Source organism: Euprymna scolopes, chromosome 46, assembly GCF_053919585.1.
Source record: "Euprymna scolopes isolate OS-2025 chromosome 46, ASM5391958v1, whole genome shotgun sequence".
NCBI classification, from domain to species: domain Eukaryota; kingdom Metazoa; phylum Mollusca; class Cephalopoda; order Sepiida; family Sepiolidae; genus Euprymna; species Euprymna scolopes.
The window spans coordinates 174,749,634-174,821,722 of NC_136527.1; the positions used below are offsets into that span (position 1 = coordinate 174,749,634).

General features: G+C 34.1%; 1 pseudogene; it reads left to right on the forward strand.

Moving 5' to 3' along the window:
* The first annotated feature begins 21,667 nt into the window (after nt 1-21,667).
* LOC145271790 (U2 spliceosomal RNA) lies at nt 21,668-21,846 on the forward strand (annotated as a pseudogene).
* The last annotated feature ends 50,243 nt before the right edge of the window (nt 21,847-72,089 follow it).

Here is a 72,089-nt window from a genome sequence, read left to right on the forward strand (position 1 = left end):
TGTTGTAATAAATTATTATGAGTTTAACAAATGAGTAGTGTTACGAAAATACCCAGTGTAATACAAATATCAATAAAAAAGAAAGGGCTATATTTCCACACAGTTTAATACACATATCGAGAACATCTATAATGTAAATCTCACCTGTCCGTTTAAATGTATGTATGTTTGTATGTCTGCCTTAAACTTTCGACATGTGTATAATGTCCGTTTAAATGTATGTATGTATGTTTGTATATCTGCCTTAAACTTTCGACATATGTATAGTGTTCGTTTAAATGTATGTATGTATGTTTGTATATATGCCTTAAACTTTCGACATATGTATAATGTCCGTTTAAATGTATGTATGTATGTTTGTATATCTGCCTTAAACTTTATACAGAGGCGACGGATTTTCACGAGATCATGTTTTGAAGCTCGATCTTTCGGAGAACAAATATCAAAAAATTGGCTAAAAACATTAACTCCGTCACCATCAACTGAGCACATTTTTACAATGAGTTGTTGCTTTTTTCGCCGATATTTTCAAAAGTCATCATTTGTTTTCGATTAACTAGTCTTAATTTAAACCTTCGTCATTTCCGGTTTTGAGATGAACATAACAGCAAGGACATCAAGTTTTTCTTCAAGTTTTCCTCTTTCGCGGTACGGGTCTGAGCTTGCCTACCTTCTACCATTTCTTTTTTTTTTTGCACAACACACACTTCTCAACATCCGGGCAACGCTGCACGCCCAGGCTAGTTATTAAACGACAATATATTTCCACGCATAAGACTTAAAATTAAAATTAGTATTGCTAAGTAACTGGATTCTATAATGACTTGGATTATTAACTTTAAAAGGGGTTAGTGTTAAAATTCACTTTTTTCTTTATTATAGCGTATTATAATTCCATTGCTAAAAATATTTTTGTATTCGAGCAGTAATAACTATTCTCGTAGTATGCTTATCGTTTCTAAAACGTCTCATTATATTATTGTTTATTTTACTTTATTAATTACATAATTCCTTTATCTATTACAAAATACTATGAATATTATATTACATTAAAACAATATGAATGTGAATTAAGTGTTTATTTCTGTGATTTTTAAATGTTTTATAAAGTTATGCTTCTTGTTTTGTTGGTTCGATTAAAATAAACAATGATATTGCAATATTAAATTTATTTTTTTATTTGCAGATGTTCCTGCTTACGGTTTTCAATAAATATTTAATGAAGCATACGAGAACTCACACTGCAGAAAAGTAACATTCGTGGAAACTCTGTCGATATTCTTTTTCTAAATAAGTCAAAGTTAGTGAGACATATGAAATCTCACACTGGGGAAGCAACATTCTTGTGAAGTATGCAAATATTCCTGTTCTAAAAAATCAACATTAGTGAACAATTTGAGAAAACACGATGGAGAAGCAACATTTCTGTGAAGTGTGCGGGTATTCTTTTTCTGAAAAATCGGATTTACTAATACATATGAGAAATCATACTGGGGAAAAGCCATATTTTTGTGAAGTGTGTGGATATTCTTGTTCACAAAAATCAACATTCTGGATACATTTGGGAACTCACACTGGAGAAAAGCAACGTTCCCGTGAAGTGTGCGGATATCCTTTTTCTGACAAATTAAAATTGCTGGGACGTATGAGAACTCCCACCGGGGAAAGGCAACATTCTTGTGAAGTGTGCGGACATTCTTTTTCTAAAAAATGGGATTTACTGATTCATATGAGAACTCATACTGGGGAAAAGCCATATTCTTGTGAAGTGTGTGGATATTCTTGTTCTGAAAAATCAACAATGTTGGCACATTTGAGAACTCACACTGGAGAAAAGCCACAGTCACGTGAAGTGCGCGGATATCCTTTTTCTGACAAATTAACATTGCTGGGACATATGAGAACTCCCACTGAGGAAAAGCAACATTCTTGTGAAGTGTGCGGACATTCTTTTTCTAAAAAATGGGATTTACTGATTCACATGAGAACTCACACTGGAGAAAAGCCGAATTCTTGTGAAGTCTGCGTAAATCTTTGTTCTCAAAAATCAAATTTAGTGACACATTTGAGAACTCACACTGAGGAAAAGCAACATTCATGTGACGTGTGCGGATATTCTTTTTTTCGAATATGGGATTTACTTATTCACATGGGAACTCATACTGAGAAAAATCCATATTCTTGTAAAGTGTGTGGATATTCTTGTTCTCAAAAATCAACATTAGTGACACATTTGAGAACTCACACTGCGGAAAAGCGACATTCTTGTAAAGTGTGCGGATATTCTTGTTCTCAAAAATCAACATTAGTGACACATTTGAAAACTCACACTGGGGAAAAGCCACACGCATGTGAAGTGTGCGGATATTCTTTTTCTGACAAATCACAATTGCTGAGACACATAAAAACTCACACTGGGGAAAAGCCATATTCTTGTGAAGTCTGCGGATATTCTTGTTCTAAAAAATCAACATTAGTGACACATTTGAGAACTCACACTGGGGAAAAGCCATATTCTTGTGAAGTCTGCGGATATTCTTGTTCTCACAAATCAACATTAGTGAGACATTTGAGAACTCACACTGGGGAAAAGCCATATTCTTGTGACGTCTGCGGATATTCTTTTTCTCGCAAATCATCATTAGTGAGACATTTTAAAACTCACACTGGGGAAAAGCCACATGCATGTGAAGTGTGCGGATATTATTTTTCTGACAAATCACACTTGCTGAGACACATAAAAACTCACACGGGGGAAAAGAGGGAAAAGCCATATTCTTGTGAAGTCTGCGGATATTCTTGTTCTAAAAAATCAACATTAGTGACACATTTGAGAACTCACACTGGGGAAAAGCCATATTCTTGTGAAGTCTGCGGATATTCTTGTTCTCACAAATCAACATTAGTGAGACATTTGAGAACTCACACTGGGGAAAAGCCATATTCTTGTGACGTCTGCGGATATTCTTATTCTCGCAAATCAACATTAGTGAGACATTTTAAAACTCACACTGGGGAAAAGCCACATGCATGTGAAGTGTGCGGATATAATTTTTCTGACAAATCACACTTGCTGAGACACATAAAAACTCACACGGGGGAAAAGAGGGAAAAGCCATATTCTTGTGAAGTCTGCGGATATTCTTGTTCCCAAAAATCAACATTAGTGAGACATATGAGAACTCACACTGGGGAAAAGCCACATTCTTGTGAAGTCTGCGGATATTCTAGTTCGGTCAAATCAAACCTCGTGAGACATATGAACACTCACACTGGAGAAAAGCCATATTCTTGTAAAGTGTGTGGATATCCTTTTTCTAGCAAATCAAACTTACTGACACATATGAAAACTCACACTAGGGAAAAGTAACATTTTTGGTGAAGTGAGTGGATATTCTTTTTTTTTTTCGAAAATGTGATTTACTTTAGAGAAGGAGAGAACTTGAATGCCTACTAGACACTGTCCTCGAGTGTCTAAGGTCTCTCTCTGTACAGGGGTTTGTCAGAACAATCTGGCATGAGGATACTTTTTCCATAGAAATAAACCCTGACAAAATATTCAAAATGACATAGTATTCGCTGCCCAAATAAGATCTCCTTGCTATGGTTAACCCATAGCTTTTATGAGGAATGGTGCACCTTCTCCAAGTGATGTTACCTCAAGTAACAGAACGAAACTGGATACTCTACCAGACTAAATAAATTCTTGTCCTGGAATTCAGTAAGAGCAAGAGACAAAAAAAAAAGATATAATACAATATATGAAAATGGTTAATTGGGGAGAGGAGAAATTATGTTCTCAACTTCTTTGAGAAATAAAGAACTTAAATGGAACATTCGAATATCTATGTATCTCATATAGACTTCAAGTGTTAGCCCCAGGTTGTGAGATTTCTGAGAACTTCGACTGAAGTAAAATAAAACAAAAAAGTAAAGAACATACAGCAGAGCCTTATAAGTACTTTGGCATTGAGGAAAACGAGAACATACAGCATGCCAAGATGATGGAGAAGATTAGTAAAGAAAATGTACGCTGTGTGAGAAAAAATATGCAAAACCTAGCTCACCAATAAAAGTAAAATTACTGCCATAAACCAGCTTGATATGCCAGTAATAACATACAGCTTTGGTATCATTGACTGGCCACAAAAATACATCAACCGGCTAGACGTAAAGACACGGAAGCTACTAACGCTTCATAAAATAATATATAGAAATTTTGTCCAGGGGTGAAGGAGGTCTGGGACTCTCAGAGTTCAATCATCAACATAGGGCAACTATTGTGAGCACCGGCCACTGTCTGAGAAGCTCCCAGAATGACACCCTTTCAATAGTATACGAGCATCAAGAGACAAGAGCAAGCAGAACAACATCAGTCACCCAGCTGGCCAAGCATTTTGGTCAGGTCTGTCTCTCAGATGAAGACGAAACACCAAAAATGTGTGCAACAGAAATAGCAAGAAAGAGCTGGCAGAAATATACCGATATCTTTCAACAGATGAACCTTAAAGAATGGGAACAAGATCAACGTGCAAAGTATTTTGGGGGGAACTCTCTCGGGAATACATAGATAAAGAAGGTTCATTGGACTGGCACAAAAGGGGAGCCCTCCACCACGATCAGGAAAGGGTCATAATGGCTGCTCAAGACCAGGGATTGATGACCAATGCATTCAAGAAGATGGAAGGGATCAGTAATGACAAAAAATGCAGGTTCTGCCATACAGAATTGGAAAGTGTTGGCCATCTGATATCGAGTTGTAAAGTTCTTCTAGGGGACAGCTACTATACAGCGAGACATGATGGAGCATGCAAGTACCTCCACTGGACCATCTGTAAAAAATTAAACATCCAGTGTAGCAACAAGTCCTGGGAACATCAGCCTGAAAGAACAGTTGGAAATGACTTATATACCATACATTACGACCATGTAATCCCTACAGCCACCTACCTTGAAAATGCTGCTGTGAAACCTGACATAGTTATATGGAATAAGTCAGAGAGAGTTGCAAACTTGATTGAAGTGAGTGTTCCTAAGGATGGCGGCCTGAACAGAGCTGAAAGAGAGAAACAGACCAAATACCAATGTCTCATGTACGATATGAAAAGAAACGGGAATCTTAGGGAGATATCAATCATACCAGTTATCATAGGTGCCACAGGGTTTATGAATAAGAACCAGAAGTCCTACCTTACTAAGAGTCCTGGTGAACCAAGTGCAAAAGAGATTCAGACAATTGCACTTAAGGGAACAGCGAAGATACTAAAAAGAGCTCTCGGTTGGTTTCAATAAAAATCGGGGCAATCTTGGCAACTGGTTTGGCTGCCTCATCCCCAGCATTACAATCTTCAAAGGAAGAAAAATTGAAAAAAAGTAAAAGCCATATCTTTGTGAAGTGTGTGGATATTCTTCTTCTCAAAAATCAACATTAGTGACACATCTGAGTGTAATACGGAACAAGCCCGAAAGAACTGCCCTCATTATCGATGTCACAGTCCCAAATGATTTTGGCCTTAATAGAGCTGAACGGGAAAAGATAACAAAATATCAGGACCTAAAAAATGATCTAAAAACCATATGGTCTCTGAAAAAATAAACATTATAACGGTTGTGATAGGAGCAACTTGTTTAATAAAAAAGAACCTTCAGAAATACTTAGGAGCAATCCCTGGAAGATCAAGCGGTAACGAGATACAAATAGCAGCCATAAAGGGAACAGCATCTATTCTTAAAAGAGCCGTCGGATATAAATTTAAATTGTAACAGAATCAAGTGTTAGCTCCAGGCGGGAGCCCCTTGATATCTTTAAACTTACTGACGTGAAATAAAATAGGGAAAAGCCGCATTCTTGTGAAGTCTGCGTAAATCTTTGTTCTCGTAAATCAACACTAGTGACACATTTAAGAACTCTTACTGGGGTATAACCAAATTTTTTGAAGTATGCGGATATTCTTTTTCTTACAAATCACACTTGCTGAGACACATAAAAAATTCACACTTGGGAAAATAACCAATTATATTCCAAATATAAAAATGAAAAAGGAATCTTCCAAGAAGACAGTTTATCCTCTCTACTATGTTCCTTAGCAATTGATCCTTTAAGTAAGCTCCTAAAGAACTGCCAAGGTGCTTATAATCTAAGCTACAGCCGCCAAAGGGAATCCTCCAAGTTAATAAACCATTTATTTTTCATGGATGATCTTAAGCTGTATGCTAGCTCTGATAAGGATTTAGATCATCTACTAAAAATGTCCACACTTTTTCCAATGATATCAAAATGAAGCTCGGGCTGGATAATGTGCTAAGTGTACTCTGAAAGCTGGCAAGAAGATATCTACTGAAAACATTCAGCACAATATAAATAGTGAAATCAGATAACTGGATGAACAGGAAACCTACAAATACCTCGGCATTGATGAAAATGAGTCCATCCAGCATTTCGAAGATGAGAGAGAAACTAATATTTACGCCGAGTAAGAAAAATCTGCAAAACTGAAATCACAAACAAGACCAAAGTTACGGCAATTAACCAACTTGCTATGCCAGTACTAACATATAGTTTTGGCATTATTGACTGGTCTCAGAAAGACATAAATTGGCTTGACACAAGAAAAATGTTAACCTTGTACCGAGTTATTTATCGAAACCAGTGCATGCCTAGTTTGTACCTGCCGAGGCGAGAAGGAGGCATGGGACTCTCGGAAGTCAATCATCAACACAGAGCTACAATTGTCAGCATAGGTCTGTACATAATAAGTTCCTGTAACCCAAAGCTGATGAAAATTAAAGACCAGTATGAGAACCGAGCAAGTAGTACAACATCTATAACACAATTTGCCACTCATTTGGGAAAGGATTGCCTTACAAATGATACTGAGAACCCAAACAAGCCTGCCACTGACATAGCCAAGAAAAGTCGGAAAAAATACACTAGCCAGTTCCATAGTGTTAAAAATGAAGAATGAACCAACCATAAACGGGCAAAATATCTACCGACTGAACTATCCCAAAAATATATCGATAGGGATGGTTCCCTGGACTGGCTCAAAAGAGGATCCCTCCATTACGACCAAGAGATTGATATTGGCTGCACAAGACCAGGGCCTCATGACGAACGCCTTCAAACAGCTGAGTGGTCTAAGCAACAATAATAAATGCAGGTGCTGTAGCACTGAGGTTGAGAGTGTGGACCACCTGATTTCTGGTTGCAAAGTCCTACTTGCAGACGGTTATTATACAGATCGCCATGACGGAGTTTGCAAATAATCCTGGAAGATATGTAAGAAACTCAACATTCAGTGTAGTAAAAACTCCTGGGAACATATACCCGAACGAACAGTTGGGAATGAAAACTACACCATTCACTATGACTACATAATCCCTACTGCTACATATCTTGAAAACGCAGCTGGTAAACCAGATATAGTGATTTGGGACAGAGCAAACAAAAAAGCGACCGTAATAGAGGTCAGTGTACCCAATGATACAGGGCTTAACTAAGCTGAGAGGGAAAAGATAACTAAGTATCAAGGACTTATGTATGATATGAAACGAAATTGAAAATTAAAAGACGTTTCAATTATAGCAGTCATTATAGGAGCAACTGGGCTTATGAAAAAGAACTTTAAAAAGTACATAGCAAGCATACCCGGTGAACCAAGTGCAAGTGAAATACAAAGGATTGCAATGAAAGGGACGACTAGAATCCTGAAAAGATCTGTTGGTTTGACTCACTAAAATAGGGGTAAATGTCAGACATCTGGTTGGATGTCCCACCCCCTAGAAGACAAAGTTTAAAAAAAAATGAAAAAAAAGCGAATCATATAGTAATATGGAACAAGCCGGAAAGAACTGCACTCATTATCGAAGTCACAGTTGCAAATGACTTTGTCCTTAATAGTCTCTGAAAGAAATAAACATCATACCAGTTGTGAGAGGAGCAACTGGCCTAATAAAAAAGAACCTTCAATAGTACTGAGAATCAATCCCTGGAAAACCAAGCTGTAAGGAAATACAGATAGCAGCCATAAAGAGCCCTCGGATATAAATTTAATCTATAATAAAATCAAGTGTTAGCCCCAGGAATGAGCCCCTTGATCTCTTCAAAGTAAAATAAAAAAAAGGAAAAGCCACATTCTTCTAAGTGTGTTGATATTTTAGTTAATAAAAAAAATCAAACTTAGAGAGTCATATGAGAACTCAGAACACAAAGTGAACAACAACAGTCCGTGATGTAAACATTGTAAAATAAAAGATAATGTGCTCCACCCTTGTCTACAACGATGCATTAAATTTTATCTAACGATAAATAAACTCTACAAATAAAACGACCATCATTCATGTTATTTTAAAAAGCATTCCTTGGATTGATTAAGGAAATGAATATAATAGTGTATCTCACTAGGATTCCCCACATTATTCATCAGATAATCTTAAGGTATGATAAAACATGCTACAAAAAGCATCTACTTATTAAAAACAATCGATGAAATATGTCAACATGCAAGATGAATTGATGCATCGCATTTCATTTTATAATAAACAGCATTTCTGTGCTATTTTCCCTATAAAAAATCTGCCACTTTTAAAATGCTTTCAACCTGAGTCAAGATCCTCAACAGAGTTAATCAACTGTTCTATTCGAGTAAGTTCATTAAAACACTTGAGCGTCAGATAATAAGAGATAATGTTCACGGATAATATATAAAGTGCATTCAATGTAATTTACCAACATACAATATAATGAAACACGTATTTAACATTACGAGAATGTATTCTGGTCTTAAATAATCTCTTGGATATAAATTGTTCTCATATCGAAACAAATGCTACAGATGAACTCTTAATATCTTTAAATGACTTGAAAACAAAGTAAACTTGCAGGAAAGTAATATAATTGTTGTCGTAGATACAGTTGTCCTTATTTATAAAAGAATATTAAAAATAAGGTAGATTCCTTAATAAGGCAGATTTCTGTAGCAAAACTTTGTGAAGATATATTATACTATATCATGTGTTTCTTTGTCTGTTAATAACTATTAGTTGCACTCATGATATTAAATGTTAGATAGAATCTCTCTTATGAAATCTGTTGTCTTTTTATAGTTTTAGTTATTGACTGATCAGCTGGAGACAAACTTGATAATTATAAATATGAATAATTTTTCATTTCATTATTTATTCTGTGTTTCAGTGTTAATCCAGACAAAGAGACATTTAATATATTCGAACAAACTAAACAAAAATAATTAAAACATGTATTATAAGATGAAATGATTAATAAAAACATGTTTCTTTAAAAAAGTATATTTTTATTTATTTTTTTCATGTTTTATTCATTATTTTTCTTGATTAACTCCGTAAAAACATCAAATAAATAGTCAATCAGACGAAGTCACTTTAGTTATGACATCAATAACTTAACAATAAAACAATTTACTTTATTTAGTTATGACATCAGTAACTTAATAAAAAAATTAACAGTCTATTTCTCAACAGCAAAACACACTTTCTTAAAAACATTTTCTACAATTATTAAATAAAATAATATGATTGTTGTGGTAGAGATAATTGTCCTAATTAAAACAAAGAATATTAAAATCAAGCTGTAGCAAAACATTTTGAAGATAAACTAAACTATATTTTGTGTGTCTATTAATAAATATTAGTTACCTTCATGATATTATGTCTATTAATAAATATTAGTTACCTTCATGATATTATGTCTATTAATAAATATTAGTTACCCTCATGATATTATGTCTATTAATAAATATTAGTTACCTTCATGATATTATGTCTATTAATAAATATTAGTTACCTTCATGATATTATGTCTATTAATAAATATTAGTTACCTTCATGATATTATGTCTATTAATAAATATTAGTTACCTTCATGATATTATGTCTATTAATAAATATTAGTTACCTTCATGATATTATGTCTATTAATAAATATTAGTTACCTTCATGATATTATGTCTATTAATAAATATTAGTTACCCTCATGATATTATGTCTATTAATAAATATTAGTTACCTTCATGATATTATGTCTATTAATAAATATTAGTTACCTTCATGATATTATGTCTATTAATAAATATTAGTTACCTTCATGATATTATGTCTATTAATAAATATTAGTTACCTTCATGATATTATGTCTATTAATAAATATTAGTTACCTTCATGATATTATGTCTATTAATAAATATTAGTTACCTTCATGATATTATGTCTATTAATAAATATTAGTTACCCTCATGATATTATGTCTATTAATAAATATTAGTTACCTTCATGATATTATGTCTATTAATAAATATTAGTTACCTTCATGATATTATGTCTATTAATAAATATTAGTTACCCTCATGATATTATGTCTATTAATAAATATTAGTTACCTTCATGATATTATGTCTATTAATAAATATTAGTTACCCTCATGATATTATGTTTATAAAACATTTTCTATGATCATTCAAATAAGTAATATTAATTATCATAAAACTAAACTAAAATAATTAAAACATGTGTCATAATAATATGAAATGACTTGAAAAAAACGGCTTAGAAAAGTATTTTATAATTTATGTTTTTTTTAATTTCTTGCATTATTATTCATGAACTTTTGATTAATCATTAACAAAAAGACATCAAAAACACAGAATCAATCAAATGAAGTAAATTTAATTAATACTAATTAATGTAGAACTGAACGTGTTGATAGTAACGTGAGAATTACAGTTTATTTTCGACAAGCAAAAACACTTTTTATAAAACATTTTATACGATTATTCAAATAAGTAATATTAATTATCATAAGTAATGAAACCATGAACAGATACGAGGTGTCTTTCATAAGTTTCTAGACTTCTTTTGTATGGTCACATTTATTGATAGTAAACACATGATACTAGTCCCCTTTAATGTAATCTCCTCTGACTGCAATCCAATTGTTATACAGTTCATACAACCTTAGGCCCCATGAAATCTATTTTATGTGAGCGTGTCAGTGACCCTCGTCACAGGATCTTTCATCTCCCAAATCATAACGCCAGCCTGTAAGGAATAACTGAAAGTCACAGGGAGCAACTATGGGTGGCTCTCGTCTTAGGGAGACTCCATATTTTGACAAGCTTCTGGGAGTAACCTATACATACAGATCTGAAATGGAACATGTACATCAAAGGTCGCTGGGAAAATGGTGGGATCCTTCTACCGCTCCAGTAGTTATATCACTGCTGATGCAATTCTCTATCTATATAAAAACCAAGTATGTCATAAAATGGAGTACTGCTGCCACATCTGGACAGGAGCTGCTAAAAACATCCTATCTTGTCTTGACAAAGTACAAAATAGACTTCGTAGCTTAGTGGGGGATGCCCTTTTCTTTTCCCTGCAACCACTCTCCCACAGAAGAGGCGTTGCGAGCCTGTCTTGATTTTATCGTTATTTCCATGGGGAGTGCTCGTCCGAGCTCCAATATCTGGCCCCCTCGTTAATCTTTCACGATAAACACCCGTCTAGCTCAAACCACTGTCAATAATTTTCCCCACTCTTTATCTGTGCCTAAATCAAAACGTAGATTCCACGAACAAAACTTATTTCTTAGATGTGCACGCATGTTGAACACTCTGCCGTTTGCTTGTTTCTCACTCGACTACAAGTTGGATGTCTTCAAGTCCAACATAAACAAATTTCTGATAAACCACCCCTTTAAGTAAGACACTTTTTCAAATCTCCATTACTAACGATTACTACGATATTATCCCTTTGATTACTGTACACGCAATAACCCTTATCCACAAGTGGCCTCCAGGCCTTGATAAGTGGTGACTACCCTGTAAAAAAAGGTCTAGACTGAAGGGAAAATGAGAAACTGTATTGAGGGCCATCTCGATTAAATAGTTCATAACATTAATGGAACTGTTGATTGGCACTGCATTGTTGACTGGTGGAAATACCAATGGTCTGATTTGAAGAGTGCTGGCATCTTTGACGTAATCTCTTCCCGAACTTCCTTCAAACATGAACATATTATTCCTTGTTGATTGTCAGTCCAGCGGGAACTAATTCCCTGCTGTGGCTGTTTATTTGAACCTGAAATCATGAAAAAATTGGTTAGTCACCTCAGGAAAATAATATTTATTAAAGGAAAAGGCTAGAATCGAACCCAGTATTCAAGAGTTGAAAAGAATACATAATACTATTTAGATACGAGTTTAGGAATGTAGAACTTATTGTCATCATTGTGTCAGGTCAAATATCAGACAATGTAAATTAAGGACTGTTTTTGCATGAGGAACTAACCAGGGGTTTTCACCGTTTGGAGTTAAGCCCCTTGGGACGACTTACGTTTATAGTGGAGAATAAAGAATAAAGACGCACGCATGTGGAAACATATCGGCCATTCTGTGGGCATAAGAAATGACACAAACTTCATGTATTTTGTATATTTTAATGACATAGGTATTGACTAGTTTTTATTTAAACTTGTTGGTAAAACATTTTATAGCAAAACATTTCGAACATTTAACTAATCAACAGACATTTTTACACGAGGAACGTAAAAAATGATAACACCGTAAGACGATGGCCTCAATCCCTTGTTCTTTATTTTCTCTTTAAATAATTTCCTGTTTAAATCGTGTTTTCATCTTTTAATGTTGATTCTTTTCTATTTTCATATATTTTATTTCTTAATGAATTGGACACACAAAACAAAAGTTGTATCAGATTACTACAGAAATTCTAACAAACAAAACAGTTCTTGTTTGGAAAAAAAAAAATCATCCCGCTTTTTCTTTCGTATTGAATTCATGGAATAAAAGGTAAGTGTTTAGTATTTTGTACACTTTTAAATTAATCTGAAACATTAAAATAAGTTTTTTTTTTTTTTTTTTGTAATCCAATAATAATATTGATTCTGTCACGATTCATAACAAACGTGAATGAAATATATGAATTTCCGATTTTTTTTGTCAAAAATGTGTTTATTTAAGTACAACTTATGCGATTTCTGTTAAAATAATAATGTTTACCATGAGCAGTGAACACCATAACTGATTTTTTTTAATTGTCGTTAAAGAATTTCGTTTGCGTTTTTCTATCTTACCCAGTATTTTACATTTAAAAATAGAAATCACGATACGTGTGAATCTTTGTTCCGTATTGAAACCATCACGCTATTATTCAAAAATCCTTTCCTTACACGGGGAGGGGATTTTATCGTTGTGCTTTTAACTTAAAATTTACTATTTAAATATCGCGCGGTAACATAGATGTATAAGCAACAAGACATCATTTTCTTTTATAAAGTTGACATAAAATGAACACCCACTTAATGGTCATCACAAATTAACAGAAATTTAATGTAAAAAACATTTTTTAATCTTTGCAACCGTAGTTTACTCCTTAAACTCTTTTTTGGGTTTGTCCTGTACACATAGATTCGAAAAAGTTGTCAAAAAACAAATATATGTCAAATAAATGTTATCAAAACCAAGATAAGTTACTTTTCTACCTAACTGGATATATTTTTTGTGTTTTTATTCAGTGTAACATGTTTATTCAGCTCGAAAAACATGCAGTGTTTACCGATGTATTGGAAAATTCAAAATAGCGGCCGACTCTCTCTCAGAGAGGGTAAGTTTGGGAAAAGGTATTATAAATAATAAACTAGACAAAATACTGTTAGAAATTTGCTCAATATATGTTACCGTGACATAAGTTGACATATATTCGGTTGTTTTTTAATAGTATTTTGTCTAGTTTATTTTTTATAACATCTTTTCCCAAACTTACCGTGTTAAAGAGACAGTCGGGCGCCATTTTGAACATATATTGAGCGAGTTTCTAACATTATTTTGTCTAGTTTTATATTTATAGCACCTTTTCCCAAACTTACCGTGTTAAAGAGCGAGTCGGGTGCCATTTTGAATTTTCTAATACATCGGTAAACACTGCATGTTTTTCGAGCTGAATAAACATGTTACATTGAATAAAAACACAATAAATATATCCAGTTTGGTAGAAAAGTAACTTATCTTGCCTTTGGTAACATTTATTTGTTATATATTTGTTTTTTGACAACTTTTTCGAATCTATGTGTACAGTAATACAAACCCTCTTTTTTTATTACGTTTCAAATGTCTCAAATATTTTCTGCAAAAGGGAAATAAAACCGTAATAAATATTTAAGATTTTAGAGTAGGGTATCACTTTCCATTATAAATTTAATGTAAACTGAGCACCGATTTAATTGCCAGACAGTTGTCAACAAAATGTAATCATTCCCAGTTTCTAAATCTGTCATAGGATGCGAAAGGGCCTTCGATTGATTTTTGCTTTCTGACGTCTTTCTTTTATTGTGGAGAGAGTAGTTTATATTTTTAAAACTATTCTTTACTTTCACAATTAAATATACAAAGGAATGTCATTGTGACATTTTGTTGAGTGGAATTATACTAGTATTGTGTTTAATTTTCAATTTTTGAGAGATTAATGGGATTACCGAGGTAACTGTTGCATGTCAGCTATTGTTCTTCTTGTTCTAACGAAGACCCGGCACTAGTTGTTTTTTTTTTTGTTTTTTTTTTTTTTTAACAAACGGTTCCAAACATGTTTAAACAAAATCTTATCCAGGTTGCTGGCAGAATCACTTATCTGCCTTTAACAACATTTATTTTAATGTAGTAGTATTTCAGCCCGGCGTTGCTCAGGTGTTTGGATGTGTATGCTGAGCAAAAAAAAGCAGTCAATTTTTTAAAACTTTGACCCTTATTATGACCCCTCAACATTTATTGTTTTTGGCTAAAATCTAGTTATGAAGTTGGATTCATGTCCAAGGAACCTACATCTAAAATTTCAAGTGTTTAGACCAAAAATTGGCGGAGGAGTTTGGTAGATTTCTCAAAAGTGAAATCGTTGAATTTTTACCCCTCAACAGCCAAATTTCTGGCCGCTATCGGATTACAAAGATTTTTCCAAGTCTCAGTACCCTATATATCAAATTTGGAGTCTACAGACTTAAAATTGACAGAGTCATTGTGTAGGGAAATGTACACAAACACAGACGCACAGACACAAAAACAAGTTCACTTTTATTGATATATAGATTTGTTCTTTGATCACGTTTTTTTTTATTATTTAATTGTTAGGTAAAAATACTAATTGGTTAGCAAAGACACTTGGTCCATACTAAGAATGGATTTCTAAATAATAACATCATTATTACTTAAAAGAGTTGTTCTTATTTGAAACAGAACAAAAAATAAAATGGATAAGTAAAAAATCCTCCCAATCTAAAACTAAAATGTAAGCATAATTGAAAAAAACCACAAACACACACACACACACACACACATATATATATATATATATATATATATATAAGATAAAATTAAAAGCCAAGAACAATGCGAGATTTTTTTTATATAGAGTAAAATTAAATGTAAACAAAAGAAATAAATTTCTTTTTTTTTGTTGTTTTTTTTTTTTTTGAATACAACAGAAAAAAAAATTACTGTTGTTTAGAGTTAAAATTTGTGTGAAAAAGAAAAAACAAACAACAAAAAAAAAAGAAATTTATTTCTTTTGTTTGCATTTAATTTTACTCTATATAAAAAAAAAATCTCGCATTGTTCTTGGCTTTTAATTTTATCTTATAATTTTCTTCAACAATGCTTCAAGCAAACTACAACCTACTTATATATATACATATATATATATATATATATATATATATTTTGTTATTGTTATTATTTTTCAAGCGATACATACAGTTAATATTGGCTCCGCCTCAGAGCTCATTTTTTTATTTACTTAGAAAGTCACCCTTTTTAATTTGGACGTATATAACATTTTTATTTATTTATTATTTTTAAAACAGTAATCTAAGTACACGCGTGTTTCAAGGTCATTACCTCTCATCAGCGTAGTTTAACTGTTTCTAGGGATCAAACCTCAGACCATGTTTACCACAGTCCGGTGCATTAACCGTTAGGCCATAATCCCTAGATTAATTATACTGTTTATTTTTATCGCTTATAAATTTAAATTTCGTTATTGTTGTCATTTTTCAAGCGATACATACGGTTAATATATATATATATATATGAACAAATGATTAATAAAATATGTTAAAAGACATCTTGAAAAAGAGTTAAAAACATATTTAATTATAAAAAAGGAAGCACAAGATAAGTGGATAGTCCTTAATCCGCGGAGTTTCGAAGATGCACTTCTGATGCAATCCTCTACCCATACAAATCAGATATGCCCTAAGATGTCTATAATATGGTTGTCTTCAAGTCCAACGTGAACAAGTTTCTGATGAGTCGTTCCACTTAAGTTAACAAATTTACCGAACTTCCATTACTATCGATTACTATATTGTCCTTTTGACAACTCTACACTCTTTAACCCTTATCCTTGAGTGGCCTGTCGGCCTTGATAAGTGGTGATCCTATGTAAAAAAAAAAAATACTCTCCTTCTCATCAGAGGGCAGGAATTAAAAAAATGCAGGATCGGATTTTGCATATAAAAGTATTTAATGAGACTACAAGTAAGTCAAAGATCTTACTTGGTTAATATATATATATATATATATATATATATATATATATATATATAAATGAATAAATAGAATGACACTTTAAAAAAATATTAATTTTTAATTTTTGATATTCATGAAAGCCAATAAAAATATTTACGGTATTTTATGTTTACTAAATTGTTTGATGAAATTACAGAATAATTAACAATACGTGGATTCTAATCTGCTAAAAAAACGTAAAAAAGCCAAACTAGATATAAACCTCTTTCCCTTTTTCACAAAACTTGGGACACTGAACGATTACATGTCTCGTTGAGCGCTAATTGGACATAAACTAGGTGCTTATTTTACGTTAATTTCATATAGGAAAGTTATCCGTTATTCAACATCTTTTATCGTTATTTAAAAAAAAAATGTATTGGCAGATATTGTTGAAAGGTAATAACCCAAAAAATTAGATTTTGGTTTGTTTTAAAAGTTGGTAACCTACATCGGGTTTAATTCTAATATATTTACAAAAATAGTTGTAGTGGATTTTAAACGTGCTGATTGCACCTTTTATTCACAGAATTATGGAAAAACAAAGATGAGTATGATTTTTTGTTTAAAATTACCGGTCATGTGACCAAAGAACTGTATTGTTTGATTTAATTATTATAACATATACATTTATCATACATTTTTACGATGGCCAATGTAACTATTGTTGTGTGTGAGTAACACCTAATGTGCATGCTGCTAAGAAAAACATTTTTCCATTGTTTTTATGCAACTATTTTATATTTCATAGTAGGAGACAATTTCTTGAAAAAACATAAATTGATCATCTATTTCTGGACATGCGCAGCTTATTTTAGTTTTCTTTTTTGTTAATTTGTCTGTTATTTGTTATTTTGTATTTAATATCTTTTTCACATTTTTTAGATTAATGAGCCACATGTGTGTGCCAGTTTCTGTTGCAAGGGAAAAATGAATTCAGGGATCGTTAAGGCAACATTTCTCGGGATACTCTCTATCTACGGCAGGTGGGCAAAGACTTGGCAAGAGTGCTGTAATTCAGAGGACAGAAAAATAATATATACTCAAAATAGTAATAATTTATCAATTAAAAAACTAATCGATATAGTTCGATATTAGGAATCTAAAATTATATATATATATATATAATTTTAGATTCCTAATATCGAACTATATCGATATATATATATATATATATGGTGCAACGATAAAGAAAAGCAACACCACAACATTATTTTAAACCATTTATCGGAAAATCAATTCAGGTAACTTGATTATGTAGTAGAGCTGACCTCTATAAAATGTTGCCACCTTCAGCCTCAATAACTGCCTCAATACGGGTCTGGGACTGAGAGCATGCCTTTTCCACAAATGCCAGCAGGAGCTTGATGAATACTCGCTAGCTTGGTGTTGTGGGATTTCAACTGGTGGGTTCAGGTACAGCGAGGAGAGGGAGGAGTAAGAAAAGGGTAAAAAGTCGTAGCACTCCTGCTGAAGCAAAGCCTGGGTCTCTTTGAACTTGTAGTCTGGCACCGAGTCCTGCTGCCACATCCAGGGTCTTCCAACTGCCAGATGATTACACCAGGGAATCACCACACTCTTCAGCATGTCCAGATACACTTTGCTGTTGACTTTCCAGATACGAATATGTGAGCTGGCATGATATGGCATTTACAACCATACCAAATACCATAACCTTAGCTGCAATTTTTTTTCCTCATCCTGGCCAAGTCCCTGTTATTTGTGGCACTCCAGTGATGCATTTTGATAGTGCTGGAAATAGTCCTATTGCCTCAACGTACATTCTTTTAACCTTGTGTCACTTACAGACATAATAGAAGGTTCCTATTGCCCTTCAGATTTTTACACAACTGGACAACTAGTAAATGGTTTGCAACAAAAAAAGAAAACTTATTATCAAAGGGAAATGGAATCATATTGTCTTTTCTACGGCAACAATTTTATTGTCCAACCTTGTCGTTCTATATGAGTAATTTTAAATGTATGTTATAAACTATATGAAAACTCGCAGGCAAATATATTAGATATAAATAATATTTAAACTATAAACAGAATGATATATGAACACGTTATACTATCTATCTATCTATCTATCATATGAATATCATTGATAAGAATATATTTGTATGCTGATTATTATAATAGTAACAATATTACTAAAAATATAATAATTTAATAAATATGAACGATAAAAAATACATTAATGGATTAGAAAGCAAAATTACAAACTATAAAAATAGAATAATAGTTAAAATAGAATACAATTTTATACAATTTAATAAATAAATATATAATTATAAATATCAAAAATAAGTTTAAGGATTAAAAGTGAAATACCGAAATATAAAAATAGAATAATAGTTAAAATAGAATACAATTTTATACAATTTAATAAATAAATATATAATTATAAATATCAAAAATAAGTTTAAGGATTAAAAGTGAAATACCGAAATATAAAAATAGAATAATAGTTAAAATAGAATACAATTTTATACAATTTAATAAATAAATATATAATTATAAATATCACAAAATTAGTTTAAGGATTAAAAGTGAAATACCGAAATATAAAAATAGAATAATAGTTAAAATAGAATACAATTTTATACAATTTAATAAATAAATATATAATTATAAATATCAAAAATAAGTTTAAGGATTAAAAGTGAAATACCGAAATATAAAAATAGAATAATAGTTAAAATAGAATACAATTTTATACAATTTAATAAATAAATATATAATTATAAATATCACAAAATTAGTTTAAGGATTAAAAGTGAAATACCGAAATATAAAAATAGAATAATAGTTAAAATAGAATACAATTTTATACAATTTAATAAATAAATATATAATTATAAATATCAAAAATAAGTTTAAGGATTAAAAGTGAAATACCGAAATATAAAAATAGAATAATAGTTAAAATAGAATACAATTTTATACAATTTAATAAATAAATATATAATTATAAATATCACAAAATTAGTTTAAGGATTAAAAGTGAAATACCGAAATATAAAAATAGAATAATAGTTAAAATAGAATACAATTTTATACAATTTAATAAATAAATATATAATTATAAATATCACAAAATTAGTTTAAGGATTAAAAGTGAAATACCGAAATATAAAAATATAATAATCAAAATATAAATAATTAAATTTGATATAATTTTCTAAATATGAACAATCCAAAACTAAGTTAAAGGATTAAAAGTTTGAATTACGAAATAAAAAAATATAATAATGATTGAAATATAAATAATTCAATTTAATATAATTTAATAAATATGAACGATAAAAAATTAAATTAAAGGATTATAAAGTGAAATCACGAAATAAAAAACATAATAATGATTGAAATAGAAGTAATTAAATTCAATACAATTTATAAATATGAACCATCAAAAAATAAAGGATATAAAAGTTAAATCACAAATATAAAAATATGATAATAAAGTAGATACAATTTAATAAATATGCACGGTCATAAAATAAATGAAAATATTAAAATATAAAAATGATTGAAATAAAAGTAATTACATTATGTATTATTATTTATCAGACTACTGCTCCTATCTTGAGTGTGATTTTCACAACGTTTCGGTCAATGTAACCTCCGTCCTTCTTCAGGTGTGTCTTGTCGAACTCGGGAATGTTTCTGTCGGACTCGGGAATTTGGACGGAATTTCGAGCAGAACCCTTTATTTACTTCATGTGGATAGCGTGCTCTTGTTCCATCAGCCATTACTTAGAAGTCCTAAGTAATTCGCAAATGTATATTCGGTCGCCCACACTGAAGATTGAACCTTCAACGTTCAGGAGAAGATCATTTTTACAGTTGATTTTTCCCAGTACTCTAATCACTGCGCCACGAGTCCTTGTGGACAATTCTAGTACGAATTTCAGGAGCCTTTTTTTCATTTTTTTTACATGGAGGTAACCACTTATCAAGGCCTGGAGGCCACTCAGGGATAAGGGTTATTGTGTGTACAGTAATCAATGATATAGTATTGTAGTAATCATTAGTATTGGAGATTTGATAGAGTGTCTTACTTAAGGGGCGGTTTGTCAGGAATTAGTTGCGTGCAAGCGAATCTATAAGTCACTCCGTCGGTCTGTCTGTCGGTCGGTCGGTCGGTCAGTCCGTAACACTTTTGTGCTTGGCCTTTTTGGTTAAGATCAAAGGTCTGTTGTTAATAAATGCTATTCTTAGCTTTTGAAGCTGTTCTTGGCCTTTTGGTCAAGATCAAAGTGTAGTATCTGTTCCAGCAGATGCTGCAAGCTATGACTAGCTAGGACTAGCTATGACTAGCAAAGACCAGATGTGGGGGCAACCCCACATGCCTGACCATTAACCAGCTCCCATTTCCCACCTCTCGGGAGCTGGTCCCCTTTTTCCCTTCCCCCTCCCTTCACTCCTCACATTAAAAATCGGCCTTGTGCCTAATTTGCTCGGTGGGGGAGCAAATAAATACAATCTGTTCCAGCAGATGCTGCACCTAAGATAATTTGTACCAGTCAATGGAGGGGAAACCCTCTATACTGGGACAATTATTATTTTTGGTAACCAGAGTGCCCCCTTTTTGCCTACTTTAAGGGGAGCTGGTTTTTACCTCACATTAAAAACGGCCTTGTGCCTAATTTGCTCAGTGGGGGAGCAAATAAACACCATCAAAGTGTAGTATCTGTACTTACTACATGCTGTACTTATGTTTGTAACTTTTCCTTTGGGGTAGAGAGGGCTCCCATAAGCCGTGGTTAAGGCAACCTTTCTAGGAGAAGCAAATCTCTGATTTAAAAAAAAAAACATAAAGCGGAAGACCAGTACCCGCATTAAGCTGGTCTGCAGTTTAATTTGTTGCTGGCTATCTTGCTCTTACTTGTTGCTGGATCTCAACATTTTGAACCGAGAGAGAGACTTAGCTGTTGTACAAAGCTAAGACTCTGTAACATCATATTTGTATAGATACTCCCTCAGACATTTGGACTCATGGATTTTAAATGTCTGAGGGAGTGGCACTCGTCTGACAAGACGTTGCAATCATCAACTTTTCTTGGCCACATAGCTAAGATCAAAGTATAGTATCTGTTCTTAATAGATGCTGTACTTATGTTTGTAACTTTTCCTTGGCCACATGGCTAAGATTAAAGTGTAGTATATGTTCTTAACAGATGCTACACTTACATTTGTAACTTTTCCTTTGCAATGGAAGGGGAAACCCTTACATGCTAAGGCATTTTTAGTCACATGCAAGTCACTCCATCGGTCGGTCTATAACACATTTACATTTTATTTTTTTTAAGCAAGGGGTATGGAGTAACATTTTTGTCCCCCGATTTATCAAAGAGGGAGTAATGTTTTCAATGGGTCCGTAGTCTGGATGATTGACAGATAACTGTCCATTAGTTTTTCCTGAAATTTTTATTTATTGAAGTCATTTCAGCCCATTTTTCGGTCATTTTAGTTTATCTTTAAGAATTTCATGTCAATCCTACATTCACATATTCATTCATTACATGAGAGCACACGACTAATGGCTATCAGCCTTGTTAAACTCAGCTCAACATATGACCTTAAACGACTTTATTTTATTATACTTACTGACACAGCATTGACTTTACACCCAAATGCTGACCGATAGCAAAGTTTTGAGTCGAAGGTGAAGGGGGACGGCAAATTCTTTTTTAATTTTAAATGGATTGTTTTGCTTTATACAACTCTCTAAATGCATGAAAGTACGCCCCACATAATCAGCATCTCATTGAAATTTAAACCTATAAACAGCATTATCGTAGTTGATATAAAGCACACTCTCTTTGCTCAAAAGACAGGTAGGTCTCATAGTATATAGCAAACTTAAGAAAGCAAAATGGAAACCAGTTATGATAAGACTTACAATCTGTCTTTCAATTATACACTTTTCTCAAAAATGTAATTTGAAATAAAGTATACATTTTAAAAGCATATTTATTTTCATAATTTAAAATCTGCCTTTAATAAGATCTTGATAACAATTTTAATGAATATTTTTCTGATCCTATCTATTTTAGAGTACAGTCCGTAAATGATAATGACAGTCAACAGAATGAATCAAATTTCAGTTTGAAATTCTCATTCAAAGTAAAACGTATTAACATGCAATAACGAATACCATGTAAACGGAGACACTTTTTTCCTGATCCTATCTCTTTTCAGAGTAAAGTCTGCTAGATGAATAACCCCTGAGAGCTCTGTGAATCAAAGTATGAATTAAACACGCATTTCGTTATTTTGTAAGTCTCATAGTATATACCAAACCTAAGGAAGCAAACTGGAAAAAAGTTATAATCATACTAACAATGTGTTTTTCAAGCATACACTTTTCCCAACAATTAATTTGAAATAATACATTTTAAAGCATAATAATTTTGATAATTTGAAATCTGCCTTTTTGTAAGATCTTCTGGATAACCATTTTTACTGTCTCTTTTCAGAGTTAAGTCTTCTAGGTCAATAACTCCTGAGAGCTCTATGAATTAAATCAGGCTTTCGTTATTTGGGTAGAAAACGTTCACAAAAGTTTGTTTCATGTAAATGATAGCGACAGTCAAAGGAATGATCAAATCTCAGTTTGAAATTCTCATTCAAAGTAAAACGTATTAACGTGTTATAACGAATACCATGTAAACGGAGAAAATTTTTATTCAAATAATTAAAACGTAAAAGAATGAATCAATTAAGAGTCTGGATGTTAATGAAATATTTTACCATTTAAGATAAAACAAACTGAATGCAAATTGAATTTCATTTATTTTTTATTTGCAGATATTCATGGTTGAACAATTTTGATGAAGTTGAAATAATCATTAGTTTTATAAACATTAACTGCTCAATAGATTTATTTGAACTGATCATTATTTTTCTAAACATTTACTTGTGAAAAGATGTATTTGAACTGATCATTATTTTTCTAAACATTTCCTGGTGAAAAGATGTATTTGAACTGATCATTATTTTTCTAAACATTTACTGGTGAAAAGATGTATTTGAACTGATCATTATTTTTATAAACATTTACTGATGAAAAGATGTATTTGAACTGATCATTAGTTTTATAAACATTTACTGATGAAAAGATATATTTGAACTGATCATTATTTTTCTAAACATTTACTGATGAAAAGATATATTTGAACTGATCATTATTTTTCTAAACATTTACTGATGAAAAGATGTATTTGAACTGATCATTATTTTTCTAAACATTTACTGATGAAAAGATATATTTGAACTGATCATTATTTTTCTAAACATTTACTGATGAAAAGATATATTTGAACTGATCATTATTTTTCTAAACATTTACTGGTGAAAAGATGTATTTGAACTGATCATTATTTTTATAAACATTTACTGGTGAAAAGATGTATTTGAACTGATCATTATTTTTCTAAACATTTACTGGTGAAAAGATGTATTTGAACTGATCATTATTTTTATAAACATTTACTGGTGAAAAGATGTATTTGAACTGATCATTATTTTTCTAAACATTTACTGGTGAAAAGATGTATTTGAACTGATCATTATTTTTCTAAACATTTACTGGTGAAAGGACGTATTGTAACTGATCATTATTTTTCTAAACATTTACTGATGAAAAGATGTATTTGAACTGATCATTATTTTTCTAAACATTTACTGGTGAAAAGATTTATTCTTGTGAAATATGTGAATATTCTTGTTCTGATGAATCAGATTCAGATTAGAACTCACAGTTCAGAAAATTTATATTCTTGTGAAATATGTGAATATAATTGTTCAAATAAAACAAATTTAGTAATACATATAATAACTCACAGTGCAGAAGATGCCTATTCACGTGAAATATGTGAATATTCTTGTTCTGATGAATCAAATTTAGTGACACATATGAAAACTCGCACAGAGAAAAAGACATATTTATGTGAAGTATGTGATTATTCTAGTTCCTGAAAATCAGATTTAAAGTCACATATGAGAACTCACACTGGCGAGAAAACATATTCTTGTGAAGTGTGTGGATATTTTTTCTCTAGGAAATCAGATTTAATGGAGCATACTAAAGCTCACAATGGCGAAAAACCATATACTTGTAATATGTGTGAATATTCCTTTTCGCGGAAATCAAATTTAGTTATGCATATTAGAACTCACATTAAAGAAAAGCCACATTCTTGTAGAATGTGTGCATATTCTTGTTCTAAAAAGTCAGATTTAGTGAAACATATGAGAACTCACAGTGGTGAAAAGCCATATTCTTGTAAAATATGTGATTATTCTTTTACTCAAGAGTCACATTTAGTTATGCATATTAGAACTCACAGTGGTGAAAAGCCATATTCTTGTAAAATATGTGATTATTCTTGTTCTCACAAGTCAACTTTACTGATACATATGAGAACTCACACTGGTGAAAAACCATATTCTTGTCAAATGTGTGATTATTCTTTTACTCAAAAAACAATTTTAGTGCAACATATGAGAACTCACAGTGGTGAAAAGCCATATTGTTGTAAAATATGTGATTATTCTTGTTCTCAAATGTCAACTTTACTGACACATATGAGAACTCACAGGGGTGAAAAGCCATATTCTTGTAAAATATGTGATTATTCTTGTTCTCACAAGTCAAATTTAGTGAGACATATGAGAACTCACAGTGGTGAAAAGCCATATTCTTGTAAAATATGTGATTATTCTTTTACTCACAAGTCAAGTTTAGTGAGACATATGAGAACTCACAGTGGTGAAAAGCCATATTCTTGTAAAATATGTGATTATTCTTGTTCTAATAAATCAAATTTAATGGCACATATGGGAACTCACAGTGGTGAAAAGACATAGTCTTGTATATCGTGAATATTCTATTTCTAAAAACTCAACCTTAGTGAGACATATGAGGACTTGCACTTCTACAAGTCGATCAAATCAAAAATAATTTTACGACATAAAGAATAAGGAAAACTTTCCCAAAATAATCGAAATAAGATCCAAAGCAGAGTTCATGCACTCTACAATAAAACAACTAATAGTAACACCATGAATAACTGGATAAATAAATTAAAAAAACATAAAAACGTTTTTTCACAACATATCCAAAAACAGATTGGTTCAACATATCCAAAAGGCAGATAGGTTTAAATTTCTAAAATCATGCTGAAAAGAAGTTCATTGCAGTGATGTACGAGGAACACATAAGACATTCATTTCCAAAATTTGTTAAAATATATAAAAACCGATATTCTTATATTATAGATATTTTTGTAAAATCAACTTTCTTAATAAAGGATTATCTTAAAATACTTCCATACAAGAATACACTTCATCCGTACATACACACCAGCAATAAGATTATATAATAGGGCAATCAAACAAATAATATAATAAAAAAGTCTGCTATGAACTAAAAAAAACAGTCGGCAAAAACACCAATAATTTATATTGCAGTAAATTGACCATATATGCAAACCTATTCCGATAATTTGTATTTAAACAATAATGGACCTATATCACTACCAACACCAATAATTCTATCCAATAAAACTGAACGTATATGACAACCAATACCAATAATTTAAAGATGCAAAAAACTGGACATATATGACAGCCAACACCAATAATTTCAAGATGGAAAAAACTGGACGCATATGATAAGCAACACCAATAATTTCAAGATGGAAAAAACTGGACGCATATGATAAGCAACACCAATAATTTCAATATGCAAAAAAATGGACGCGTATGACAAGCAACACCAATAATTTCAAGATGCCAAAAACTGGACGTATATGACAGCCAACACCAATAATTTCTATTGCAATAAACTGGACGCGTATGACAAGCAACACCAATAATTTCAGGATGAAAAAAACTGAACATATATGACAAGCAGAACCAATAATTTCAAGATGCAAAAAACCGAACGTATATGACAAGCAACACCAATAATTTAAAGATGCAAAAAATCAATTTCTTTTTTTATATATTTTTCATTCCAATTTTTAATTAGATTTTCAACTGTTTCTTTTCTTTAATTAAAAGATTGTAAATAAAATTATTTCTTTAAATATATTTTTGTTCGTTTATTCATTCAAGATTGAAAGTCACAGATAAATAAGCATTACATTTGAAAATTCAGTATAGAAATGATTATTAAAATTTCTCAGTTGTATCTTTGTGAAACATGAACAAGTTTATGACACGTGTAAAATGTGCAGATGTAAACTTTCTAAACCCGTAAACTGTATTTCGTTATTTTTATCAGATTATGATTTTACCATTCTATGTCCAGTATCAAAAGTTGTAATTCAATGCAAGTCAATCATTGGAAGCTTTCATTTCCGTACGGCAGATGTAAACTTTGTATCTTAGAGTAAACAAAAACTCTTGGCTAAAATGATTTTTTCCTTTTGTTTTATTCGACTTTTATTTTGTTTTATGCGATTGCAGATGGACAATTCGAAAATCTCGCTGGAAAAAAAGCACAAAAAATTATGTTTAAATTTAAAATTTCGTACATTAATTGAACCTAAAATGATGAATAATCATCATTTCCAGGCTACACTAACATTGTAGAAATGTTCACTAAACCGAAGTCTGACTGATAAGGTTGCAAAAGATTTATTTGGCACTACGGGGTCACAGGGAAGACATCCATAATGATAAGAGAGATTTAAAAAAACAAATGAATTCTTTTTTAGAATTAGTAAATTTTTGGCAAAGTATGACCCTGTGCTCCGTGAACATTTGGTGAAACTTAAACTGGGAAAGAAAATCGCTACTTCTTATCTGTCACCAGAAATTCAAAATAAATTTGTGAGCATTTTGACAAAGCAGGTTAGAAAGAAAATCATCGATCCGATCAAAGAAAGCAAATATTTTTGCATAATTTTTGATAGCACTCCTGATGTATCTCAAAAGGTAAAAGCGCGAAGGACATTTCTAAACTTTGGAAAAAATGAGATTCAGATTGATGACTGTATTGGTTTGACATTTGACAATGCTGCTATTATTCAATGCACGCCACCGATCGGGTGTGCAGAAAAGAATATCCGAAATAAACCCAAAAGCTCGATTTGTGCCATGCACTAACCATTCCTTAAATCTGGCTTGTGTATATGCCGCTTCTGTAGCGATTCACTCTTGTATATTTGTAGCATACTGGACCGGTTATTCTCATTCTTTTCTGCATCTACACATCGCTGGGACGTCTTGATGCAGTTGATCGGTCTTAATATCGAGCGGACTATGGAAACTAGATGGAGTAGTTGAACAGATGCTGTAAATGATGTGGTAAAAACCTATTAGAAGTCATCATTGTCCTGGAACAGCTCACAGAAGGAGAAAATGCAACCACAAGATCAGATGCACCATTAATTCTCAACTGGATATTGTCGTTTCTGTTTCTTTTATTTCTGAGCTGTTGGAAAACTATTCTCTCAGAAATCAATGATGCCCAGAAGTATCTTCAAGAAAAGGGGCTGGATCTGCAACAAAGTTCTGTTAGGCTGATGTCGTTGAGAGATTGCCTTCTTCAAACAAGAGAAAAGATGGTAAACACTGCAATACACGAGTAAAAAAACTCTATCCTGAAATAAGGATAAGCATGGAGCATCGTATCCGCAAAAAGAAACGAATGGTGAACGATTGACTGATGATGCACTGAGGTTTGATACTGAGTTGAGACAGGAAATGTTGTCTGTCATAGACAGGTTTACTGTAGAAATATCTTGCAGACTTCAACAAGTTCACAATCTTACAAGTAAATACGCTTTTCTTACACCGTCAAATCTGCTTGATGATAATTATGATTGTCAGCTTAGTGAAGTTGACGAAGTTATAGAAAAAGATAAATTATTTGCCGAAAGGAAGAGATTACAGTATTTCGTGAAAGCTTCAGGAAAAGACAAAATCAATGGACCTCTTGAACTTTTGAACTTTATGCAGAGATATCACTTTGGAGAATATGTCCCTAATACTGTGATATTGCTACGCATTTTCCCTACCCGGGCTATTAGCGTTGCCAGCTGTAAGCGCCCTTTCTCGAAACTGAAGCTCATAAAAACTACCTTCGATCAAAAATGAACCAGACAAATCTTAGACTTTGCAATCCTCTTTGCGATAGAGTGAAGTTTGATAGAGTTACTGATAACTTTGCCGAAAAAAATGAAGTGCATTTGTAAATTTAAACCGACTTGATGTTTTGCGATAGTTCTCACAAAATATACATTTATAGCCTTATTTTCAATTCATAAATACATTTATTTAAAATAAAAATGTAAACCATTTTTAAAAGGTTTGAAACATTATTAACATCAACACATTTCTTAAAATTTCAAAAGTACGGATGCAAGACGTTTTTTTCTCTTCGGAGGCTCCACACACACAGCTAACATCATACGGCAAACGTCGTCACCAAACAGTCCCACAGGCGACTCACATACCAATGTCATCCAGGACTACCTTGCTATCGGACCCCATCATGAACTCCACACCCTGGACGAAAAGCTTACATGGCTTAAACATAACACCGGATTCACACTACCAAACCATCCTAACCGAGACCAACTAGAGGCCACCACCAACCTATTAATCCGCTATGCCGACATCATCAGTACTGAAAATGGCGACAAGGGCACATTCATCCGCCCCATTCAGATACCAACCAACGGCCAATCACTCAGCCAAAAACAACATCCAATTGCCCAGGCCCTGGAAGAGGAGGTCAATGCCGAGATTAGCCGCATGACAAACAAAAGCATCATTGAAGCATGCAGCGACCCCAAAGGTTTCAACAGTCCAGAATTTGCCGTACGTAAGAAAAATGGGTCAATTCGTGTTGTTGCAGACTTCAAAAGAACGCTAAACAAGGTGCTAGTCGACCTGGACCCCTACCCAATACCCAGGATGGATCACCTTCTCAACAAAATCGGCAAGGGCAACAGGTATTTTGCATCCCTTGATCTGCGTAGTGGATATTGGCAGATCGAAATAGATGAGCAGGACCGGCACAAAACAGTCTTTACATGGAAGGACAAATGCTACCAGTACACTCGCCTGGCCTTTGGTCTCACTTCGGCCGGACAAATCTTCTCCCGTTGCGTAGCAGAAGCTTTAGCCACGGTCACATCACGCAGCAACATATCTTACATCGACGACAACCTGGTGCATGCTAAGACGTTCAAGGACTACATCATCGCGCTAGAACAATTGTTCATGGCCCTTCAAAAGTTTGGACTTAAACTGAACCCAGACAAATGCTCCTTCCTCGCACCTGAAGCAAAATTTCTCGGCCGCATAATAAACAGCGAAGGGTTCAAGGCCGACCCCGAATATGTCCGTGCCATAGGAGAAATGAAACCCCCAACCTCAAGAAAGGAACTCCAAAGTCTCATCGGCCGCCTGGTTTGGATCAGACAATTCCTTGAGACGCGCCTTCATGAACAGATCAAATCGAGCATGTTCTCCAAACTCATGGCTCCTATACACGAGCTCAACAAAGCCAACAAGCCATTCCACTGGACCGAGAATGCGGACAGAGCATTCAGGAAGATGAAGGACCGAGTATCCTCCCCGCCGGTTATCTCATTTCTAGACTTCTCCGTGCCCTTCACGCTCACTACTGATGCCAGTGATGTCGCATGCAGATCAATCCTGATGCAAGAGTCCAGCAGCGAGAAGAAGAACATTGCCGCAGTCGCGTCCCACTCCTTCAATACAACAGAGCAAAACTGGTCCACAACGGAACGCGAGGCATATGCAGTGAAGTGGGCGATACTGAAATTTGACTACTTTCTATGTAACCGTCCCTTCGTTGTGTTCACCGACCACAGATCGCTGACATATCTTGACCAACGAGAATTCAATAATGGAAAAATACGAAGATGGCAGGACGAGATATCGTGCTACAAATTCGTATTAGAATACGTGGAGGGTGAATCTAACGTTTGGGCGGATATGCTCAGCAGAGGCTGTGGACAGAAGAAGATCAAGACTCCCAGCGACCCCAGTCCAGCAGGAAGGACATTCACACTGGATGGCTCGAGCTTACGCATCGACGTCCCATCATGGTGCATCGGTGACATCGACAGTCTGAAACTTATTCCCAAGATGCACACACCACGGAACGTCCACACACAAAGACGCATGAGCGATGCGTTTTTCGCATACCACACCTACTCCTCCATTCCTGCTGAACAAATCTGTGAACACCTGGATATTGCAACTGAACAACAGAAGGATTAGACTTTGGCCGGAATCATACATGCACTCCAAGCATCATACCCGGACGGTCCACAAATTGATCCCGATGACCACCGAGCTAAGTTGTTCAAGAGAAAGCTACATCAATTCTTCTTAGAACCAGGAACCACGGTCCTAATGATAAGAGACCACAAACATTCCCCTAGGCTGGTCGTACCATACAAGCTCAGACCCAAATACCTCCATCAAGCACACGACGCCAACAACCACTCAGGCATAACACGGATGCAGGAACTCCTCTCCAGTTACTGGTGTGAATCCAAGAACAACGACATCAAGGCTTATGCTGATTCCTGCATCACATGTGCAAAATGCAAGGGAAATTATGGTAGACGCACCCGCTGGCCCATGGGCCACTGCAAGAGACCTTTTGAACTCATCTTTGTGGACTTTGTCACAATGCCCAACTCAAAGGGAAAAAGGTATATACTTACAATACTGGACAGCTTCAGCCGGCACCTCATGGCTATACCATGTGCAAGAGACCGTGTCAATGACGCCGCCCGTGGCCTGTATCAGTTCTTCCTCCGACACAGAGAGATCCCACGCATAGTGTCCTCCGACCGAGGCACACACTTCACAGGGGAAGTATATCGACAGTTCTGCGAACAAATGACCATCACACAGTAACTGCATTGCCCTTGGCGCCCACAGAGCTCAGGGAACATAGAGACACAACACCGGACAATGAAGAACGCCATCTACATGCTGTGTGAAGACAGGAATTGCGAGTGGACAGATGTTCTCGAATCGGTTGTGTCATCCATGAACGCCACAACCAACAAGACCACCGGTGTCTCCCCGCATTTCACAATCATGGGTTGCCACCCTAGCATCGGCTTGCTTACACCCCACAGAAAAGAAGCCAGGAGTGATGACCCAGGTGCATATGGCATGCAAATCAATGCCCTGCTAAGGCAGGTTCATCAACATGTCGCCCTGGCCAATGATGAAGCAGATCACAAAATGGAGAGCCGCGCAAAGCACTTCTCCCACAAGAACCCGCTACAAGTAGGAGACAAGGTCCTACTTCACCGCCCTCAATCAGCCACGGCCCAATCAACACACATGCAATGGATAGGAAGCTTCACTATCACCAAAACCAACAGCATGATGTATCAAGTACAAGATAAGAGCGGCATCACAACCTGGATACACCGGGCGCACATCCGACGAATAGCACCATGCCCACTGCACACGTCTATCACAGACCTCCCACCCCCACCCAGTATCATCGACGAACAGCAGCCCACGAACGGCCCCACATGCAATCCTGACGAGAATCGGACGCCATCCTCACAAGCCAGTCAACGCAGAAGATTACCAGCCAGAACAACAAGAGGACAACTCCCTACACGCTTCAGAGACTTCGTCATGTAAATGTGATCGAGATCTGGGGGGGGGGATTGTTATATCGCAAGATCCCCACACAGTTACATAAACGAAGCACGGGACGAGGAGGAACTATGGAACAGCAATGGTGGCGCGGAGACAGATATCGTTTGTCGCAAAATGTTCAGAGCCGTATTAAGCACATATCGGGGTGTCAAAACACATCCACTCCCACACCCACATCAACAGCATAACCCGCAAATCATCCGGCAGGAAACACATTAACGGCATCAAATAAATTAGGAGTAGAAATATTAATAATACACCTGACAACCCCTCTCACATACACTTCAAACATAAATAGTTAGGTCACGGAGTACGGTTGCGACGTAATTCCTACATAAACTGATTCGCAATGTTTACAGCTTTGATTGGATATATACAACTGAATATACCTCCAAATAAGCGAATCCCTGATGTGTGGTTAATTACGGAAAACTAACACAAATAAAAAATACGACGGCCATTTTTGCCTCGAAGCTGCTATGTCCCCTACTACGTATGAATAAATAAGTCGACCGTCAGAGAAAAAAGTAAGTTACCGGCAGACTGCCAACCAGAGCGGATCGCCTAGCTGACGGTATCAGCAGTAGCAGCCACACCAGTTCTTTTCAGCTCTTCCCAGCAGCAGAAGCCACGCCATTTCTCTTCAGCTCTTTCCAGTATCAATAGCAGCAGCAGCCACGTCAGTTCTCCTCAGCTCTTCCCAGCAGCAGCAGCCACGCCAGTTCTCTTCAGCTCTTTCTCGTATCAGCAGCAGCCACGCCAGTTCTCCTCAGCTCTTCCCAGCAGCAGCAGCCAGGCCAGTTCTCTTCAGCTCTTTCCCGTATTAGCAGCAGCCGCAGCAGCCACGCCAGTTCTCCTCAGCTCTTTCCGGCAGCAGCAGCAGCCACAGCCGTTCCCCTCAGTTCCTCCCAGCAGCAGCAACAGCAGCAGCAGCAGCCACAGCTGATCCCCTCAACTCTTTGCAGCAGCAGCCACAGCCGTTCCCCCTCAACTCCTTCCAGCAGTGCAGCGGCAGCTCCCCTCTCGGCGACAGCAGTTGATTCAAAGGTGCTTAGTCACCTACCACTGTTCGTTCCCTGAGGCCTACCACCAGAGGACTCCAACCTACCATAACACTTGGATCCCTATTCCGGCCTTTCTGACGCCTAGTAGACCGTGTATATCAATTCACTTTGACCCTAAATAAAGGTTTGAACTGAATTACTTCGTTTGTTCTCCTTGCTTCCATACGCTCGTGTTATTATATAATAGTAGTAATAGTTGGTACTGGAGATTTATAAAGTGTCTTACTTAAGGAAGTGATTAATCAGGAATTTGTTTACGTTGGACTTGAAGACATCGATGTTGTAGTAAGGTGGGAAACAGGCAAACGGAAGAGTATTCCACAAGCGTGCACTTCTCAGAAAGAAGCTTTTTTCATGGAATCTACGTTTTGATTTAGGCACAGATAAAGATTGGGGGAAATTTTCTGACAGTGGTTTTAGCTAGGCAGGTGTTTATCGTGAAAGATTGTCGAGGGGGGACTAGAGATTGGAGCTCGGACGAGCACTTGCCATGGAAATAATAATAAAACAAAGACAGGCTTGCAACGTCTCTTCTGGGGGAGATAGGTTGCAGGGAAGAGAAAAGGGCATCCCCCACTAATCCACGAAGTCTATTTTGTACGTTGTCAAGGCAGGATAGGCTGTTTTTAGAAGCTCCAGATGTGGCAGCAGTACTCCATCTTTGGACGTACTTGGCTTTTATACAGATAGAGAATTGCATCAGTAGTGAGATATCTTCCGGAGCGGTAGATATTAAAGAAACAAATAGGGTGCAAGCAAATTAGACGGCGATCTGAATGTGGTTTAATATCGATTTTTTCTCATATTCACATCTGCGAGTCGGAACATTTACAACATTGCATTACTTATCTATCAAAGGAGGAGGTAATGCAAAGGAGGGCCCAAATCATCACAAATAAAACCAGAATGGTGATAACGCGACAAAACGTTGAAATGCGTAAACAAACTAGAAACAGCTACTACACTTCCATCGTTAGTCGCTGATTGCATGTAAAACATCAGGTTTAAATCTGGAATTATAAGTTAAGGTCATCGTAAAGTTAACGGAATCGAATCTGATAAAAATAAGTCGCAATTTTCATAATGTAATCATGTGATTATTGTTTTGTTTCTTGTTTGTTCAAATCTAGTTTTTGTTATTTGATTGACTTCGCTATTTGTTCAATTCCTTCCTTTTTGAATTGTTTATGTGAAATATTCAGTTTTGCATTTTTTTATATTTGGATTATTTGGATTACTGTTCTCATCTTGGATGTAAACAGTAGTTCGACTAATCCAAATCATAATGAAATGCTCAATCTTTTACACGAGGAACAAAATAATGATTATGTTGCGGGGAGGCCTGAAGGTGGTTAGCCAACTGACCGTGCAACTAAATATATATCAGACACAAGGACAAGGAATGAAACAACAGGACAAAGAAGAAATGACAAACTCTGGTGGTTTAGTTTAAAGACGAAGATTCGCCTTTTATTTAAACAAACGAAAGGGTGGCAAATGCAAATTTGTTCACTGGGCGATGCTGGTCCGGGATCCGTCGCCGGTGTATTCGGTAAGGGGGATGCTTGTCGGTTCGCCGTAAGCTGGAATGACGTCGGAGGAATCGGCGTGGTAACTGATGCGGGTGATTGTTTGACTTGGGTCCGACTGAGATGTTACTGATACGTTAGCCTCAGGCTATGAGAGGAACGGACGGACAATTGGCAACACTGAGTTTTCAGCATCCACTAGGTACGGACGGGCGCTCGGATCGGACTGACACTGAAGGAAGAAGTCAGTGTATGAGAGGTACAGACGAACGAATTAGCAAACACTGAGGGTTCAGTGTTCATCAAGTACGGACGGACGCTCGGATCGGACTGACACTGAAGGAAGAAGTCAGTGTATGAGAGGTACAGACGAACGAATTAGCAAACACTGAGGGTTCAGTGTTCATCAAGTACGGACGGACGCTCGGATCGGACTGACACTGAAGGAAGAAGTCAGTGTATGAGAGGTACAGACGAACGAATTAGCAACACTGAGGGTTCAGTGTTCATCAAGTACGGACGGACGCTCGGATCGGACTGACACTGAAGGAAGAAGTCAGTGTATGAGAGGTACAGACGAACGAATTAGCAACACTGAGGGTTCAGTGTTCATCAAGTACGGACGGACGCTCGGATCGGACTGACACTGAAGGAGGAGTCAGTGTATGAAAGGTACAGACGAACGAATTAGCAACACTGAGGGTTCAGTGTTCATCAAGTACGGACGGACGCTCGGATCGGACTGACACTGAAGGAAGAAGTCAGTGTATGAGAGGTACAGACGAACGAATTAGCAACACTGAGGGTTCAGTGTTCATCAAGTACGGACGGACGCTCGGATCGGACTGACACTGAAGGAGGAGTCAGTGTATGAAAGGTACAGACGACATGGAGGCCAGAGTCGTGGTGATGATGTGGACTTCTACGGCGTGGAGACCGGAGCCACTGTAGTGGTAGTGGACTTCTACGGCGTGGAGACCGGAGCCACTGTAGTGGTAGTGGACTTCTACGGCGTGGAGACCGGAGCCACGGTAGTGGTGGTGGACTGGACTGCTACAGTGTAAGGACTGGAGTCACAGTAGTTGCGCGAGCGTCGAACGGTAGGGGAACCGTGAGCAAGTGCGGAGCTTTGCATGAGAACCAAGCCCACGAGCGGCGAAAATATCGCCGAAAATATTCAGAGGGCTGCTAGATACCGGGGACGGGCAGGAAATTGTTTCTATTTATAAACAACAGTTAATATTAATTCCCGGATGTGTTCTTTATGAGCAGTCGATGCTGAAGGATTTCGTTGTTTGTATTTTCAAAGTTTTTTCCAGGAAATTAAAGTTTGTTGTTTTTGTTATTGTTGTAGAAAAGATGTTTTTTTTAAATTTCTTTTCTACAACGGGGCCCTGAAATCACGTGACAGCCGCCGACATTGCTGCTGCTGATGATTTTGGCGAAAGGCCCTCAATTGGTTGTCGTCTGTCGCGCTGTTGTTGTTGTTGTTGTTGTTGTTTACTTGCTACTGCTGATTTCGGTAGAGTCTATTAATTGCTGTTCGTTTGTAATGCTGTCGTTGTTGTTGTTGTTGTTTACTTGCTACTGCTGATTTTGGTAGAGTCTATTAATTGCTGGTCGTTTGTAATGCCGTCGTTGTTGTTGTTGTTGTTTACTTGCTACTGCTGATTTTGGTAGAGTCTATTAATTGCTGGTCGTTTGTAATGCCGTCGTTGTTGTTGTTGTTGTTTACTTGCTACTGCTGATTTTGGTAGAGTCTATTAATTGCTGGTCGTTTGTAATGCCGTCGTTGTTGTTGTTGTTGTTTGTTAGCGGCCAAGCCGCGACAATTACACCGTTTTACGATGAACATAAGTTCTTTGTTCTGAAGCAGTTGAATTTTTTCTTCTTATAATAATTTCACGTTTAAATCGTGTTTTTTGTCTTTTAATTTTGATTCTTTTATATTTTCATATATTTAATTGCTTAATGAATTGGACACACAAAACAAAATTTGTATCAATTTACTAAAGATTATATTAAGAAATCCTAACAAACAAATTTTCTGCGTTGCCGTTGGACACAAAAGAAAAACGATTTTTTTTTCGTATTATATTCCTGGAATGGAAGGTAAGTTTATTTTTTTACTTTACAAAATTATAATTCCACAACTTTAAAATAATCTTAAATAGGTACACGTGCGTGCACTTATTGATCCGTGCTGAAATAACGTTATTATTTAAAAAGCCATTCTTAACATTCAGAGGGGAGGGTGGTTTGTACCTATTCTGTACTTTAACCTTACAGTTGAATAAAAAAAAGCATATAAAACTTTAATTAAACTTAGAAATATGATTTTAAAAAATAGCGCGGATCAGTTAGTGCACTAGCACCCTTTAATATTAAAATAAGTTTATTTTTTCACTTTACAAAAATATTATTCAACAACTTTTAAATAGTCTTAAATATTAAAATAAGTTTATTTTTTATTGCAATCCAATATGAAAGGTAATTTATTTTTTATGCTTTAAAAAAATCTTTTAAAATAATTTGAAACATTTTTTTCAATCTCCCTCAAAAAATATTGATTCTTAAAATAATATTAAACATAAAAAAATGTTTAATTTTATTGCAATCCAATGAAAATATTGATTTCGTGAATAAAAATGTGTTTATTTAAGTAAAATTTACGTGATTTCAGCGAAAATCCTAAAAACATAAACACAATAATTTGATTCGAAGTTGGTTGAATTGTTAAACAACTGAACGCAAAACTGCTTTTCGGTTTATAATATATATATATGTGTGTGTGTGTGTGTGTGTGTGTGTGTGTGTGTGTGTGTGTGTGTGTGTTTAGAAATAGTTTTTCGTTTTAATTTACCCATGTCGCTAGAGAATTCCGTTTAAATTTGGATATGTCATTCAATGCTTTATAGGTACGGGCAAAATGAATACCGATGCTCAAAATGTATAAACATTTTGACCTTTCCCTTTACTTAAAAAAAATCCCCCAAAATCAGGAAATTAACTAAATAACAACAAATATAATCGCGGATTATAATGAATTATTTTTATTAAAATCTGAGTGGAAATGTATTATTTTTTTAAAACAAAGAATATCTTTACTAAAGTTATGCTTTTCAGTTGTAAACAAAAGACGCAAGAATTTATTTTTCCTTTTTTATGTATAAATAAAGCATCGTAATTTGTAACAATAATAATAAAATTAAATAATTTTTATAGGAACATTACGAAAAACGCCCCAAAATCCGTATTAATGAATTCTATTGAACTCGAAGAAAAATGAATTTCTCGAACTACCGATATTACCATTGTTTATTTAATATTTTCACAATATATATATATATATATATATATATATATATATATATATATATATATATATATATATATATATATATATATATATAATTGCAAAAATAATTTTTATAGGAACATTACGAAAAATGCCCCAAAATCCGTATTCTATATAAAAAAGCCTCTGAGATCCGTATTAATGAATTCGATACAACTCGAAGAAAAATGAATTTCTCGAACTACCGATATTACCATCGAATTAAGCATTGTTTATTTAATATTTTCACACACACAAAAATCATAATTGCAAAAAATATTTCTACTTTTTTTTTTTAAATTACGGGTTTCGCATAATTTTATATGCAAGATTTTAATAATTTCCTTGCTCGCAAGAATGTTAAACTGTCGGATATAATATTGAACAATAATTAAGAAAAAAAAATTAATTTAAAAATAGGAACATAGAAAATAATTAAATTAAAAAATTAAAAAAAAATTAATACAAACGTTCAGAAAAGAAATGTACGGATGCGCGACTCAGGGTAAAAAAAGAACTTCCTCCCTTTTAATTACGTGACGTCATTTTTACAGTCTTTTGACTGCCTGAAATTTTGGGTCTTTGTAATTTTCGCGTTTACAAAATTTTAGTGTGTTGCGTTTTGCGAACGCCAGAATCACTCGGTTTTGGGTTAATTTTTGTTTTGTGCAAATACAGTGTTTGTACAAGGTATTTTGATATTTTATCCAATAATAAGGATCATTTTCTTTATTGAAGTTTACATAAAATGAGCCCTCATTTATTGGCCATCACCAATTAACAGAAACTGAATATAGAAAAAAATAATTGGTAAATATTTACGATCGAAACCATCATAGTTTTTCAGTATTTCATTTTTTATTTTTTATTTTTACTTTTAAAGGTAGTTTTCTGTCCACAATTATCTTTTATTATAAATTTACTTTTTCACATGGTTTTACTGTTTGGTTTTACCAGGTTTTTTTAATTACACCAAAGAAGGCACGTTGCCACTTGGATGTATGGGGCTACTATCAGGAACCCAAGTTGCAGGGGTACTATGTAGGGAGTTTACCAGCAAAATGTCTGTTTACTTTACACTTTAATTTCTGCATGTCAAGCAGAAGAGAATTTTAAAGTCTAGCTGTTCTGAGGAAGGAACTATTAGAGTAGATGGCTTTCATACATCTAGGGATCTCTTCTGTGTATGGGGTGAGACTTTGCTGGTTGTCGAGTTTGTCAGGGATATTTTCATAAAGGGGGTACAAGAGTCTGTAGTTCATCAGAACACCCACACTTAAAATACTTGTAAAACAAGCGGATGGATGCAATATTTTCTTGATGAGACAGCGGCTGAAGCTTAGATGAAAGTTTATGATCTATTAGATTGACGACTCTCTTTTGAACCCTGCCCAGGAGCGATAGACTAGTAGCAGATGCACCAACCCAAATGTCACAAGAATAATCCATACATGAACGAATGGTAGCTTTGTAGAGGTATAGGATATTTTCAAGTGTAAGTAACTTTCTAGCAGGATAGAGAGAGCCCACCTTCTTTGCAGCATTCTTGGCAATGATCTCAATGTATCTATTCCAACTCATGTTCCCTGCCTTGACAGAGTTAACAGTAGACTTCCTAGTCTCTTCCCTGCAATGTCTTTCGCACAACCAGTCTCTGCTTTATCATTATTTTCATGGCAAGTGCTCCTCTGAGCTCTGATCTATATATCCCCCTCACCAAACTTTCACGAGAAACTCGTCTAGCTGAAAAAACTGTCAATACTTTCCCCCACTCTTTATGTAAACCTAAACATAAACATAGATTCCATGAACAAAGTTTCTTTCTTAAAATGCACACCTGTGGAACTCTTCCATTTGCCTGCTTTCCAGCTGACTATAATATCGTCATTTTCAAGTCCAACCTAAACAAGTTCTTAATTAGTCGTTTCCTGTAAGTAATCCAATATATCAAATTTCCACTAACAATAAATATGACAGATTAAATGTTTGTTGTATGTTAATAATTTAAATATTTTGTCTTACTAATGTTTAAATATGAAACATTAAATATGAAACATTAAACTCGCTTTTAAGTTAAACGTCTATGATTACAGACAATTTTAACGTACAAATGAATTATGAATAAACAAATACTTTAAAATAAAACAATACAACCCCAATTTTTAACTTTTTTGTCTCGAACAGTAGAAGCCTTACAAGCATCAACAGAGGAGAATGGTCGGATTTTAATGTTTGTCTGATTGGTCAGGAGTAGACACGTTGAGAGGATACAATTTGGCAGCAATACACAATACATATTTGCAACAATACACAATACATATTTGCAACAATACACAATACATATTTGCAACAATACATAATACATATTTGCAACAATACACAAGACATATTTGCAACAATACACAATACATATGTGCAACAATACACAATACATATGTGCAACAATACACAATACATATTTGCAACAATACACAATACATATTTTATACAACACATAATACATATTTGCAACAATACACAGTAAATATTTGCAACAATACACAAGACATATTTGCAACTATTCACAGTACATATTTGCAACTATTCACAATGCATATTTGCAACAATACATAATACATATTTGCAACAATACATAATACATATTTGCAACAATACATAATACATATTTGCAACAATACACAATACATATTTGCAACAATACACAATACATATTTGCAACAATACACAATACATATTTGCAACAATACACAATACATATTTGCAACAATACACAATACATATTTGCAACAATACACAATACATATTTGCAACAATACAAAATACATATTTGCAACAATACACAATACATATTTGAAACAATACACAATACATATTTGCAGCAATTCACAATACATATTTGCAACAATATACAAGACATATTTGCAACAATATACAATACATATTTGCAACAATACACAGTACATATTTGCAACAATACACAAGACATATTTGAAACAATACACAATACATATTTGCAACGATAAACAATACATTTTGCAACAATACACAATACATATTTGCAACAATACACAATACATATTTGCAACAATACACAATACATATTTACAACAATACACAAGACGTATTTGCAACAATACAAAATACATATTTGCAACAATACTCATTTCATATTAGCAATAATACACAATACATATTGTCAACAATACAAAATACATATTTGCAACAATACACCATACGTATTTGCAACAATACACAATACATATTTGCAACAATACACAATATATATTTGCAACAATACACAATACATATTTGCAACAATACACAATACATATTTGCAACAATTCACAATACATATTTGCAACAATACACAATAAATATTTGCAACAATACACAATGCATATTTGCAACAATACACAATACATATTTGCAACAATACACAATTCATATTTGCAACAATACACAATTCATATTTGCAACAATACACAGTACATATTTGCAACAAGTCACAATACATATTTGCAACAATGCACAATATATATTTGCAACAATACACAATATATATTTGCAACAATACACAATACATATTTGCAGCAATAGATTATACATATTTGCAACACTACACAATACATATTTGCAACACTACACAATTCATATTTGCAACAATACACAATACATATTTGCAACAATACACAATATATATTTGCAACAATACACAATACATATTTACAACAATACACAATACATATATACAACAATACACAATACATATTTGCAACAATATACAGTACATATTTGCAACAATACACAATACATATTTGCAATAGTAAATCTAGCTTTGTATATGATACTAATTTTCTAGCATCCTTGTTAATATTCTTACTATGGTGATTGTGTTTTCATAAATGATTTAATAAAAATTTTGCGTTAACCAATAGTTAAAGCTTAAATAATAATTCACTGACGAGTTAAACACATGTAGCAACAACAATTTCTATGTTCATGTGAATTCGCAATAAACGGATATCCTTAATCTATAAATTTGAATAATATGCCTTAGATTTGAGAAATGTATACGAAAAACAAGAAATAACTAATAAAAAAATGTATAGATTTTACAGTAGGTTTTCAAACCGAATTAATTACTTTTTTGGCATTAAATAAGTTCCTTTTAAGAAAGTGTTGATACTTTTGATAAATTTACATATTCCTATATCAAATATCCCTATATATAGTATAAGCATGTGCTTTAGGAAAGCACAAACAGACACTTCAGTCGTACTAAATACTCAATTTTGGGCACCAAATCTTAATTACTTATATTAAATAAATCATACTTAAACATGTTATCCTATTCCTAAGTTTCTAAAACTACATCTAACCATACATTAATTCGTCTATCCAATGCTTCCACTGCAAATTTAGTTGCTTCCACTGCATGGATCCTTTACCTATTCCCTCTCCCATTACCAATGGAAAGCATAATAATGCCCTTTAATCTCTTTGACGAGTGTAATTTTTCAGTAGATATTAACCTAAATAACCAATTAATGTTAACAACCCATGCAGGGTTGCAGAAATACCTGGATTAGGACCCAGGCATGGGGCGAACCTTCTCGGTGCTGATGGACCTGTAGATCTTCCCAGGTCATCCGTCTAGAAGAAGAAAAACTCTGAAGATTAACCTAGGGGAGCGAGGCCTCTTCAGTCCTGGACGATGACCTTCCTAGATCTGGTGACTCAAACAAATTACCGGTTGGCAAACCTAAACTCCTTAACAAAGAAATAGGTTCTATCTATCACCCGGCTTTCATACTCCTTCTTTGACTATTAGCCAGAGTAGAGGTGCTTTCACAGGGAATCGTCTGAATCAGCCAGTAGTTGACTTTGTTTTCTTACTAGGGCAATGAATGCCGTTGTCTTTCCCTGCTCCCGCCACTTCCCATTCCCCTAACTAGACACTATGGGGGTGCTTCGGTGCCATACATGTGCTGGTGCAGTGGACTGAGCAGATTTTGACTAATGGATTGAGGATACCGGATTGACAGTTTCATGGCTGCTGTTTCTGACTGATAGTACAGGTGTCCTAAGTCTTTGGTAGTGCTTTGAACGGGTGCTCCATCAACAGTTGTATAATATCGGGATGTTTTTACTACCATGTCGTGCATGGAAAGGGACCCTGCACTCATACCCGGTGAGCTTTCCTGAGGCCACAATCTTGTGGGTAAGGACAGCTAAAGGTCTACTTGTATTGCATGTCTGATATTCTGAACAATCACTTCTCCAGAACCCCTCACTCGCTCACCCTAACTGAAACTTTAAATTAAATAAAATGAAATGGCAGCTCAAGCATAAGATGTTTAGACCAGGACCAAACTCAAAGGAAACCAACCTGCCTCCTCACTTGGAATATCCGCAGGCTCAGAAATAACCTAGATGATGTTGAATCATTTCTCCTTGTAAACACCCCCGATATCTTAGCATTAAGTGGAACTAACCTACACTCCTCCATTCCCTCTAACTACTTTAACAGCCTGGTTATATGAGTAAGGACTCAGACAGACTGGAAGTCTACATTCGCAACATCCTCCCCCTGATTAGAGAAATAAAACTAGAATCAGATGGTCAGGCCTTTATGTGCTTCAGCTAAATATGCAACATAATATTAGCTACTTGTATTTTCTCTACTGCCCTCCCTCAAGCCAGGACTTACCCTAATAAATAAGTCTCTGACAGCATAGATATAGCACTCTCCCTCGATACTATCGCACAAGTACACATATTTGGTGACTTCAATGTCCACCACAGTAACTGGCTTGGATTCTTTAATTACACAGACGTAGCTAGTAGCACAACACATAGCTTCTCCATATCTCATTCTCTATTTCAGACGGGTACATTTCCGACACGTTTTCCAGACCAGCAAGATCAACATTCCTCACTTCTAGATCTATTTCTGACAACAGTTCCCGATGATTGCACAAAAAATGCGCACAGCCAACTCGGAAATGCTTATCATGCTGTGATAATGGTAGAAATCGCCCTAAATTCTCGCCCTAAAACTGAAGACCCACTACTCAAAACAACGAAGTATTACAAAAAGGCTGGCTGGAAAACAATCAGGCAACTCATTAGAGATGCCACATGGCGAAATACCTTTTCTCTTCAAGCAGAACAGTGTGCGAATGAGACCACTGAATGGTTCAAAACTGCAATTGAAGCACATGCTCCCGCACTGAAATTCTATAGCAAACCCCACTATCCCCAATGGTTTATTTCTGCTTGTTCAGCTGCCATTGCTCAAAGGCAGCATGCGTTCCACAGATTCAACCTACATAAGTCCAGTTCAAACAGACAAGTATATAGAAGCTAGAAGTAATTGTAAGAGAGTATAACGACAGCTAAGACGGATTACACTGAAACCACCAGAAAACGCATCGAAGCACAGAAATTAGGAACCTGTGACTTCTGGAAAATCTACAACAGTGTAGTAAATAATGGGCAGTCAATGATTCCCGCACTACCAAACAATCGTGAGTTTGCTTGCACGGCAATCGACAAGGCTAATCTATTTGTCGGTTTGCCTAAAAGCCCACACTGGACCCGGCACACCACCCCCTCTTTGACTTTCCTTTGTGGATGGACGCCACAGTAGACGATTTAAAAATACCCCCTCTCAGGTACATATTATCATAAAAAAAACTAGACACCTTAAAAGCATGTGGACCTGATCTCATTCCGGCTGTGCTATAAAAAAATGCTCTGCTGATGTTACTCCAGTTCTCTCCAAACTTTACAATTTTAACGAATTTTGCTTTCCTGACTGCTGGAAAACCGCTTCTGTGGTAGCAATCTTCAAGTATACTGAGGAAAGAGTTGACCCACTAAATTATTGCCCCATTAACCCCCTCCCCCCTTTTCGCCAACATATTTGAGTCCTTAGTAAATCAAGCCTTATTCCAACACCTAACAGCTGCTAAACTCCTGACCGACAATATGGATTTAGCAATCCCGTTAAACAGCAGATATCTTAACTGTTGTCTCTGAATGTATATACCGTTCACTGGACAAAACAGGGGAAGGTAGAACAGTGACCATATATATAATCCAAGGATTTTCACAGGGTATGGCACGATGGTCTTCTAAGAAAAATTAGATCATATAGTATCACTGGAAGAATACATAATGTAATTAAATCCTTCTTAAGTAAGAGAAAAATCCAAGTTGTCCTCGACGGTCGTATATCTAAATAATATGATCGAAATGCGGGAGCACCTTGGACCTTTATTATTCTTGATATTCATAAATGACCTCCTTGATAAAATTGTTTCTGAGATGGGTATATTTGCCGATGACACCACTCTCTATAACAGGCATAAGAGGAAAACAAATGACCACATATCTCAGGAAATGGTAGATACACAAGAGGATGACCTCCAATCTGTAGTGGAATGGGGATAAAAATGGATGGTCACATTCAATGCTGCCAAGACTAAGCATGTTTCCTTCAATAACTACAAGAAACATTCTCTACCACCAATAGCAATGACCAAGAACACATTACTTAAAGTATGTCTTTTAAACTCCTCGGCCTAACGTTTACAGGGAACATGAACTGGAATAGATACATTGAGAGCATTGCAAGGCTGCTAAACTCTCTCTACCATCCAAGAAAATTACTTACGCCTGAAAGTATCCTGGACTTCTATAAGGCCACCATTCGCCCATGTATAGAGTACTGTTGTCACATTTGGGTCGGTGCATCTGCTGCTTTTCTCTTACTCCTGGACAGGGTTCAAAAGAGAGTCGCCAACCTGACAGGTCCTGAACTGTCATTTAGGCTTTAGCCTCTGTCCCATCGACGAAATGTTGCACCCCTCTGCCTGTTCTACAAATGCTTTAATGGTGAATACTCTGACAAGCTACAAGCACTTGTACCTCCTCGACGTGACTACCCTTGACAAACCCGATTAACAACTGTGCCACCCCTTTATAGTAGAGACCCCTATATGTAAGAAACCCTTTTACTCCATTGGTTTCTTCCTCAGAACTGCAAGTGTTTGAAACTTCCTTCCGGAATTCAGCTTTCCGAACTGTACTTATATGCAGAAGTTCAAGTGCAATGTGAACAAGCATCTTGCTGCTCATCTCCCTTCATAGTGCCCCTGCAAATTGTGTCCCCCGACAGTAGCCCCCTACTTCGAAGTGTTACTGTGCCTTGTTTAGGGTGAAAATTGTATAAAAAAATAAAAAATTTTTTTATAGTGAACCTAGATATATTTCTCTCATAACAATTACAAATATTACATTAAGATTGTCACACACGTTTTCCTTAAAACAGATCCACGTTTATAACGTAATTATTAAATAAACATATCTTAAAATAGCAACGGTTTCTTTAACTCAATAGAAAATTATTTACACTTTCACGTGTTTCATCAGACTTTTCATCAGTTCATAAAAGAGTAAAATGTTCACTTTTTTCTTGGTTCAAAAAGGAAACGTAATTTTAAACTAATTAAAAAGGTTTAAAAGACAGAAAAATCAAAAATTCAGTAAAAAAAAAAGTAAAGGAAACGTAATTGTAAAGCGAATTAAAAAGGTTAAAAAGACAATGAAATATCTACTGGTTATAAATACACAATTAATATGGAGAAAGAAAGTTTGTAGACCATGAGTTGAATAGTCGGATTTTACCGGCCACATTTAAATTCATACAAAGCTTTGAACATTAATACATTTTACTAATTAATACTATTAGAAGGTGAAAATAATTAAGATGAAAATCATAAAGACACTAAAAAATATAATAAAATATTAATAATAGAATAATAAAAATACACGAAGAAAAGGTGGATGAAATAATTTGTTAAATGCTAGTAACAATTTGTTGAATTAAAAAAAATAAATTATTTTAATCAAAATTAAAATAACTACTAAGTGTGTATATATATACATATATATATATATATATATATATATATATATATATATATATATATATATATATATATATATGAAGACTTATAGTGAAGACTTATATTATCAGAACCTCATATATATATATATATATATATATATATATATATATATATATATATATATATATATGAGGTTCTGATAATATTTGCTGAAAGTTGATTTTCGTTTTTCATTAAGAAAACGTTGTTGCCCAAAGAGGTGTCTAGTTACTTAATACTAGAAGACCAAAATATACTCATTACTATGTAGCAACAAATTACTTATTATGTAAAGATAAATTGAATATATATATATATATATATATATATATATATATATATATATATATATATATATATAACAAATTCACAGCTATCGAGAGCTTTTTCATAAACAAATATGTTTTATCAGACGTTAATTTTAAAAATAAAATTGTGCTAATCGATTATTTAAACTGTTTATATCATTTGTATGATAACTATGGAAATGATAATAGTATTAATAAATATGTTATTTAATTATTAGTATTAACAAATATGTAATATTATTATTAGTATTAACAAATATGTCATGTTATTATTAGTATTTACAAATATGTAATGTTATTATTAGTATTAACAAATATGTCATGTTATTATTAGTATTAACAAATATTTAATGTTATTATTAGTATTAACAAATATGTAATGTTATTATTAGTAGTAACAAATATGTTATGTTATTATTAGTATTAACAAATATTAATGTTATTATTAGTATTAACAAATGTGTATTGTTATTATTAGTATTAACAAATATGTAATGTTATTATTAGTATTAACAAATATGTAATGTTATTATTAGTATTTACAAATATGTTGTGTTATTATTAGTATTAACAAATATGTAATGTTATTATTAGTATTTACAAATATGTCATGTTATTATTAGTATTAACAAATATGTAATGTTATTATTAGTATTAACAAATATGTAATGTTATTATTAGTATTAACAAATATGTAATGTTATTATTAGTATTAACAAATATGTTATGTTTTGAAAATATCCAGTTTAAATTCAAACATTAGAAATAAGCAGCTATATTTCCACACATGACTTTAAACGAAAGCTATTTTAATAGACCTAGTATTAGTATCCTTTGCTAAGTAACTAGATTATATATTTATTTGTATTAACTTTACTGAGTATTTAAATTCACTTTTCCTGTATTAAATACGTATTGTAGTTCTATTGTCAGCAATATATTTTTATTATCAGTAGCAAATATGGTAGTTGTATGATTATTGTTCCTACAAATTATTACTATATTATTGTTTATTTTACTTTATTAATTGCATTATTCCTTTATCTATTACAAAATACTATGAATAAAATTAAACATTTAAACAATATGAATGTGAATTAAGTCTTTATTTCTGTGATTTTTAAATGTTTTATAAAGTTGTGTTTCTTGTTATGTCGGCATGATTAAAATTAGGCACCGCCAAAACTGAGGGGGCAGGTAAGTACTTTTTGACGGACCGTCTTTTTAAAAATCTATCAAAAATCAGGTAATTATCCGATCAATACGAAATTTGCAGCGATTATTAAGAGAAGAATAAACTTTATACAGTGTACTTATTTTTCATAAACGATATTTATATATATATATATATATATATATATATATATATATATATATAATATATATATGTTGCTTAAAACCCACCACTTGTTTTGAGGGGGTACAAATATGCTTAAAATAATCATCTGAAACTGAACACAACATATTGTTTTGTTGTAAGGGACAGAATTATAGATTAAAAAACAAATTGTTTGCATACCTTTTTTGACGTCTGAATATCGGAACTTCGATTGCGTTTAATTATCCCGCTTTTGAGTTTTTTAGTGTGAAATTCAGTGAATAAGTTAAGTAAAATAATTAATTTAAGTTAAACAAAACAAAATTTTTTTTTTTAATATTTATACGAAAAAAGCGATTTTAAAATATTTGGTAAATAAATTAACAATTTGTTTTAGGGAGCTGAATAATGCATGACCATTATTAAACAGGGCATGCTTGGAAGAATCGATACAAGAAAATTCGATAAATGGTGTGCCCTTTGTGTTAAAAAGAGCATCATTTTTTCGATCCCGTTTGAAAACGTTTGCCGCCTTTCGACTACGGTGGACCAAACGCGCTGAAATAAAAAAAACATTATTCTGCTTTAAATTGCACCCCCCCATTATGGGGAGCCTGGCCCCCACACATATACACATTAAAAATCAAACTCATACAAATGGTCACCCATCTGGTACTGGCCAGCCTCATAATACATACTTAATTAATAATACATTGAAATTTTCGTCACCGAAAAATAAGTTTTTTTTTTCCTGTTTGGTCTTCCATAGTTTGCTTTTTATCAACTACAAATGCAAACATTGTCGCTCTAGACTCTAGATCGACGTGAAGTAACTTGTTGCCTATATGAATAAATGGAATTATTTTAAATCCAGGTAATTATATTATAATACTTTTGCATATTCTCATAGAAAATCACCCTAAATCTTAGTTAGACAACAAATAAATGAATTAATTATTTCAAAAACCTTCTTTTTTTAAAATATTTATGTACGTTTTTTGTGCAAGACAAAAAATGTCAATTGTTAACTTTTTGGGAAAATTTAACATTTAAAATTTAATTAAAAATAGTAGAAACAGTTTTACATTATTCTGTTTGCTATATGATAAAATTCAGGGTTTTATCTTTCTGGAAAAAATGTTACTCAGAAATAATGGATTTTAATAAATGTTATTTCGTTTTAAATAACAACAACAACTTGATTTTGCGGCCATTTTTGGCGGTGCCTAATTAAAATAAACAATGATATAAAAATATAAAATATATTTTATTTTTTATTTGCAGATGTTCCTGCTGGAATGTTTTTAATAAATATTAAGGGACGATCCTTCACCTTAAACAGTATTATATACACAATTATTTCTTTACGTGGCAGACAACAAAAACGGCTGCACACAACTTTATTAGACATATATGTGTGAAGAGTTATTTTATCTGGATTGTTTAGCAAATAGTGATAAGAACATCATATTTAAATTTGTGACATTTTTGTTTAATGGTTTTATTAATCACAAGATATCGAATTTAAAATTTTAAAATTGAAATTTTGAAATTTATTTAGCATAAAATCTAACTTGCATCAAGAACTCCAGATTAAAACGGAAACGTTAGGACAAAATGCTATATTGTTTATAACTTGGCAGTAATAATTTTGTGCGAAGAGCAATTTGATTTTAATATGAATATACACATGAGGAAAAGCTATTTATATGAGAACTCACACTTGTAAAAAGCCACATTCCTGTGAAGTGTGTGGATATTCTTCTTCTGAAAAATCAAAGTTAGTGATACATATGAGAACTCACACTGGGGAAAAGCCACATTCCTGTGAAGTGTTCGGATATTCTTTTACTGAAAAATCAAAGTTACTGATACATATGAGAACTCACACTGGGGGAAAGCCACATTCTTGTGGCGTGTGTGGATATTCTTGTTCTCACAAATCCCAATTAGTGATGCATATGAGAACTCACACTGGGGAAAAGCCATATTCTTGTGAAGTATGTGTATATTCTTGTTCTCAAAAATCAGCATTAGTGAAACATATGAGATCTCACACTGGGGAAAGGCCATATTCTTGTGAAGTGTGTGGACATTCTTTTTCTGATCAATCAAAGTTGGTGAGGCATATGAGAACTCACACTGGGGAAAAGCCATATTCCTGTGAAGTATGTGGGCATTCTTTTACCCTGAAATCAAATTTAATGAAACATAGGAGAACTCACACTGGAGAAAAGCCATATTCTTGTGAAGTGTGTGGACATTCTTTTACGTTAAAATCAACATTATTGACGCATCTGATAACTCACACTGGGGAAAAGACACATTCTTGTGAAGTGTGCGGGTATTCTTGTTCTAACAAATTCAAATTAGTGATACATATGAGAACTCACACTGGAGAAAAGCCACATTCTTGTGAAGTGTGTGGATTTTCTTGTTCTCACAAGTCATCATTAGTGAGTCATATGAGAACTCACACTGGGGAAAAAACACATTCTTGTGAAGTGTGTGGATATTCTTTTTCCCGAAAATCGTATTTAGTGTCACATATGAGAACTCACAGTGGGGAGAAGCCATATTCTTGTGAAGTTTGTGGATATTCTTGTTCTCAAAAATCAAATTTAGTGAAACATATGAGAACTCACACTGGAGAAAAGCCACATTCTTGTGAAGTGTGTGGATATTGTTGTTCTCAAAAATCAACATTAGTTACACATATGAGAACACACACTGGGGAAAAGCCACATGTTTGTGAAGTGTGTGGATATTGTTGTTCTCAAAAATCAACAATTGTTACCCATATTAGAACTCACACTTTGGAGAATTGAATGTCTATTAGACACCAATCTTGGGTGTCTTCACTTTCTCTGTACAGGGGTTTACTAGGAACTCTGTTATGACGATACTTTCAATTGTCAAAGTAAACCCGAATTTTAATGAAAAAAAAGGGATCAACAAACTAGCAGGATGTTGCCAAGGATGAAAAGATCCCTCCCAGAATTGCTAGGCATTGTGTACTAGGAAAATAACGATGGACCTTCTCCTAGGTATGTTGCCACAAGTAACAACATTAAGCTGGACACTTTACCAGACCAGTCAAATTCTAGTCCTGAAATCCGGCTATACCAACCGAGACTACGAGGAAAAGACAATATAACTCAGTAAAGGGGTATATGGGGGGAATAAAATTATTCTTCCAGATATTGTATACCGAAGGTATGAACAATAGGGGAGGAAAACCCCACATTTTTTGAGGCTGATGTTAAATCTTCACTCTTCCCAAAAGAGAAAACATCACTAAGTACAACTAAGAACTTACTTTCAATTGTATTCCAAGTACAAAATATCTCCTGTGTCAATTGAGAAGAACGCTTTTAGTGAAGCAGCGATTGATTTTACCAAATCTAACAAACCCAGTGGAGTAGAGAGGAAAAATGGACACAGATTTGGTCAATGGAATATGACAAAATAAAATATTAAAAACTAACAAAGTTGTAAGCAATGGCAAAAGATTTTTAAGCACAACAAGGAGATTGAGAAGGAAAAGATCCTGCTTCCCCAACTGTACTGACATTTAACGAGTACATGACAAGTGTAACTTTAACCGACATCTTGCTGTCCAACTCCTCACATAGTAGCTTATTTCCCTGATAGTAGCCCCGGTCAGCAAATTGGCAATGTGCCTTGTTTGGGGTGAAATTGCAATAAAAAAGACTTTGACTCGTTGACATTGTCTTAGGGAGCTGTGTCAGGTGAGAATATATTGTAGTGTCTTCCTGTTGGTTTTGCCAGATCTTGGGTATAGGGAGGGGATTGCTGATTGGGCAAATGTTGTTTTTAGCCATTTCATGGGCATCTTATTTTAGCTGGGCTATTAGCTCCACAGAAAAGACGTTTCTCAGAAAATTAGATTTTTGACATCTAATTTTCTGAGAAACGTCTTTTCTTTTCACAGAGAGGGTTTACAAATTGGTGACCACGACAAGGATAATTGACCCGAAAGAAGGGTGAGACTTGATATTTCTCTTTTTTTTTTTGTTACCACGGAAAAAGAAAAATGGAGTTGGGATTGCGTTATAATCTTACATTGTCGGTGGCAGGAAAAAAGACGTACTAAGAAAGAGACAGACGGGGACATTTGAAAACAGAAAGAACAGACGGAAAAGGAAATCGATAAAGACGAAGAAAAAACAGCGCCTGGGAAAAGACTTTAAGCCAGAAAAAGAGTTTGCATGCGTGGAAAGGACATTTGGGGGGGAATCTTTAAACAAAGGAAACGCCCGTTTTCAAAAGAAAAAGAAAAAACTTTTAAAAAGACAAAAAAAACGTTTGAACATTTTTAACAAAAAAAAAGAAGGAAAACAGAGAGAGAGAAAAAAGAGACACTTTTTAACAGATTCAATAAGTGCGCGCCGCGAAGCGAGGAAAAAGAGAGAGTGAAAGGGAAGGAAGTGGAACACAGGTAAGCGAGCCTTTTTTCTTTCAGTCTTCTGTGCAAATTGGCCTAGAGAGAGAAGGTGAGAGAGAGGACGTAGTTTTGCTGTGAAATTAACAATTATCGTGCATGCTTCCAATCTGATAGCAGTAATATCAGTGAATTAATGACAGGAAGGGATGAGTGTTGCAGGTACAAGCGAAAGTTGTTTTAAAAACGGACCAATCACTGTTGCGTAGACTTTTCCTTTCTGGGATTGAGTTATATATATATATATATATATATATATATATATATTTGCTGAATTAAAAGGCTTGAGAGAGAAAAAGAGAAAGTGGAAAAAGTTTTATTGTTTTTGCTTGAAGTTTTTTTGGTGATTGAATAATTGTTTTTTATTATTGTTCTGTTGGTGTTTGTAATTTTTCTCTCTTGTGAAGTAATTGAAATTGCATATATTTGAATATTTGAGTATTATAAAAGCGTAGATGAAATTGCATATATTTGAATATTTGAGTATTATAAAAGCGTAGATGAAATTGCATATATTTGAATAGTTGAGTATTATAAAAGCGTAGATGAAATTGCATATATTTGAATAGTTGAGTATTATAAAAGCGTAGATGAAATTGCATATATTTGAATAGTTGAGTATTATAAAAGCGTAGATGAAATTGCATATATTTGAATATTTGAGTATTATAAAAGCGTAGATGAAATTGCATATATTTGAATAGTTGAGTATTATAAAAGCGTAGATGAAATTGCATATATTTGAATAGTTGAGTATTATAAAAGCGTAGATGAAATTGCATATATTTGAATAGTTGAGTATTATAAAAGCGTAGATGAAATTGCATATATTTGAATAGTTGAGTATTATAAAAGCGTAGATGAAATTGCATATATTTGAATATTTGAGTATTATAAAAGCGTAGATGAAATTGCATATATTTGAATAGTTGAGTATTATAAAAGCGTAGATGAAATTGCATATATTTGAATAGTTGAGTATTATAAAAGCGTAAGTGAAATTGCATATATTTGAATATTTGAGTATTATAAAAGCGTACATGAAATTGCATATATTTGAATATTTGAGTATTATAAAAGCGTAGATGAAATTGCATATATTTGAATAGTTGAGTATTATAAAAGCGTAGATGAAATTGCATATATTTGAATAGTTGAGTATTATAAAAGCGTAGATGAAATTGCATATATTTGAATATTTGAGTATTATAAAAGCGTAGATGAAATTGCATATATTTGAATAGTTGAGTATTATAAAAGCGTAGATGAAATTGCATATATTTGAATATTTGAGTATTATAAAAGCGTAGATGAAATTGCATATATTTGAATAGTTGAGTATTATAAAAGCGTAGATGAAATTGCATATATTTGAATAGTTGAGTATTATAAAAGCGTAAATGAAATTGCATATATTTGAATAGTTGAGTATTATAAAAGCGTAGATGAAATTGCATATATTTGAATAGTTGAGTATTATAAAAGCGTAGATGAAATTGCATATATTTGAATAGTTGAGTATTATAAAAGCGTAGATGAAATTGCATATATTTGAATAGTTGAGTATTATAAAAGCGTAGATGAAATTGCATATATTTGAATAGTTGAGTATTATAAATACGTAGATGAAATTGCATATATTTGAATAGTTGAGTATTATAAAAGCGTAGATGAAATTGCATATATTTGAATATTTGAGTATTATAAAAGCGTAGATGAAATTGCATATATTTGAATAGTTGAGTATTATAAAAGCGTAGATGAAATTGCATATATTTGAATAGTTGAGTATTATAAAAGCGTAGATGAAATTGAATATATTTGAATAGTTGAGTATTATAAAAGCGTAGATGAAATTGCATATATTTGAATATTTGAGTATTATAAAAGCGTAGATGAAATTGCATATATTTGAATAGTTGAGTATTATAAAAGCGTAGATGAAATTGCATATATTTGAATAGCTGAGTATTATAAAAGCGTAGATGAAATTGCATATATTTGAATAGTTGAGTATTATAAAAGCGTAGATGAAATTGCATATATTTGAATAGTTGAGTATTATAAAAGCGTAGATGAAATTGCATATATTTGAATAGTTGAGTATTATAAAAGCGTAGATGAAATTGCATATATTTGAATAGTTGAGTATTATAAAAGCGTAGATGAAATTGCATATATTTGAATAGTTGAGTATTATAAAAGCGTAGATGAAATTGCATATATTTGAATATTTAAGTATTATAAAAGCGTAGATGAAATTGCATATATTTGAATATTTGAGTATTATAAAAGCGTAGATGAAATTGCATATATTTGAATAGTTGAGTATTATGAAAGCGTAGATGAAATTGCATATATTTGAATATTTGAGTATTATAAAAGCGTAGATGAAATTGCATATATTTGAATAGTTGAGTATTATAAAAGCGTAGATGAAATTGCATATATTTGAATAGTTGAGTATTATAAAAGCGTAGATGAAATTGCATATATTTGAATATTTGAGTATTATAAAAGCGTAGATGAAATTGCATATATTTGAATATTTGAGTATTATAAAAGCGTAGATGAAATTGCATATATTTGAATAGTTGAGTATTATAAAAGCGTAGATGAAATTGCATATATTTGAATAGTTGAGTATTATAAAAGCGTAGATGAATTAATTGAATTACCGAGAAAATATGGCAGAGTTGGATGTCAAGGGAGTCACAGGTGTCATATTTAAAATGGTGGGAGCAGGTGCGGATAATTATGGAACACTTACAGATGAGGATAGTCCTAGGCGGTGGATAGATGATATTCATGGACAACTTACGAACGGGGTTAAACAGAGTTTGGGGTCGCCTAGGGTTACGGATGCTTTTCTAACCCTATTGGGAAATTAAAGAGTACCGAGTTTCCGAGGGGATGCGCAAGAATTGGATGATTGGCTCCAGGCAGTGGGGGAAGAAGCATGTTATTTATGGATTGGGGGACCAGAGATGGTACTTCTTGCATACGAATTAGCATCTGGAAGCGTGTCCAGATTTATTGGCAGACAGGTCCAGGAGAACCCTCAGCTGACCTGGCCGCAACTAAGGTCAACATTGATCAAGGAATTCGGCAGCAAAAAGACGGCCATTGACACCGTCAGAGAATTATTCAGACTCCAACAACTGGAGAGGAAATTAATAGTTTGGCTGAGAGGGTGACTGAATTAGTGATAAGAGCTTTTCCGGATCAGTCAGTCCAGGAAGGTGGACCGATTCAGGTTCTGTTGGCTGACGTGATGGGTGAGGCTCTTCTTGACAGAGATATACGAGCCGACGTGTTGAAGGGTAACCTCATTAAATTAAGTGAGGCAGTGGAGCTCGCGCAAACCAGTGATCGTGTTTGGGGGCATATTAGAAATTAAAGATTATTGGAGAAAGGTAGGGGGAACCCTTCCCCTGTGAGGACGCCGAGGTCAAAGCAGGCAAGAGAGGTTAAACCACCCCGGGAGATATTTGAGGAGGATTGGGAGAAGGAGGCTGACCCAAATTTATTGAAGTGTGATATTCGATATGGTCATTATAAACCCGTGCCTGGGATGTTAGGATTAGTGTGTTTTGGGTGTAACTATGATGGACATAAGGCGGCGGATTGTCCGACCCGATGGGGAGGAAACCCGTGGGGCCTGCAGCCATACTGCCACCATTGTAACCAACATGGACATGAGACTAAATGGTGTGCAAAAGTTGGTGAGCATCGCTTGAGGAGGGGACGTTATGTTTGGCCAGAGCGACGACCTCCATCCGAGGGTAGATCAAGACAGAAGGCTCTGCCTCAAAAGATGAGTGAGCAAGTTTCTTGCGTCCAGACCGTCTTTACGCCGGTTTCGGGAAACGCCAGTGGGTCTCCCAAGATGCGAGGTCGTTGGCGACCCCATGCATATCAAAGCCCTCATGTTGATGGACGTGTTGACTAACCGGCCATATGGCCAGAAGCTGTCCGAGACTGCGCTGCTGGACTTGTGGGAACACTTGTCACAGGAGGACGGCATGTTCTCGAGATTTCCAGGGCAGAAGAGAGGATGCCACCCCAGAGAGGGCACTAAAGTTTGGACGGACAGACGGAGCGTCAATGTGCAATAAGTGGTTATTGCCATCACCCATGCAGAGCTGGTCGATAAAAAAAAGACGCCACCTAAGGTGCGTCAACTTCTGACGAAAAAGGGGGGTTTGACCTGCTCTGTGGAGGGGGGAGAAGAAACGTTGACAGCTTTGGTGGACACAGGTGCAACTGTGTCGTTGATGGGGATGAATGCTTATGAGAGGATGCATGATGGGGAACCTTTGCAGCTCGAGGATGTGGAGTTGACTCAGGCGGACGGCATGGACCTTAAACTTGAGGGGGTGACCAATATACCCTTCAAGTTAGGTGACCAAAGTGGACAAATGAAGGTGTATTTCGCAAGGAATTTACGAAGAGAGTTAACACTCGGCAATGTCTGGTTGCAAATCCAGGGGGCGAAGGTTAGCTTTTGGCCACCTACTCTGACAAATTCGCCGATGACAGTCCCTTTGATCAAGGCTAGATGGAAGGAAGACACCAGTCGTAAGGCGTCCAAACCAAAGTCTATCTTGGATAACGTAGGCATCCATGAGAAGGAAGGCCCACTTGATGGCGATTATTAAAGCTCGTCCGAGTGTGAAGAGATGATTAGCTGATCTGGCAATAGCCGTTAAAAGAGAAAAAGAAAAAGAGAAAATAGAGAGAATAATAATGATACTGAGATATTAATAGCTTAGCTGAGTCTCCTTCCAAAAATTGTACAGGTTTTCTGTCGACGGCAAATAGCATAATTTAATTTTGCAGAAAGAAAATGCAGAAAAAAAACAAAGGTTTTTGTGATTTTAAAATATTGCATAATTTTAACAAGGATAGAAAGGAAGAGAAAGAAAACAATGTTCATGATCCCTTGTGTGTGGATGTGGGAAGGAGATGAGAGAGAGATTCAGCCGGCCTCTGCTGTGTGAGAGACGGAGTGGGGGTCTGTATAGAGTCACATCGGCTGGTTCGGTTGGTGTCAGCGAGAGGGAAGGTGGGAGCGATCGTACTTGAATGTCATACCCTGACGACCGCCACTCACCCTCGAGCATATTGGAAGGGGAGGAGTATTTCGAATTATTGATTCTTCTCCTCTTCCTTTTATTTTTTTCTTCTTTCTGTCCCCTGGGTGTACATACCGTGTGATCGGATTTAATATTAAATGTTAGGAATATTAAGTAACATATTTTTTTCTAAAATGGAAAATGAGTATTGATTTAATCAGTCGTGAAGAATTTAAAACTTCTGAGAATTGTGTTTTTATGTATTAAACGAGAATAACTGGAGATATAAATTTTTGAGAGTTGAATTAGATTTTTTTTGGGGAAAAAAGTTTTTGTTACCCCAGTCTGGGAGGATACACTTATTAAAACTGAACAGAATTAGTGAGAGTTCGGTCGAGGATAATTAAAGGCATTAGTTTCCGATATTAAATGGACCTTTGGAGGAATTAAAATTTTGCCCAAGTCAGGAAGGATTTCTTATTTGAAAAATATGAGTTAAGAGGCTGCACTTTTATCAGGAATTACTTGGAATTATTTATTAGGATCAATGAGTGAATTGATAACTGAATTAAGTGCACCCAATTTGTGCGTGAAAAGTGATTTATTATTTTTTAGATGGAGTTTTCCATTGCATGTAAATCAGGTGCGTGATTGAGAAAAAAGATAGAATTTCTCATGCGATAACGAGGTGTTAGCTGAGTCTCTTTGAGGGTATCGACCTGCAAGGACGGTCGATATTACACATTTTAGTGCTTGATTTTTTATAATTGGTTGGAATTGATCCGGGGCGTTTCAGCTGGACTGTTGGGATAGGTGGTGATTATGGTTGATGTTTTTATAATTGGTTGGAATGGATCCGGGGCGTTTCAGCTGGACTGTTGCGATAGGTGGTGATTATGGTTGATGTTTTTATAATTGGTTGGAATGGATCCGGGGCGTTTCAGCTGGACTGTTGGGATAGGTGGTGATTATGGTTGATGATTTTATAATTGGTTGGAATGGATCCGGGGCGTTTCAGCTGGACTGTTGCGATAGGTGGTGATTATGGTTGATTTTTTTTATAATTGGTTGGAATGGATCCGGGGCGTTTCAGCTGGACTGTTGCGATAGGTGGTGATTATGGTTGATTTTTTTATAATTGGTTGGAATGGATCCGGGGCGTTTCAGCTGGACTGTTGCGATAGGTGGTGATTATGGTTGATGTTTTTATAATTGGTTGGAATGGATCCGGGGCGTTTCAGCTGGACTGTTGCGATAGGTGGTGATTATGGTTGATTTTTTTATAATTGGTTGGAATGGATCCGGAGCGTTTCAGCTGGACTGTTGCGATAGGTGGTGATTATGGTTGATTTTTTTATAATTGGTTGGAATGGATCCGGGGCGTTTCAGCTGGACTGTTGCGATAGGTGGTGATTATGGTTGATGTTTTTATAATTGGTTGGAATGGATCCTAGGCGTTTCAGCTGGACTGTTGCGATAGGTGGTGATTATGGTTGATTTTTTTATAATTGGTTGGAATGGATCCGGGGCGTTTCAGCTGGACTGTTGCGATAGGTGGTGATTATGGTTGATTTTTTTATAATTGGTTGGAATGGATCCGGGGCGTTTCAGCTGGACTGTTGCGATAGGTGGTGATTATGGTTGATTTTTTTATAATTGGTTGGAATGGATCCGGGGCGTTTCAGCTGGACTGTTGCGATAGGTGGTGATTATGGTTGATTTTTTTATAATTGGTTGGAATGGATCCGGGGCGTTTCAGCTGGACTGTTGCGATAGGTGGTGATTATGGTTGATTTTTTTATAATTGGTTGGAATGGATCCGGGGCGTTTCAGCTGGACTGTTGCGATAGGTGGTGATTATGGTTGATTTTTTTATAATTGGTTGGAATGGATCCGGGGCGTTTCAGCTGGACTGTTGCGATAGGTGGTGATTATGGTTGATTTTTTTATAATTGGTTGGAATAGATCCGGGGCGTTTCAGCTGGACTGTTGCGATAGGTGGTGATTATGGTTGATTTTTTTTATAATTGGTTGCAATGGATCCGGGGCGTTTCAGCTGGACTGTTGGGATAGGTGGTGATTATGGTTGATTTTTTTATAATTGGTTGGAATGGATCCGGGGCGTTTCAGCTGGACTGTTGGGATAGGTGGTGATTATGGTTGATTTTTTTATAATTGGTTGGAATTGATCCGGGGCGTTTCAGCTGGACTGTTGCGATAGGTGGTGATTATGGTTGATTTTTTTTAATAATTGGTTGCAATGGATCCGAGGCGTTTCAGCTGGACTGTTGGGATAGGTGGTGATTATGGTTGATTTTTTATAATTGGTTCGAATGGATCCGGGGCGTTTCAGCTGGACTGTTGGGATAGGTGGTGATTATGGTTGATTTTTTATAATTGGTTCGAATGGATCCGGGGCGTTTCAGCTGGACTGTTGGGATAGGTGGTGATTATGGTTGATGATTTTATAATTGTTGGAATGGATCCGGGGCGTTTCAGCTGGACTGTTGGGATAGGTGGTGATTATGGTTGATTTTTTATAATTGGTTCGAATGGATCCGGGGCGTTTCAGCTGGACTGTTGGGATAGGTGGTGATTATGGTTGATTTTTTATAATTGGTTGGAATGGATCCGGGGCGTTTCAGCTGGACTGTTGGGATAGGTGGTGATTATGGTTGATGTTTTTATAATTGGTTGGAATTGATCCGGGGCGTTTCAGCTGGAGTGTTGGGATAGGTGGTGATTATGGTTGTTTTTTTTATAATTGGTTGGAATTGATCCGGGGCGTTTCAGCTGGACTGTTGGGATAGGTGGTGATTATGGTTGATGATTTTATAATTGGTTGGAATGGATCCGGGGCGTTTCAGCTGGACTGTTGGGATAGGTGGTGATTATGGTTGATTTTTTTATAATTGGTTGGAATTGATCCGGGGTGTTTCAGCTGGACTGTTTGTATAGGTGGTGATTATGGTTTACCAGCCTTCATGTTACTCAGTGTGTCTGGACAGGGCCCGCTCGGGGACATTCTTTGGGTGAGGCGCTGGGGGCGTGGTTAATATTTCATAATTTTTTTTATAGGTGTGAATGAATTTGAATTATCGAACCAGGTTCGATAGATCGAGGAATCGTGTATTCTTGGAGGCGGAAGGATGGCACCTTCGACCTTCAGATCCCTGTGGAAAATTAGGATGAGAAAAGATGGTGACGACTCAATCGAGTTCTTTTGTTGGGTGCGGAAACCGGGCATTAAGTGCTCTAATCGATGATATCTAATTTGCATGATCTGCTTACGCAGTCCTGCTGAGAAATCGACGAGGATAAAGGGTTTCTTAGCCCTTAATAAATTGTTTTATTTGATGCATGACGACGTTGGTCGGCCGTGGTTGTTCTTTAAGTGAGATGTCTTTTTGCCTGGAAATTAGTTCCTGAGTCACCTGCGAGTAGCTATTCGCAGGAAGGTGTTTTTCTTCGTTAGTGACTTTTGTACAACAACTCTTTGACATTTATGATTCTATGTGCGTTGCTATTGATGTAGCATGTTCCTTGTTGTATCAGAACCTTTGACAATATGAGGCACAACCGAGGAATGAACCTTGAGAAATTATTCTTATTCTTGTTGATGTTATTGGCCGACCATGGTCGCCTTCGTTCTTAGGCGGAGTATCCACACACACGGTGTTACTATGGAAAGAGGGTCCCTGGTGATTTAATTGTACTTTCAGTTTTGTTGTCTTGTCGTTCCATTGTTGGTGATGCGTCGTCAATTGGGCATGGTCGTGTTTCTTTAATTGCCTTATGGTTGGGCACCCGGCACCATACGTTGTTGTTGATGTATCAGTAAATAATTGAGTTGAGTATTGTGGAAATATTATAACACCCTGGGGTGTAGTGCGCGTTTGGAAGCTGAAAGAATATTAGTGTTTGTATATATACCCCTCTGGGATCGACGAACTAAATACGAGGTTTATCAGGTTATTACTCCACCCATTCCATATCTTCTGGACACACCCAAGTTAGGGTTGATAGCCAGTTACAGAGTGGAGTCAGAGTATGTAGCATTCAATATTGCCAGAGATAAATTTATGCTGTTGAATAAGCGAGAGGCAGAAATATGCCGAAATAATGGTCTTGGAAGTTGCTGGTCACATTGTATGTCATTGGAGATCATGAGTTGTGTGTGTTGGGATTATTTCAGAGGAATGAGAGTGATAAATAGCGTCTGCAAGGTTGAAGTGGCAAGTGAAGGTCTTTTGCCACTGGTTATACGAGTAGCTGAAGGCACCTGGTTGGTATCCACGCAACAGAAGATGGAATTGTTTAAGATATGCGGTAATACGGCTGCTGGGATAAGCAAGGTGGGACCACCTTTAACTATGGTAGAACTGGACAGGGGTTGTGAAGCCCGGGAAATGGGCATAGGATTACCTGCATATTATCAGGTTGAGGAACTGTATTTGTTAAAAGCACATGAGGTAGAGTGAGCGAATGACCAATTGACTAAACTCACTGACCTCTGGGACCCCCTGATCAATCGTTCACCGCCACATACCGACTTAGTCTACCAAAAGCTATGGGAGGAGTTAGACAAATAGATTTGAATGAATTACAGGCCCGACTAAACGGTCTGGAGAATACAGAAGCTAGGGATAGGCTTCATAAGGTAGTGGTTACAGGAGCAGGAGTGAGCATGCTAGTAACGATAATTGTGCTGTTGTTGGTGGTTGTATGGTGCGTGAAGAGAGCGAATATGGGAAGAGAGCAAGGTGATGAGCATCTCGAGGCTGATTGCACGGATGGCGGGAGAGACCCTGGTTCGAAACCGCCTGTGATTCTGAAAAATGCGGTTGCTGGTGCTGATGAAAACAAAGTGCAACCTGAAGACCTCCCTGATGCTGAAATCCAGAGGAACTGAAGACGACTTAAAGATCTTCTTTTCTCTTTCTTTTCTTTTCTTTTCTTTTTTATCTAAAATTCTTCCAGGGCGCTGAGCTGAAAACCGTCGAAAGAAAGTCCTAACAATACCTTGAATGCTCGTCTATTGAGGTGAGAAGTCCTCAGTGAAAGAAAATCTTACAAGATATTTATAAAGAAGACTTGAACTGTGAAATAAAAAATGAAGGTTCAACTACAACTGCTTAAGGTGAGAAAAATTCCCCCCAGCTCAATAAAAAGCGGGTCCTTTGAGAACCCTGATTAGGGCTGCATACCCTGTATTACGAGACTATGCAAGGTTTTACATATAACAGATTGAAGAAAAATATCAATAAATAAAATATTATAATTTAAAACAAAAGGAAGTGTTTTTTGGAAATTTACCTGTAAAGTAAAGTCCAAAGTGAAAAAACATTTTTATAAAAAATACGTTGATTTTTTTTTTAAAGCGGAAGCTTATGTTATGCTTAGAATGTCAAGTAAATATGGGACGCTTACGACATTTTTTTCTATTTCATTCAATGGTTTCTTGTTTTAGATATTTACAAAAATTCAGTCTATAAAGAAGTATTAAAATATATCACTCAAAACCTAATGTATTTCATTAAGAGAATAAAAAAATTAAAATCTGTCAACTGTTTTTTTTGTTTCACGGCAAAAACTTATAAGTGAATGTGTTCAGTCTTCAAGTACGAAGGCACCAAAATACTATTTTTGGTTTACAGCACGCATTAAAAATACATATTAATTATGTCCCTTTAAGGCACCGGAATATAAATATATATTTGAACAATTATGGAAATGTGAGTTCGCGTTTTTTTAAAGGGCAGGAAATATAAGTATAAATATGAATAATTTTTTTAACAATGGACAATTAAACTACTGATTTAATAGTAGTTTTCATAGGTAAGTGATTTTTTGTAAATTTATATATATTTTTTATAATCCAAGGAAGTAAAACTTCCTTGATTTTCTTTAAATCTTTTTTAACGAAAACCGATTAAAAAACAAATATTGCATAATTTCATATTAAACCTGTTATTTTTAAAAGTTTGGTCTTTTCGTCTTTTAATTAAAAAATATTCGGGTTTCCAGTACATTTTTTCGAGAAGTTGTAAGCTTAGAAAGAGAGTAAGTCTAAATATTCCAGTGTTTACCACGAATTTTTACTGACGATTTCTGACATTGCTAACCAACCACCAGAACTACAAACGAATATTTTTGGCGATGTAAATATAGTTTCTAACGGATCGATAGTTGTTCAATACCGAGATACAAAACAAATCTACTTGAATTACAAATATTCCTTTCACAACAGAAGTGACGATAAATTTCGTTTTCTTACTTTCTTATTGTTTCAACTCCATCTTTAAAACCAGTCACCCAAATTTCTCCTTCAAGTATGAAAGACAACCCGTCGAATTGAACATGGTCATATGTATGTCGGCTGCTACTATTTATTAGCTTTTATTGACAAGGAGCAAGAATAGACTGGAAAAATTTCAGCTCGGAAAGAGGATTACTGTTTCTGCAGTCGATGCTGAGATTCTGAATGATGGGTCCTGCGGACTAAATGAACGATCTTCACACGTTCAATAACAGCTGACCAAACATATGGGTAGAAAGAGAATACTTAGCTGAACAGCCAAGACCAAACATATGTGTAAAATTAGAAAACGATATTTTAAAACAGCTCGAACTCACATACATTAGACCGTCTCGTAAAATACAGCAGATAGCTTTGTAAATTGAAGAACATGTCAGAAACTAAAATATGTTTATGTGAATCACTTAGAGACAGGATTTACGAGAATGTAGGATTGAGTCTAGGAATGTTGCGTTGTTCTTAGAAAAGGCAGCGGATGGTTTTCCAAGGTTATCAATCAATCGTTACATAAAGAAGGTCGCTATGTGATTAGCAAGTGACTTGAAAAACACAATCGAATGATCGTTTTATCGTTTAGCTGTAGTTTTCCCCCTTTTACTGACAACTACATCAAAGCATAGTGAAGGGGCGCTACTCTTTTTTTCCCAGGATCACTTCTGTATGATTCGACCGAGGAGTGAATTCCAGGCTCTCAGTCCATTAGCGAACACTCTAACCAGCATCTTTAATAATTACAAGAAACATTCTCAACCACCAATAGACATAACTAATGATACATTACATGAAAATACTTCTTTCAAACTCCTTGGCTTAACGTTCAGGAGGAACATGAGTTTGAACAGATACATTGAGTTCATTGCCAGGGTTGCTACAAATAAGATGAGCTTCCTGCATCGTGCTATGAAGTTACTACGCCTGAGAGTATCGTGTTCATTTACAACGCCACCATTGGCCCGTGTATGTAGTATTGTTGCTATATTTGGGCTGGTGCATCTGCTACTTGTCTCCACTTCAAACAGGGTCCAAAAGAGAGTCGCCAACTTAATATATCCCGCACTATCCGTTAGGCTTAAACTGCTGTCCCACTGACGAAATGTTGCATCCTCTGCCTGTTTCACAAGTATTTTAATGGAAGGTGCTCCGGCGAACTACAATCTCTTGTACCCCTTCGATGTAAACACCCCAGACAAACCGTACAAACAGCAAAATTCCACCCCTACGAATTAGAAATCCGTAGCTGTAAAAAATGTAAAAACTTTGGAATTGCCTTCCGGATTTCTGTTTCCCTGACTTTACTGACATGCAGAAGTTCAAATGTAATATAAACATACATCTTGCTGCTCAGCTCCCTACATAGTGCCCCTAGAAATTATGTACCAAATAGTTGCCCCCTTTATCAAAGTAGCATTCCAGTGAAATAAAAAACATAGATTTATTATTAGAAATATACATTAATATATATATATATATATATATATATATATATATATATATATATATATGTGTGTGTGTGTGTGTGTGTGTGTGTAATATATCTGAATAAATATATATATATATATATATGCAGTATATCTGAATATATAATAACTATATATTTTAACATATATATATATAAAGATATAGATATATGTCTTAAGATATACACACACATATATATTAAAGATATATATATATAAAGATATATATATATATATAAAGATATATATATATATAAAGATATATATATATATATTTAAATATATATATATTAAAATAAATATATATATATTTAAATATACATATGTATATATCTTTATATATATATATATATATATATATATATATATATATATATATATATGTATATATATACACTACTTTAATTGACATACAGATATATTTACATAATATATATTTGCATAATATATATATTCATTTAAACAGTTATATAAACTATTCTTTGCCGTTAGCATACAAGTAACACAGAACAAAGATATCTTAGTTTTATTCTTTTTCTCATTTTTAATTATTTTAGTCTTATGAATGGACAATACGTTGATAGGAAAACGTTTTCTAACACGTAATTAACGAACATTTAAAAACTGAAAACGTTTCATTATAATGTTTTACCTTTTTTATTTTTTAATCTTTTTTAATCTTCATATATTTTCATTTTAAACTTTCATTTCTTGTTCATCCATTTTTAAAATCCACGTTTCAATCGTGTTTTTGAGTTTTTAATTTTTAACTTTTTCAATATTCATTTTTTCTTGGATTTCTTAATGAATTGGACATTTGAAATTGTATTAATTTTGTAAAGAAATCCCTACAAATTGACCAAACTTTCAATTTTTGATATAAACAAAAAAGAAATCATCCAAATTTTTTATTGCCGTTTTCGTATTCAATTGTTTACAACGAAAGGTAAGATTGTTTTTCGATATTTTATTACTTTTAACAATGCAATGCATTTTACGTCAGTGTATTTTTTATTTTTTTCTATGAACTTCTCCATTTCCTCTTTGCTGGATCAGTTTTGCTTAAAGAAATTTAAACGGTAAAGAAATTGAAACGGTAAAATGTGTAGTTTTTCACTTTAAATGACTGTCGACTGTGAAGTCATTTTAACGTTCAATGTTTTTAATCGGTTCCTCCAAAATTGTGTACCGGAATTTATAGAAAGCAATGTACTATCTAAAAAAAAATTTTTTTTTTAATTTTCTTTGGAAACTAAAAATTTCGTACTCATGCAGAGAGTGATCCGTGCTGAAATAATAACGTTATTATTTAAAAAGTCATTCTTAACATGGGGAGGGTGTTTTGTACCTATTCTGTACTTTAACCTTGAAATTGAATAAAAAAAAACATATCATAAAACTTTAATTAAACGTGGAAATACGATTTAAAAAATAGTGCGGATCACTCTCTGCATTAGCACCCAAAATTTATTTGTTTTAAATGGATCCAGAATTGAATAAACATTAATTTAATAAACCTTTTCCTCCTTTCGGATTAAATTATAATTTAACTTTTTGCAGCTTATACAAAATACGGACCGTGCTGAAATAGTAACGCTCTTATTTAGAAACCCATGCTTAACATGGTAAGCGGGAACATAAAATAATATTCTGTAGTTTCATATAAAATGTAATAAACAACAAAAACCATAAGAATTTAATTCAACCTGAACATCCTATAAGTAAAAGGCAATGTAATCTGTAAAAAAAAAAGATTAAAAATAAATGTTTCTAATTCTTATTATTATTATTAATTGTTTCTAATTATTATTATTATTAAATGTTTCTAATTATTATTATTAAAAAATATGAAAGTTTCTAAAAATAGTTGAGAAGACAAACAAATAAAAAATGATTTTAAAAAATCAAATAGACTTTTTTTTATTTTAAAGTTTTATTTGTTTCGAAAATAAAGTAATGTCGAATCCTATAATAAGTAAAAGGCAATGTAATCTGTAATAAAAAAAAATTCGGAATAATTGTTTCTAATTATTATTATTAAAATATATAAAATAAAAAGTTAAAAAGAAAACATGGCCGACAGGTATCTGCAGTTTTTGTTTTCATAATTGAAGTGATTATCGAGACTTCCCAGTTGAATGTTTGAATGTCGGCTATCTTGTCGTTCTAACTTACCAACTCGGCATTACTTGTTTTTAATTAAATAGACGCTTTAAAACATGTTCACACACACACACACACACACACACACACACACACACACACACACACACACACACACAAACAAAAAAAAAAAACTATCCAGGTAGGTAAAACGCACGACCATCGTAAGAGATGCCCTTTCAGCTGAAAAACGACGTCATCGTCGAGGTTCTAGCAAGCAAGGTAGTTGACACTTAAACTGTCAATAATGAGCAGGAATTTTTACAGAAAACTTCAAAGTTGGATTTAATAAAAGTAAAGAACACGAGGAGTTATATTGACAATCCTTCAATATTAACAAAAACGGGGGGGGGGGGGCGTTTCCTTAAGCGTTAAAAAGCAATTGATCATTTCGTTGGATTATGGCTTTTAAAGATTAGAATACGTTCTTTATTTACTTATAAATTACATTTAAAAAGAAAAGGATGGAACATTTTTTACTAATATTGTCGTTCTCTTTGCGACAAAAATTGTTTATAAGGGAATTCGATGAACTGAACTCCATAGCGTTTTTAGAATTATTTAATCAAGAAATTCAAGTTTTACGGTATCGCTTTTATTAAATTGTTAGGTGAAAGTACAGAATATTTACAACACACTTTCCATGTTAAATGATAAGTTTCTAAGCAATAATTCATTATTTCAGCACATAACATAACATACAAGATATCTTTTTTTATATCCATAATTTCATGAAAAAAATCGTACTAAGAAAGAGATAAACATTTGAAATAACACGCGTTTTTTTTTTTTTTTTTTTTTTTTTTTTTTTTTTTTTTTGTCTCAAACATTTCATGACCTCACTTTGCTGTATTTTCTTAAGAATTTAATGGCGCCGTCGTATGAAAAACAATGAATTCAGGAATATCTTATGTAAAATACGGCATTACTGAAAAATGTTATTTATGTAAACATTTGAAAATGATTTTACTGTTATATAACTTGAGAAAAATACTACGAAACAATTTGTTCAATTGTAAATTGTAATAATAACGTAATTATTTAGAAACCCAACCAGAAAAGGTAGGGGACTCCATTTAACTATTTTGAACTTAAACTAACAATAAATACTATAAATTTGAATTTAACCTGAAACTCCTATCTAAAAAAACACGGTTCGTAAACTGCAGAAGTTCCCACAGAAAAGTTTAATTTGTGTTTTTATTTTTTGCTAACAATATACTATAAAAATTGAATTTAGCTTAAATCCGGCAGTCTTGCAGTTAAGTCCCGGCAAAGTTCGACAACTCTTGAAGTATTTTACAGGAATATTACATATTATTTTTATTAGTTTTAAAATAAAAAAAAATACGTAATTAATATATAAAATATAATTAATATAATTTCGACGAATTATTAAAGCATAAGACAACAACACTTTAAGAAATGTTTAATTTTCAAAGTTGTTTTATTTTGTATAAATTTATGTTTTGTTACGTGGTTCATTACTTCACATTTTATTTTGTTCGTTTTTCTGTTAAATAAATAGTTATAAATACGGCGATTCTTTTCTGGAACGCCAGGACGCCAGCTTGCCAAAAAGTACGCCACGGGCCAAATTTCATTCCGTTATGAAAACAAATTTCTACAGAAAAAACTCTTATTTTTATACTTTTATCTCGCGAATAAACATGAAAATATATATTGAAAACCGCGTTTATTATTTTTAATATCCAACAACGGAGTTGAAGTCAATGATTTCGATTTTAAAACAAAACTAATTTTTTTGATAAATCTCTGTTTGGCATACTCATGAATTATTTTTTAAAGAATAAAGTTTATTTTTACAAGAATGTTCAGACATTTACCTAGAAAATAAGCATAAAATATATAGGAAAAACCGCGTTTATTATTTTAAAAAAAATCCAAATTATACATCGGGTCTGAAGTTGACTTCTTTTTTTTTTCTTAAACGAAAGTGACTTTGTTTGATAAAATTATACACCGCGTATGAAGTAAGTTTCGTTAAAAAAAAAAATAAAAAAAAAAAAAACTTGATACCCGGTGTATAACTTCTGTTGGAACATCTGTAGTTTACGGACCGTGTTTTTTTTTTTTTTTTTTTTTTTTTTAGATAGGAGTTTCAGGTTTAATTCAAATTTACAATATTTATTGTTAGTTTAAGTTCGAAATGCCCCGTTGTTGGATATTAAAAAAATAATAAACGCTGTTTTCAATATATAATTTCATGTTTATTCGTGAGATAAGAGTGTAAAAATGTAAAAATAAGTTGTTTATTTTTCTGTATAAAGTTGTTTTCATGACGGAATGAAATTTGGCCCATGGCGTACTTTTTGGGGTCTCTTGGCGTCCCAGAAAAGAATCACCCGTTTTTCTGTTAAGACAATAGTACACTTTCTAAAAATTGTTTCATTTTTCTGTTAAATAAATAGTTATAAAAATGTATATTTTGTCCGTTTACTTTATTTAACAAAGTGACGGTGTAAAATACTGATATAACCCTTCTAGAGTTGTCGAACTTACTTTCGACTTTGCAAAGGTGAAAACGGAACGAAATTTTAATTTTCATTCCGTTTTTAAAACAACCCAAAAATTTCGACAGACTGCCTCATTTTGGAAGCATCGGCTTTTTCTTTTCTTTTTTTTTTGCCCAATATAGCCCGTTATTGGCATTTTTTGAAAGCCAAACAGCTTGTTTAGAAAGTCTATATTTGCGAAAATTAGCCGAAAAAAGTCGATGCTTCCGAAAATAGAGTATCAATTTACGAGGACTTAATATTAGAAACGAAGCACTTTTTTTTTAAAAGTTAAATAGTGAAATGTGTGTGTGTTTTTTAATTTCATTTATTCATTTATTTATTGATAATCTGGTTGATTAGTGACATTTCATTAATAATTCGATGAAAAAAATAAAAAAAAAACGAAAAAAAATTAGAGGGTGGGGGGTCCGGTACCGCTTTAATACGTTCGCCACATATATACATTTGGACATCGAAATATTGAATTGTCAGTGAAACCAATCGTTTCTATTTTATTTTCACGTCGCAATAATAAATATATTTAAAATTCCAGCAAACGAGTAGTTTCCATGATATGAAGAATTTTACGTAAATTGAGCACCCACACGTTGACGCTCCTCCAACAAAAATTCGGCAAATGTGTATCTCAGCGGCGTAAATTCAAGTTTTACACTAATGGTGGCCATAAAGTGGGTGATCATTATACGTTAAATTATTATAGAAAAGTGATCCCCCATTTTCTTTAAACTAACATTTCTTCATATCATGGAAACTACTCGTTTGCTAGAATTTTAAACGTAATTTTTGTTTTCAACATCCTCAAAAACTTATGTCTTAACTGTCCAAGTTTTTTTTTCTGGAAAGTAGATTGTCTGCCCCTTGCTGATTTTATATTCCAAACATTCCCTCACTAGCAGTGTATAATTCAAAAAGAAAATGGCGTGAAGTTTTTCTTCGATAAAATGTTTCATAATATTTGATTTTCTTAAATAAATAAAAAAACCTACTTGATCGATTTACGTGATTTTTGGAATATGAGATCTTCATGCAGTGACAAGTACGTACATTATAAAAATGTTTTTTTCAGATTTTTATTGTAAAAAATATTACTTATGGACCATTTATAGACTGGCACCACATATATATTTTTTAAAAATCCCGAAAGACAATGTAAAAACATTAATTATTAATGAACAAAAATTTCGAAGATAATTAGCGAAAATGAAGTTGTGCTAAGATTTTCAAAACTTTCAGAAAATAACTTTCTTGTTA